General features: G+C 50.8%; 1 protein-coding gene across 1 annotated transcript; it reads right to left on the bottom strand.

The window, feature by feature from the left end:
- Nucleotides 1-20,789: 20,789 nt before the first annotated feature.
- On the bottom strand, nucleotides 20,790-25,144 carry TPBGL (trophoblast glycoprotein like). The gene has a single exon (XM_074980918.1). The coding sequence runs from the start codon at nucleotides 24,991-24,993 to the stop codon at nucleotides 23,884-23,886; it is 1,110 nt and encodes a 369-aa protein (XP_074837019.1). The 5' UTR covers nucleotides 24,994-25,144; the 3' UTR covers nucleotides 20,790-23,883.
- Nucleotides 25,145-60,948: the final 35,804 nt, after the last annotated feature.

The following is a 60,948-nucleotide window of genomic DNA, read 5'->3' as shown; positions in this document are numbered from 1 at the left end:
TAGCATGAATGAACGAACCCCAGAAGATCAACCAATAGCGGGTCAATCTTCCCCAAGTGTAGATGTACTCTTAGGCTAAGTCTACAGAGAAAAGGTATTCTGAAATAACAGCTGTTATTTTGAAATGACTTTGTGAGCATCTACACTGCTCATGCATTATTTTCAAATAAATTCAAAATAGCGGGCACATTATTTCATAAACCTCATTGCAGGAGGAAAAACATCTATTTCAAGGTGTGTTCCGTGTTAAAACACGGAATAGCACTATTTCAAAATAAGCCATAATGGCGCCCAATGGCACTATTTTGAAATCGGCTCTATGAGCCTGGACATGCTATTTCAAAGTAGCTGGATTCTATTTTAAAATGCATTCTTGTGTATAGCTGAGTTATTTCAAAATAAGCTATTTCAGAATAGCTGTCCTGCAATATCTTATTTTGGAATAAGGCTGATGTGTTAACCTCACCTTAAGCTACATCTTCACAGCAGAGCTAAAATAGCTACTTTGACACTCCCTGTTATTTTGAAATATTTTTTCCAAAATAATGGGTGCACTATTTCAGCATCCAGGTATACCTTCTTGCAGGAGGAGTGATGGAGGCCTCAAAATAATGCTTTATTTTGATGTTTGGTACTCTATAGACAGTGCAGAAAGCCAAAATAGCCTTTTTCAAACTACACTCAAAATAACCTACGCAATTTGCATGTTGCAAATTGCGTAGCTTATTCGAGTTTCGGCTGCTGTGTGGCCGTAGCCATAGTGACCTGCTGAAACCCCATTGATTTCACTGGAGCTCTACCAGTGCAACAAAGTGAGCCCCGATAACCCAGGGCATATGGAAGTGAAGGGTTAGATTGTGCTCAGCTGCTCTCCACGTGGTGGGGGAACACAAGGCACAAGTGCCCACCTCCACGCAGGTGTTTAAGCTTCTCACTTCCATTGAAATCAGTGGGAACTAGCTGCCTAGATATCTTGCAGGGTCTGGGCCTGGAAGTGTCCCTCTCCATTGTCCCCGGGCAGGGTGGCTGGTCCATCAGAAACTAATGCAGCAATGACTGCTGCTTCTGAGGGTGCTTGGAGCTGACCCTCGCTGCAAAGGGCAAGTGGGAAAGGTAGGGCCATGACTCGCAGATCCTCAGGGTTATACGAGGCTGTGGTTAGGATGGTTAGGGCAGGTTCCCTCTCATTTCCACTACTGCAGCTGGCCAGATGGGCGGGGGGTAATATCTGGCACTGCTGTAGATGTAGATATGCTCCACATCTTCGCCAGGGACCTCCAGGCTCCCACTCTGTGTGTGTGTGTCCCCGGCACTGCCTAGCTGGACCTGTGCACACCTGAACACCAGGTGACTTCTCCACAGTCACATTATTTTTTTCATCCAGTTTTCCCTCTGTACCGTTACCTGTGCAGCTCTGTCATGGGGCCCACTCATTGCTAGCGCGTCTCCTCCTGGCTGCTGTGGGGATTAACCATTTCCAGGTGCTGTGGCCTCATTAGGCCTCCTTGCCACCTATTGGCTTTGGTCCCCCAGCAGCCCCTCTCTCTCCAGGAGCTGTGCTTCCTGTTCGCGACTTGCCTGCCCCCAGGCCAGGTCACTGTGGTTCTTCCCTTCCTGGGTAGCCACGTCCTTTAAGGCAAACTGTCTCCATCCAGCCACTTTTCTCTTTCTGGACTGTGCCACTTCCCCAGGGGCAGGTGGATGAACCAGGGCCCAGCTTCTGCTGCGGATTCCCACTCAGGGACACGCTGACCCACAGCCAAGTTCTGCCCTTCCCAACTCCTTGCTGCCTTCCCCTGAGCCTTCCGTATCACTCTGGCTCTTCCCTGCTGTAGTTTCCAGGCCAAATTGCCTCTGCCCAGGGAGTGGCTGTTGGCTGCCTTGCTCCACAGCCCCCAACACACCACCTGTCTCCTAGGAGTGGCTGCAGGCTCCTTCCCTGCCCCTCCTTCTCCCCTGAGTTCCAGGCTCCTCCTGTTCCTTTCCGAATGAGCCTCATTTAATCAACCCCAGCTCCCTGGATCCTCCACAGGCTGCAGCCTGTGGCATTAAATGGCCCATTTGGGCCACCCCATCACAATTCCAAGAAGGAATAGCAGCAGCAGAAGCTAGAGTGGACCAGTCCTTAGCATCTTAACCTCTGTGTCAGATAACCCTATGCAGATCTCTGGGGCTGGACCACCAGCAGTATGTCCAGGGTGGCGCCCTGCACCAGGGTGGTGTAAGAGCTGAATTAAAAAAGACTGATGGAGACAAGGTTGACGAGCAAGCGACAGAGCATGGACTAGAACCCAAAGCTTCTAGGGCCACTCACAGGCTCACTAGAGTCATCTTTCTAAGGCAACTGAATGTGGCTCTGAGCAGGCACGTCACTCTTACTCTGCTATCTGTCCTTTTAGCACGCTCATCGTGAATGCACCAGGAGCCACAAACTGGATCCGAACATGCAGCACCCTTGCAGGAAGCTTGGCGCTTCGTTGCCCCATTCATCTCAACGCCAGTTATTTACTGGCCTGTCTCTGTCTGTGACTGGTGAGTTTCACCGTGTAATAAAGAGCTATGCTGAACTATTCCTATGTACTCAGTATTCCCTCTGGCACAGAAAGTCCATTTCTCCCGGGAAGATGACGCTGCAAAAACCCTGTGGCTCTAATAGTTTGTATTTGATAGTTCAGTTACATCATTTTAAATCCCTGCCAAGCATAGCCACTGAGCCATCTGTCTTGGGTATTGCTCAAGTGGAAATAAACATGTCAAGCGGTAGATGGTCAAGACACTATGTAACTGCGTTGGTTATATCTCTGGCTTGGATGGGGCACGCTAGACACAGCAGGTGTATGACTCTTGCCTCAGGATGAACCTAATTCCTCTTTCTTTCCCTGAACTGGCAGAAGGAAGGGTGATTACAGAAATCGGAGGCAGCCATCCTGAATCTGAGCCCTGATCGTCAAGTGGAAGGCACCTGAGGAGGTCAAAGAACCATCGGGGACCGTCACCTGTAGGTCAACCTAGCAGGTAATACTTTGGTCTGATTCAGTGTCTCTAAATTGTGGGGTGCACCCCCTGGGGGGGCATGGAGGAATGTTCTGGGGGTAGGGTCCTAGAGGTCCAGGTCAGCTGCAGTACCAGCAGTACCTTGTCCCTTAGCTCCTGGACCCCAGACCAGGCCTCAGCTCTGACCTTAGTCATGGGTTTGCTCCCAGTCCTGGTGCTCTGCCCCCAGCCTTAGGCCCTGGCTCCTGGCTCTGGCTCCAGCTCTACTTCTGCCTGTGGCCCCAGCTGCAACTTCAGCACCCAGCTTTAGTCCCTGCTCTGACCATGGCTCCAGCTCTCACTCTTGACCTCAGCCCCAGTCATGGCGCTGGTTCTTGACTGCAGCTCTGGTCCCAGACCCAGTTATGGGTCCAGTCCTGGACTCTGCCTCTGCTTGTGACTCCTGCCCCGGCCATGGCATCTGACTGCAACTCCTGGGAAAGCACAGGTAGGTTCCATTCTGGAAAATGGGGTGTGACCAAGTTTAAGGGTCCCTGGCCTAATTTCAGTTGGGTTTAATGTGTGGGTACTGGGTGTTGTTGATAGCCTGTGATGAACAGGAGGGTAGACGAGATGTAGTGGTCCTTTCTGGCCTTAATCTCTCACTCAGTCCTGGCTTCTCTGCACTAATCATTCTATTTCAGAAGCAACATGAATGGTGCCTTAAGGCTGAGTGTTACGGAGCTATTTAAGGGATTTGGGTGTTCTGTTACCACCAGATTCAATTAGGTTTGAGTATCCACGTTTCTAAAGTGGTTTTGAGACTCTCATCACGTCTGCTAAAATGCAGAAGCCTTCCTATATTTCTCGCTGAAGTCTCAGAGCAGGCCCATACAAATACGCCAGCTCTTCCCAGACCCGATGGAGTGCCGAAAGATACAAAAAACTCAACCCTGATGACGCAGTTTTCCTACAAGTATTCCAAGGTGCTAGTTCTCACTGAGGCCAGCTGAATCCAAGAGGATGAAGTTCCTAGACCAAGATGGAATCCCCCAAAATTTGACCATTTCTTTCCCCAAAGTTAAAGCAATCTCATGGTTACCTACCCATCTTGTTCCAAGATGCCTTACCCAAGACATTTCAAACTTGACAGAATATTCTCCTTTGGGACAAGAACCTGCACGACAACCTGCATGACAACATTTAAGTGAAAAGCAGCTTGTCTGAGGAGGTTAGATGTGGCTGCGACTTGTGTGGTGTAAATCTGCCTTACAAGAGAAAGTTGGTTGAACCTTCACTAATAGAAGACACTGAGTGGACCAACCTAAAGAATCCCTCTGTCAAACCCTACTCAGGACATGATTATAGAGGACGCAAAGGATGAGCTCATGGGAATAAGGGGACTTCGAAGTAGGCGGGGCCCTTTTGAAAAGGAGCCCCGTCTGGACGTGCCGCGCTGCGGCAAGGCGCGTCAATTTCGAAGCGCCGCTGCCGCCCGCATGCTAATGAAGCGCTGAATATGCATTTCAGCGCTTCATTAGTAAACTTCGAAATGGCTATTTGCATGGCCATTTCGAAGTTTGGGGCAAGTGTAGACACGGTCAGTGTGTCCAATGGCTCTATTTCAAAATAGCTGCTATTATATATTGGAGATATCATAGAACAATAGAGCTGGAAGAGACCTAAAAAAGCCATCGAGTCCAGCCCCTGGCTCTAAGCAGGACCAAACCCATCATATCAGCCCTGCCAGGGCTTTGTCGAGGAGAGACTTAAACACCTCCAGAGATGGAGACTCCACTGCTTCCCTGGGTAGATCATTCCAATGCTTCACCACCCTCCTAGTGAAAAAGTTTTTCCTAATGTTCAACCTGGAGCTTTCCAACCACAACTTGAGACCATTGTTCCGTGTTCTGCCATCTGTGACCAGCCTCTCTCCAGCCTCTTTGCAGCCTCCCTTCAGTAAGTTGAAGGCTGTTATCAAGTCCCCCCTCAGGCTTCTCTTCTGCAGACTAAACAGTCCCAATTCCCTCAACCTTTCTTCATAACTCATATGCTCCAGCCCCCTCATTATTTTGGTCGCCCTGCGCTGGACCCTCTCCAGTGTATCCACATCCTTCCTATAAATGGGGGCCCAAAACTGGACACAGTACTCCAGATGTGACCTCACCAAAGCTGTATAAAGAGGAATAATCACTTCTCTGGATCTACTGGCAATGCTCCTCTTGATGCAACCTAATATGTCATTAGCCTTCTTGGCTACAATGGCACACTGTTGACTCACGTCCAGCTTCTTGTCCACTACAACTCCCAGATCCTTTTCTGCAAAGCTACTACTGAGCCAGTTGGACCCCAGCCCATAACAATGCTTGAGATTCTTCTGGCCCAAGTGCGGGACTCTGCACTTGCCTTTATTGGGCCTCATCAGATTTCTTGCAGCCCAGTCTTCCAATTTGTCTAAGTCAGTCTGGACCCTGTCCCTACCCTCCAGTGTATCTACCTCTCCCCCTAGCTTAGTGTCATCTGCAAACCTGCTGAGGGTGCAATTCAAGTAATTGATATGCATCTCCTAGAACTGGAAGAGACCTTGGGAGGGCATCTGGTCCAGTCCCCTGTCCTCTTAGCAGGACCAAGCACCATCCCTGATGTCTATTTGCCCCAATCCCTAAATAGCCTCCTCAAGGATTGGACTCACAGATGGCTGGGTTTGGCAGGCCAATGCTCAACCCACTGAGCTATCCCTCCCCTCATCTGGTACAGAAGCTCTACTTCAAAATATCGGAGTGCTATTGTGAAATGCGTTTTGAGTAGATGCGCTATTTTGGAATAAGATATTCTGGAAAATCACTTCTGGAATAAATTATTCTGAAATAACGCTTCCATGCAGACAGCCTGGGAGCATGTAACCCAGGCACCTAATAGGGAGCAATTTCTTTAAGTGACCCCTGTGGGGAGACATAAGAGTGTTACTATTGCTGGGCATATTTACCACTTCACCCAGAAGTTTCAGGAGTTGGGTCCAGTAGTTTGGGGTCAGATTTCCTGAGCAAGCAGGCAGGGCAGATGCTTCTCTGAGGCCCACTGTGAGCTGGGAGAAGATGAGCCCCAGTAAAGAGCAGACTGTTCCTCACTCTGCAGCACTTTGCAGCAGGTTGTTAACCCTCTACCAGGGATCATGGGCAATGCTACTTAGGAGCAAGGAGAGCCTGGGAGGGAAAGTACCTTCTTCTGTGTTCATTGTCCTCTTTAAATGCTGTTTTTGACTTTAGCCAAACTGTTTTCATTACTTTTCGCAGTATGTCTTCTGCTTTTCTGTAAGTGTAGCGATGTGGGGAGAATCCCTTCCACTGTGTTATTCTCAGGGTGGTTTTTTTTGTATTTTCATGTAATACGGTTTCTTTAAGCCTGTTCACTTCTGAGTTAACTGACTAATTTAACCGGTGAGCTGGCTGCCTAGCAGTGATCCACAGCAGAGGAAGATTTCAGCTGTGGATTCCCTGCAAGCAAATGGAGAGATGACCCAAACTCAGCATAAGGCTCTGATTTGATGATCAGAGGCACAAACTGAGCCTTTGGCAAACAAAAATCTCAGCTTTTGGGACCCACTCTAAGTCTTTTCTTACTGAATTTGTGTAGACTGAACTGTTCATTTCTTACTTTTAGTTTTCTTTTTAAACTGATGTTTATTGTAACTATGGCCGTTGTCTCTGGGTTATAAAATAGCTGTTGTAAGAATTAGATTATTTGTTTCTTCGTAAGATTTTATGCAGTTATTTAATGACATTCATTTCTTTAGATTCTTTTGGAGCTTGATCGTAGGGCAGCTGACACTGGGCAATCTTTGCCGAAATTCCTTACAGACTGAACTCTGGGTCTCCAGCTCTGTATGGCTGTGGAAGAGGGGCTTTTTTAGGCACTGGAGAAGGGCAGTGAAGTCTAGTCCACTCAAGGTTACAAGTGCACACATCGGGAAGTTTTATCCTCCTAAAGTTAAGTGAGTGTATAACTGAACTGGCTGGGCCTGGCTCCTTCCAGAGCCATGAAAATCATTCCTCAGACTGTAGGACATGCCCCTGCTTGGCCCCAGTTCTCATACTAGACAGTATCCATGAAAGCAACTGCTGCAGGAGATGTCCTGGGTGTTATTTGGCTTCTGGATTAAAGAAAAGTCAATACCTATGCAGTACCCAGGGGGGCTGAGACCTCATACTAGGGTGAGTGAAGTCTCTGCTCTACAGCCCCCACTGAGAGCCAGCAGGCCTTTAACACATATGGTAGAGCACAGGGCTTCAGCCTCTCTAATCACAGGTTCAATCCCTAGTGCTAGCAACCTGGGTCTGTTGGCATTATGCCTAGTTCATAGAACTGGAAGGGACCTGAGGAGGTTGTTGATTCCAGTGCACTGCCCTCCTAGCAGGGCCAAGCACCCTTTTTTTCAAAAAAAAAAATCTGTGCACCCCAGATCCCCAAACAGCCACTTCAAGGATTGAGCTCACAACCCTGGGCTTAATAGGCCAATGCTCAAACCACCAAGCCATCCCTTCTTTATTGTTTCAGTGCTCCAGGCTGTCACTCACCTGCATGCTGGAAGGTGCTGGGTGGTTGGGGCAAAGACTCTGGACTATGCCAGCTCTCTGGTTCACAGAGCTGAGAAAAGCTTGTCCTATGGGAAAGACCCTGCATGGGACCAGGTCAAGCTGAATTTAATTCCCAGCTCTGCCACTGAGACCTGGGTAAGTCACTTCATGGTTCTCTGCCCTGGATCCCCTTGCTAAATGATCCTTCCTTCGTCACCTTTATTTAGATGGTCATTTCCCTGGGCCAGGGGCTGTGCCGGGGCAGGTGGCCATACAGGAGCTCAGGATGGAGATGTGAGCTTGAGGCTACTGGAGTGCTGATAATTCTCAGATGACCGGCCGATGTTCTAATGTGTCTCCAGAAATTCCATTGGCTGAACACTACGTCCCTCGGCTTTCTCGGTGGCCCCACTTCTGGCTGCTCAGGAGGGCTGGTCTTGTCTCTGTCCCCCCAGCTCTAGTCCCTGTTTCAGGCCCTACCCTATCACTTGCTGAGGGCTCTGAAACAGGGTGCCCCGGCCACTCCATAGGCAGAAATCAATCTCCATGGCAGCTCCGGCCTGCACAACGCATCACTCAGCCAGCCTGGGTCTGGGCTCTGAGGCTCATTTAGGAAAGCAAAGGCTCTCCAAGGTCAGTGGCAGGGCAAACAGGCTGCTCTTGTCTGCACCTCTCTCTGCTGGGGAGGTGAGAAGGTGATTTATAGCTAGGAAACGCTCGAAGGGCCAGGAGTAGAGGCCATGGTGATTTGCTAACAGGGTGCAGCACCTTTCCCATGCTGCTCCATGACTCAAATCTAGCTATGGGTGGGAGTGAATGGAAGCCTCCACCCCACACGCCCTTGTGTGTGGGCAACAGGCAGCATGTTTGAGATGGGGTGAGCAAGGGGCAGAAACAGTCGGGCTTGGAGAGGGCTGCTCAAAGCACAAGGCCAGCTCAGCGGAGGGGAGGCTAGGCAGGACAGCAGATCTGACGACAGGCCCGTGCCAGAACCTACCCACACGCAGCTAAATGCCAGCACCTCCCTGAGGGAAGACAGGCCAGGCGTGGTGCAGCTGTGCTGCCTGGCTGAAGGGGGACTTTTTGTTTGCTCTTTTCGGGAGCTGCCTGTTATCTGCAGTCAGCTGCCCCTCGTCCCTCAAAAGGACATCTGCCCTCAGTACCTCTGCGTTCGCTTGCCCCCTCCTCCCCACTGCAGCCTGTGCGGAGATTTGTCACAAGTCCCGAGGCAACAGCATCACCAGGCTCCCTGGGAGAGGCCATCACAGCTCCGCAGTTGGTCCTTTTGCAGGAGTGCAGCGTGTGGGTAGAGAAGGCCGAAGAGGAGCTCAACCTAACACTCTTGGGCCTTATAGCTCTACCCCCGATTCCTTTCCAGGTTATTCAGGTGTAGGCAACATACTCCTGTGTGCTTTGGCACCTGATGCTGTTAAAGGCAGAGGAGACCCTGAGTCGCCAGGTGGTGCTGTTGGATAGATTGAAGTCCCTTGAACACCCCTCTGCTGCAGTCCTTTTACTTCTTAAAATCTCTAAAATGGCCATTTCTAGAGACAGGTACAGTAAACCCTGGAGTTACATCCCGGTTTCGTTTCTGCAACCCCTGTGTAACTCGAATTGTCATGCAAGTTGAGGGGAGATGGGAACCAGGCTGCAGCTTCCCAGCTTCCCTGGGCTTGCAGGAGCTGGGAAACTGACCAGCCAAGAAGGACTGGTCCGTTTCCTGGCTCTCAGAGTGGAGGGGCAGCCTGGTTTCCATCTCCTTGCTGCTTGCTGGACCTGGGAAACTGACCAGCTGGTCGGTTTCCTGGGTCCCACCAGTGACAGGGAGCTGGAAATCAGGCATCAGCCTGGCTCTGGGCGCCCCTCTGCTTGCAGAGAAGGGAAACTGAACAGGGCAGAAGCCTTGTTCAGTTTTCTGGCTCCAGCCAGTGGTGGGGAGTCAGGAACTAGGGGCAGCCTAGCTCCCAGCTCCCTTCTGCTCCTTGGAGCCAGGAAACTGACTAGGGCTGCTGCACTGCTCAGTTTCCCAGCTCTGCAAGCAGAGGGGAGCCAGGGAGCCAGGCTGCTGCCTGGTACCCAGCCCACCACCACTCCAGAGGCTGGGAAACCAGTCCTGTCAGGGATGGCAGACTGACTCGTGCTTGCCCCTGCTGGCAGGAAACCACACCTGTCAGGGCAGCAGTCATGTTAACCTGAGACACACACCATTTGATTCCCTATATCTCGAGGTTTTACTGTAACTGGGGTTCCACCCTGATCCCCATGTAAGGCCAATGGACCGATGTCATCAGTAGGAGGGAGCAAACCTGTGACCTTTGAAGCTAAAGCTACATGCTGTACTGCATGAGCTAAAACAGAGCTGGTGCTCAGCTAAGGCTTCACCTTCTTTTGTCTGTGATCTCAGTACCTGTGCAGTTACACACAAAAGGGATGATTTCAACTTAAAGATACTGTGATGTGTACAGTAGGTCCCATTTGAGGCTTGGGAACTTTGCCTGCAAAAGCTTCCATAAATATATCCTGAGCATTTGGGGGGGATGTGTTCAGGAAACCACCATTTCCTTATTCAGTGTAAACTCAATGTTTTCTAGACGCTTCAGTCCTCCTTAAATCTCTGTGGAATCCCAGGAGCCGCAAGGTCTCTTTCCTCTATTTGATTGCAGTTCTGATGGACTGCCATGTAAGACCATAAAAAACTGCCACTGACTCCACGGCTTGTCTTTGCTAGGCTTTTATACTGTTGGATTAATTAGCAACCCAGTGGCCCGAGGTACAAAAGGCTAATGCTGACATGCCCTCAAGGAATTTCTGCATAAGGAGTCCTTGTAGAATCAGTTTCATGCTGCCTATACATTTAAATTTACAAATGCCTGAGGGGATCTAACCTGAGACTTTCAGCACCTGAAGCAAGAGCTTTTGGCACTTGTGCAAAAGGAATAATAAAATAAGCAATTCCTTCAGCGGGGGATTCATAGTTGGCTGTTGCAGTTGCTGGGGCCAGCCACTAGAGAGAGACACGGACCCAGCATTGAAGCAGTGTGTTACAGAAGCTACTAGGATGGAAATAAGATATTACTTGTAAAATAAAATGTAAATATTAATTCGGAGATTGCATGAAGCCCTCAACCTTTCCTGGTGTAACCACTCACAGGCAGACTTGATTCTAGGACCTTTGGAGTTTAGTTCAGGAGCCTGTATAGGCTGCACTAAAAGTCAGCGGAGGAGGCTCAGTTTTTCTCTGCAAATGTGACTTAAGTGCCACTACATGCCATCCCCCTCCCCACGTGTTGGTTACACTTCAATTGTTGGGCCCAGCTGGGAGAATCTTGCAAATCTAAAACACCTGATGAAATTGACCAGCGTTTTAGGTGCTTATACCACGCTGCACTGCAGGCAGAACTAGAGTCACTGAACATTAGAAGAGACAGGTTTCAATTTGAAAGATGACTTGATTCCAGATTCTACCTGAAGGGTGATCAAATTGCTGCTAACAAATAACGTTAAGTCCTAACATTTTACTGGAGTGTATTTAGGGTGAGATTTTCAGAAGCAAGCTCAGTATTGAACTAACGCTGGTGTAACTAATGAAAAGATTCACTGATAAGGACCAGGAACTGATTAGTGACATTTAAATGTGGATGTGCCACACTTGGGCTATGTCTACACTACAGCGATCTTGCAAAAGAAAATTTTTCCAGACGAGATCTTCCAAAAAAACTTCTTTCGAAAGAGCGCATCCATACACGAAAAAGAGGGCTGAAAGCTCAATCCGCTTTTTTGATAGAGCGCATTCACACATCACTCCTCCTTTCGCAAGAACAGGCTGGGGAGTGAAAAATCCAGCGCCATGAGGCCTGCTCTTTTGAACAAAGGGCCCCCAGGGTATTGACACGCTTTTTTTTTTTTTAAAGAACCTTTTGGCTAAAGATGCTCTTCCTGATCGGGGAGCGGAAAACAGCCTCTGGAAAAAGAGCCACATTCTTTCAATTTTGGGTCAAAAGGTGCAGTTTGTGTGTTGACGCTCTATGGGTTCTTTTGAAAAAGGGCTGGATTTAACGAAACAACTCGCTAGTGTAGAGCCAGCCTAGGGGTTCAGATTTGGCAAAAAAAGCTATTACCAAGCCGCAAGGATGTGCAGTGCAGGAGGCTGGTTGATTAAACAAGGAAGCTACTGAGTGCTGTTTGCAGGTTCCATCGCTGGCTTTACACCATCACTTCATCAATAAAACTTGGAACGTGCATGGCCCAAAAGCAGCTCTCCAAGTCACCACCAAGTGGTAAGCAAGAGTATCCCCATTTTAGAACTAAGGAACCTGAAGTGCAGAGAGCTGCAATGCCCACCCCAAAGCCCCATGTGCCAGTGCGTCAGTGGCAGGGCTGGGAATGGAGCCTGGCTCTGACTCAGCCTGGTGCTCAATTCATCACATGGCAAGACCCCCATTTTGCCCTGCCTGGTTTCACCCGGTGCCATACAGTGAGGCACTCTGCGTATACACTGCAGAATAATGCGAAGAGGGGCTTTGGGAGAAGTATCTGTGCATATGATGCCAAACCAGTCACAGAGCTCCAAGTCCCTGGTTTCTCCTGGATATCACAGGGACAACACAAGTTTTTCCCTCCCCTTGACCCTCTGTTATAAGAAATGAGATACAAAAGCAGCATTATTTTACCGTATGAGCCCTGCCTGCCCCAGTCCCGGGGTGGCCAGGGGGAGTTGGGTGGGCTCAGAATACTGGCCAGCTTTGACTCGACTCCTGCAGGCCAGAGCAGCAGAGCAGAGGGCTCAACCTGTGGGGCTGAGGGACTGCACTCACTGCCCCCTGCAGTACTTCCATTACCTTGTGCATGACCTCACTGTCCCTTGCACTGCACCTACTGCCCCTGTACTACTTCCACTGCCTCCACTGCCCCCTGCATTGCCCCCTCCCCTTACACTGACCCCACTGCCCTGGCAATATTTCCACTGCCTCCTTGCACTGCTCCTTACATTGCCTCCCCTTGTACTGCACCCACTGCCCCGTACTACTTCCACTGCCCCTGCACTGCCCCCTTTCCTTACACTGCCCCCACTGCCCCCTGCAATATTTCCACTGCCTCCTGCACTGCCCCACTGTTCCTTGCACTGCCCCCTCCCCTTGAACTGCACCCCCGGTCCTTGCACTGCCCACTGCTCCTTGCACTGTCCCTTACACTGCCCCTGCCCCTTGCATTACCCCCATTGCCCCATGCACTGCCCCCACTGTTCCTTGCACTGCCCTGTCCCTTGCACTTCTCCTTACACTGCCCCTGTCCCTTGCACTGCCCCCTCTGCCCCCTGCACTACTTTCACTACCCCTTGCACTGTCCCCACTACCCCTTACGCTGCCTCTTGAATTGCCCCCATGTCCCTGCACCCTTGAAAGAATCTCCGTTTGATTTACCTCCCAGAAGTCTCTGGACTCACTGCCACCTTGGGCTGGTATTTTGGCAGGAGGGTCTCTCACTGCTGGGTGAGCAGGCAGTGACTTGCCCCCTTCCCCCCATTTAGAGACTCTGCTTCCTTGGGAGGCTGAGAGCAAACACACTAGAAATGATCAGCTCCCCCCACGGAACTGATTTATTCTGGACATGACCGGTCGATGAGTTAATAGATGCCGCGTACTTCATTTAACAAAGAGTAACCAACCTTTATGCAAAGATCTCAAAGCACTTCCAACTATGGTCACCAGAGAGGCACATGATCCTCTCAAAAGGACTGAACAAACATTGACTAACCATACGCACGTTTCCGTCACATTATGCTTTTTGGCCCTGGCTCCCACAGCTCTTTTCCAGTGTCATTTATCTGAGCCGCAAACACTCCCCTGTGTGGTGGTTAAACGCTCGTACGCTCACGTTACAGGTAAGCCTGAAGCTCTGAGCAGCACAGTGACATGGCCGTGATTGCAACATCAGCCCCTAAGTCAACAGCGGAACTGGGATCACAGCAAAAGCAACGCTGCCGGCCAGGCCACTGGTGTTAGTGGGCACAGGACTGGCTTTCCCGTCTGACTTTGCAACCATCTGTTTCAGGGTCACGTTACATTAGAATAATTATTTACATAAACTGCCCCATTGTCTCACAGTTTTGTCAGTGTCTTCTCTATGTCAGGCAGTGCACTCCAGGTCTGAAGAAGTGGGTCTTTCCCACAAAAGCTCATCACCTAGTAAATAATATTGTTAGTCTTTAAGGTGCTACAGGACTGCTTTTTTGCCACGTAAACAGGATGATTCATGGACTGTACATGGCTGCGAAATACATGAACAGTCCAGCAACAGGTAGTAACTAAAGACTGAGGCTACAGAAAAGCTCTGCCAAGTGGTACCACTCTTAGACCTGATCTGCAGATTGCTGTCAAAGCACTTTACAAAGGAGGGCAAAAGGGCCATCTTCTAGGAAATCGGCAGCACAGCAAGGACAATCAATACCTTTCAAGTCTCTGGGTCCTATATGTGAATCTGAGATGAGCATGGCACAGTGAAAAATCACAGGGTTGCCTTAAAAGCTCAGTATGAAAAATAATGCAAACAGTTACAATTCCAAAAGAAACGGACATTCCTAGAATTGTACGTCAAAAATAACCTCAGTTTGTGACACCTGAGGCTCACCATTGGGTACAGAATTTGTACATTAATCTTTACCACCAATGCTGGTTGGTTTTAAAAATGATACCGATTTGCACTGGAATTTGAAACAGTTTAGGCAGTAAAATAAGGTTCTAATGAAACCATGTTAGCACATCACTGATTTTGTTCTTATTGGAACTCATCAGACATGCATAAACAGCTGTCTATAGCATGAGTTGAACCCAGGACACCAATATCATATCTCCACAGCATCAGTTGTGGGAAAGGAGTACATGTAGATCAGCAGGACTGATCGCTTTCCCAGATAATTGGACCAACAACTGTTGGCCACATGCACTATGTTCACAAGCAAATGAACTGTAAGCACACCCCAAGCAGGGTTGAATATATTTATTAGAATAAGGTTCCAATGAAACCACATTAGCAGCTTCATTCTTATTGGAACTCATCAGACATGTGTAAACTGCTGTCTATAGCGTGATTTGAACCTGGGATGCCTTCATCATAATCAAGGACGATACCATATCTCCCCAGGTTCACAGCGTGGGTTGTGGGAAAGATCAGCTTAGTCAGTTTCTGTTTTGCTCCTACTTTCTCCACAGATCTTCTCTTTTCCCAGGTTCTCCTGCAATGGCACCAGGATGCAATATTCCATCATGCAGGGGAAACGCTTCAGCTCGAACACTGCTCTGGTTTCATTGATGTTTTTATGCACTAATCCATGGAAACACTTTTCTTGCTCTTGGACTGTATAACAAGATTCTCCAGCTCAGACAACAAATATCTCCCAAAATGAGGCAAGATGGGAGGGAAATTGAGGAAGGTTACCTACATGGAATTTTCCCCTGATGATTCTGTCGTGGGATCACGTGAGCAAGGGGCTAGATTGTCTATTGGAGGAACAAGCTGGGGTTTGACCCCCACAGATCTTTGCTCCCCCTAAGTGTCTATGTGTGAAAGAGCTCTTTAGCTCGCCAGCTTGACTATCTGGTGCAACGGAGCAGTGCTATCAGGTTTTCCATTGGCCAATGCTGTTTCTGGGACCCCCACACAAGCCATGGAACCCTCACGTAGAAGCCAAGGCAACCTTAGGCTGCATTGACTTTTGCCAGATTCACTTCAGCTACTGACTTATGCATGAATTGTGCACTTCTGGCGTGTTGTTGACAGGGTTCAGGGAACGGTGCCCAGAGGTGGTTAGGACCCCCGGTGCACACAGAAGTGAGGAGACTCTTTCCCTTTGTTTTCACAAATCTCAAATCAGGGCCTAAATAGAAAGCAACAAATCAATGGGTGGGAGGAGCCGGGGAGGAGATGGAGGCATTCCAGGCTGCAGCTTTGCCCGGTAGGTGAATAATGCCATTCCAATGTCACGCACCGTCTGCCCTTCTGTGGCAGCATGGTGCAAAATGGTCTCGAGATCATGGCAGTGCTAATTGCATTAGATGTGCAAAGGGCCGTGACACTCTCCCAGGGCATGTCTATGCTGAAAAATAATACCCACAGCCGCCAGCCTCAGAGCCTTGGTCCCCCAGGCCTCATGCTAGGGCACTTAAACCAGCAGCACAGATGTTCCCACTCTGGTGGGAGACCTCCTTCCCCACTCTCACCTGTTCCAGACCTCCAGCTCCACACTGAGTGAGTGGAAACATCTTCACGGTTATTTTGAGTACGACAGCCTGAGCCTGAGCCTGTAGATTTGAGCTCCGAGGCTGCCAATGTCATTTTTTGTTTTGCAGTATAGACATATGGTACTCTCTCTATCCATTGCCTGCTGCTGCTAGCACATCTGGCCTGAAACACTAGAACTGCTGCTATCTACATTGGCAAGAGTGCTGCTGTCTACAAGGACATATTCTCTAGTCCGCTCCAGCTCCTTGGTTTGTGCAGGAGGGCCAAATTGTAGCTGTAATGGCCAGCTGAGAATTCTCTAGAGCAGAAAGTGCACCGGGAGAAGGGCAGGGTGCAGTTCCTCAACTAGCGTAAGTGAGAGCAGCCCCATGGCTGCTGTAACTCACTCTGGCACTGATACAGGATGTCTTCTGGTATCGGGCTGGAACTGGTTGCCTAGCAGCCTCTTTGCCTCACCTGCCCTGCACTGAAGGGCTCTAAAATGCAGGTGCGAGCCAAATCCTCTCTTTTTTGTAACTGTATCAGAAGGCAGTGGGAATCCTACCAATGCTGGCTGCAGGAGGGGGATGGGAAAGATGGGGCAGTGACCAAGTGGCTGTGGGAGGGTGATCAAGTGGGTGTAGAGGTGTGAGGAGAATGGCAGAGAGGTAAGGGAAGAACAGAGATGGGTTGGAACCTTCCATGCTTGGCAAGAGGATTTGTGCGGGGTTGGGGGTCAGAGACAATAGGGGAGAAAGAGTGAAACCAATAGGAGTGCAGACAGAAAGATGCACTGCGCTTGTGTCCACACTTCCTGTCAGTCACCGACCCAGAGCACTGCCTCTGGGAAAGGGCTGGTCAGGCACAGGGGACATGATGAGAGTTAATGGAAAGGCCTGGACCAATTAAGCAAAGGGAACCTTACCATGGCCTTCCCATTTAGCATGAAGACTCCTACGCATAGTCCCATGGCCGTGCACTTACAGGCCAGAGCTCCCAATCAGCTATATCCCTCCAACCCCAGAGCTGAAAGGATGCTGTGCCCCTAGCAGCCCCTGGATCTGCCATACGGCTTTCAAAACCCCCAGCCCACGGCAGGAGCTGAATGCAGGCTACAGCATTTAGTGGCCAATTCAGTTCAAGGGGCTCATCCTGGAGTAACGGAGCACAGATTGTGACCTGCTGTGGCTTCATGAACAGCTGTGACCTGCCTCCCTGACCTGCATCAGCCCCCTCATGGTGTGTACATCTCCACAGACACCGCATGGACTTCCTACCAGCCTGCAATTCCATTGCCCCAAGCATGGGGAGCCCCTGGCTTGCTGCATCTAAGAACCTCTGAGCCGCAGGTGACCATGGGATAAGTTATGGGGGATGGTTGACCTGGCGTCCAGCCCTAACTTGAGATAATCCTGACTGCTTCAATCCAACTGCAGAGGGAAACGGAGCAGGGACCCACCTCCTCAGGCCCACAGCACTACCCCAAATTCACCCCCATCCTGGATCAGTGGCACAAGTCCTTAGGACCTGACCTCGTTGAAGGAAGCAGGAATCTTATTAGCAACTTCAGGTGATCTGGAATTTGGCCTTTGGAGAACAGGACTGAAACCTGATGAACACAAATAACTCTGAGGGAGCAGGGAGGTTTGGGCTGGCGGGAGGGTAGCCCACAGACAGTACAGCACAAAATGGCGCATCTAGATTTATCACAGTAATTTACTGGGTAAGGCACCAGCGCACCCAGGTAACCCTCCAGTATACCCAGGTGTAAAGTGCCTTACTGCACAGGAAGTGTTGGAAATAGGATGGGTGATTATGAACACCTATGGAAAAGTCCAACCGAATTTAACAGAAAGTGAAGCTAATTCTTCACAGAGATGCACTATGGCGCCATCCCCATCCGCAGAGTCAGAGAGGGGAAAAACCAGAGCAATGCGGTGCAGAAATCAGACATGAGGCAATCCCATTGTGAAACATCTCGGTGAAAGGGATCCTTCTGAGCAGAGTGCCCAGAAGAGTGATAGAAAATGTATCATGTCCTGGTTAATTCTAGAGGACTTTTCCTGAAAGGAAAGCACAGCCTGAAGACAAGAACTCTTCTGTGTATTATGGCTGAAACATTATGGGCCAGAGCCTCAGTTATCTGGCTTAGCATCTTCCCATATTTCAACAGATTGGGAACTGAACTGGTCTTCTGAATCCTGGCTTTAGTGTTCACCTGCTGTGTGACCTTCAAGAACTCACTGCCTTACCTTCCACCTCTATTTACTGTCAATCTGGTCAGTTTAGATCAAGGGTCAGCAACCCCCAGCAGAGGTGTCCCACCCCTCCTCCCCCATGCAGCTGAAGCTTGCTCAAAGCCATGCCACCTGTGAATTATCAAAAGACCAGCTAATGACCAATCCCCACCTGAATGGCAAAGCTCCGCATCTTCATTTATTTATTAATGAAGCTGTTGTTAAGTTGGACTATTAGTGACTTTAAAAAGTATCACCAGCACTTGGACCGTACACAGAGGTCAAAAGTGTCAAATTTTGGCCCTCCCCTCGGAAAGGGGGCTGATCCCTGGTTCAGAACGTAAGCTCCTTAGGGGACAGGCTGTTTCATTACGTGCATGCTCAGCTCGCGTAATGGGGTCTCACTCTTGACTGGGACAGATAGCCACTACTGCAATACAATTTATTGTGGGACTAATTGATACAGCTCCACCGATTTCATATACTTGCAAGACAGGAAGAGACCTTGCAAGATTATTTAGGCCAGCCCTCTGCACTCATGGCCAGAGTATTTTTAATCTAAGCCATCCCTGACAGGTATTTGTCTAACCTGTTTTTAAAAATCTCCAGTGCCGGCTATTCCATTGCGCTGGACCTGTGCCAATTTACCCCAGCTGGGGAGCTGGTCCCACCCCCAAACAGAGGGTTACAGATCTATAAATACACACCCACTTTCCAAAACCTGCTTTCACATGAAAGCTCCATGATTGGTTTCTTTTTAGCAAATGAAAAACTAAGAGGACAATAACCCACCGTAAATCTCACAAGCTACACAATCAGGCTTGGACAGCAGGGCTGGCTCCCTGCCACTGCTTTTTTGCAGCGAGCTCTCTGTGGGTCCGTGTGTTTTGCTTTCAGGGAATTTTTGGAATGCCACAGAGAGACGCACTCTTTGGATTGTTCACGTCTGTCCCCAAAAGGATGGGGGCCTGATTTTGCTCTTGCTTATCAGTGTTTTTCCACTGCTGTCATTCCATGGATTTCACTGATGACTCCTGGTTTACACCAGCCAAGTCAGAGGAAAATTGGGCCATGTGAGCTCTAATTTCCCCAGAATACTTTGCCTGGACACCAAAGCTATGGTTTGAAGGGTTAACAGACCCCAGGACATGCCCAGTCTTGTTCCTAGTGAAAACAGAACTCCCATTTACTTAAGTGGCACAAGAATCAAATCTCAGGATGTTAAATAACAAGAGAAATTACAGTAAAACCACCACTGAAAATAAGCTATGGTCCAGCCACAAAAGCTGATAACACGCTGAATTCATATCCTGTGACCCACTTCCCATCAGCTCTTGAGCTACAGCGACTTGACCCTGAATGGCTGAGGATCCCAGCAAGTTCAGCTCTATGGGAAACAGCACGAGGAACTGAGAATCCAAACAGTGTTATGCCTTATTGGCACCTACAGAGCAAGGCCCCAGTCCCGCAAAACTGTAGTCCTGTGGGAAGAGCCATAAAAGCCACCATCTTGGAGGTATGGGGAACTTGGACCCTCTGGAGCTTTCATTATATCGGGGTCAGTAACCCCCAGCACAGGTGTCAAGAGTGGCATGTGGGCTGATTTTCATCAGCATGTCAGGCAAGACCGCATTCCCACCTCTCCTCCCGCATGCAGCCGGGAGCTTGCTCCAAGCCAGGCCGCTTGTGGATTAACAAAAGACCAGCTAATGCTACCAACCAACCACCTACATGGGAAAGCTCTGCACCTTCATTTAATTGTTAATGACGCTGGTGCAGCTGGACCATTAGGGACTTTAAAAAGCATCACCTGCGCTCGGACCACACAGCAGTCAAAAGATCAAATTTCAACACTGCCTGGGGACGGCTGCTGACCCCTGCAATAGACAATTGGCAGTTCGCTTCCAAGGCCAGTCACAGGCCAGGGCCTGTACCTAAGTCTCCTGGGCCAGTCTATACTGCAACTTTCCTGTTGTCACTGGAAATCGCTCAATGTGTATAGGGACCTGGGCCCAGATCCTAAAAGGGAACTGGAAGTTAAGAGTCTGTGGATGTGGATAGGAGTCCTGTATGCAGCTCTCATCGAGGCCTTGCATGATGCATTGTGCTAACACCAGAGGACAGGAAAGCAACACAGGGAAGGGGGAGAGTTTACAGGGCCATGAAATGTATTTTGAGGCTGAGTATTTGCCCTGTTCCAGGTGAACATATATACAGCATTGTTATTACATCTGCCAGTTGGACTGCAGACAGGCCTATGCCACCTTTCGCAAGATGATTAAGTAGAGGGCACCTCTAATTCGTCTTAGGGACTTCGCAGTAAAATTCCACCTGGCTTCCCATCCACTTTGCATTTAATTCCCTTTAGAGCAGGGGAATTGTTGGTGCCGTAGCCTAGTGCAGCAAAAAGGCTTTTCAAACCCAGTTCACGTAAAAGTGACTCCAGTGGCCTCATCCTACACTCCATTTATACATTACGCCTGATCTGACTTCTTTGGAAGCCAATGGGATCGGAGCTGGAGGGAGTTCTGCAGCAGGAAATAAGCTAGGTTTTGCTTAGCTCAGGACGGACAGGGAGCAGGCGCTGAAGGGAAGGACCAAGGTGTAGAGGAGACATGCACAGCACACTGCCTTGCTTTGCCTCCTTGCTGCGGGAGCTAGGAAATCCTTCCTTTGCTGAGCAGGAAAATATTGACTCACACATTTTGGGGAAAAAAAAACCCTTTGTAGGAAATAACTTTGCAGATCTCTGGCTTCATGAAGCAAGAGTCCTTTGCTCCCACAAACGTTCTGCTCCTTTATTTATTGAATATGTTCAAAAACGGCAGACAGGGCAGGCATAATTAGATTAAACGGTATCACAAACTGACAAAGCCACATGCAATTAAAAAGCGGCATCAACCTGTAGACATGTTTTGTCAGAGTGTTACTTTTAGGCTTCAGAGCTGCGGGGTGAGAGAGCCCCACTTATACACTGCAGAGAGGCTAACATTTGGAGCTAAAAAGGTGGGCTTCTCAGTTCATCTTTAGGCACCTACAGGTGAAAGTTTCAAAAGCATTTGTGTGATTCCATGGAATCCCAGGGACTTTGCCACTGAAATCAACAGGGACAGATCCACATCTCAAGTCTGCAGGGACCTTTTTCACACTGAGCCTTATCCTTTATTCAATGTGCTCAGTGGGAGGTTTGCTGAAGCAAGGATTGCAAAACTCTTAGCTCCCTATCCTGAGAGCTGCTCTGCACAGCTTTCCCCTGGGATGCCAGGGGAGCTTGCCTCACCCCAGCAGTCCCCCCACCCATGTGGAGCAGCTTGCAGAATTGGAACCTGAAAGCACACTATAAACATGGGGACCCTGCACCCCTGGATGCCGGTGGGAGAGCTGCTATCAACTCCTTTGCAATCCTTTCATTTACTAGGACTTGCAACACTCCTGTGACATATGTAAATGTTATTATTCTGGTGTGACAGAGAGGCAAACACAGAGCAGGTTAAGACCGCCATTTGCTCGTTTGGAGTGCTGTCCTTTTCAAGTTCCCCACTTGAGGGAAAAACTACAGCTCAATTTCAGCGAAACAGAGCACTTGCAGCTCTCCCACTTGCTGTCTGCAGCCGGGGGGGGGGGGGTGGGGTGGTGGTGGCAAGAAACACAGCAGACTAAAGACTTTGCAAAACTTAAGCATCCGAGCAATGAGGAACCCAGAATTATCAACCCCTTTGGAAATCAACGTCGAAGTCGTTTGCCGCAGGCACGCAGCAAGTTTGGGTCCGAATGATTAGAACCAAAAGCTGTTCATTTACCCCTTAAACTCATTCTCCTTCCCTAGCCACAGAACTAGCAATGGAACAAAAGTTTATAAGGAATAATCTATTTACAGAGATTATTTAGTACCTAACAGTCCTGCTCTGCAAGACACAGACCTTAATAACAGCATTGCTTCAGCCATGAAGTATTCCAAAATGATTGCAATAAGCTTTATAGAAAACATACAATACACTGGATGCAGCTTCAGTACATATGCTCTAATATATACTAACTGGGGCAATTCTATAGCAAATCTGTGCAAGATATTTTTTCCCCAACAGTTACAAAGATTGCTGAGACAGCCTCGTCTAGATTCTACTTTGCAGTCAGAAATGAGATGCCTCCGTGTGCTTGAGCAACGTGCAGGGAAGGGGGTTTGTTGTCGTTGTGCAGGTGCATTATGTTGTGCCTGAGAGAAGTCACAATTTTTGTGGAACGAAAACTTAATACATAAATGGGCTCAGCAGATCATATAATTACTGGTGGGAGTTTTTTGTTTTCTTTTCCTCAGTTGTTGGAGCAAAATAAAAATCGAGTTTGTTTTGTATTTCTTAAATAGAAATATACTAGGAAAGAGAACTGTACACAGTAAAAGTAAAGTGTAGGCTCCAGTAAAATCCAGGAGGCAAGTTTACCACCATCTAGCCCATTGCTTATAGCAATTCACCAAACAGAACTCACCCATTCTCCGTGTGCACAAAGTAAATTCAAAGACAGCTGAATTCTAGCTGGTTGCAGAAGTTTTGTTTTTAACAAAAGAAAAATTAAAACATCCCTGTAAATCTCCTGGAGTAACTAGGAATTGCATGTGCATGGAACTCTTCAGTGCATTCAGAACTCCTGCAGGGCATGGCGGGGTCTTTTAGCTGGGGGCACACCCATGTCTTCTTCCTCGGAAACAGACAGCTGATTGTTCTGCAGGGCCATCTTCTGAGACATGGGGAGGGGGTTCTTCTGTTCGGATAGCGAAACGTGAAGCAGCCGCACCCCCTGGAGGAGCGAAGGGCTTTCTTTCAGAAGGGGATGTGTTCAGCTGAGCTAGATAACATACATTCATCTCTCCCCCCACCCCTCAGGGTTCTGTGCAGGTTCTTGAGGTGAGGACCCTGCATAGTCCTGGACGCAACTTAACTCCCCATGGATCTGGGTGTTTCCTGTACATTCATAACCCTTACAGACCATTTGGATGGGACAGAGGAGCCTCTCAGGGGGGAGCCAGTGAATTATGGACTAGGGTTAATTCTACATGGAGAGTCCTGTACATTCATGTGTCCCCAGAGCCCCAGGAGAGGGTGGGTGTGATGGAGCTGCGCAGGCTACGCCTTTGGAGGTGGGTAGCTCTGGTGCATTCACCACCCCCAGGACCCTGCAGGGGGATGTGTTCTCCGGGGCAGTGACCTGGGCAGCGAGGAATCCCAGGTAGTTTTCTTACTCTGGGGGTAGGGGCATTACCGTCCCAAGGATGGGTCCTGTGGCACATCCATTGGGCTGGCAAAGGACAGCTCCGGTGGAGGAGAGTTTTGCTGGGGGGTCCCTGGACAGGTGGGTGCTGTCCTGGGGAGTGGGGTATCCTCTGGTTGGAAGAGCCCCATCTGGCAGGAAGGGACAAGGGAGTATTCCCAAGTAGCAGGTGGGGGTCGGTATTCCCTGGGGATGGGGAGGGTACTCCCCTGGGGCATTCCCTGGATAGGTGGGCATTCTGCAGGAGAGTGAGGCATTATGTGGCACTCACTGGGCATTGGGCGATCCCTAGGTAGCGGGTGAACAGATGTGGGGATTTCCTAGGCAGGGGCAGCTTTATGCATGCATGTGGGATTCACTCCTTGGGGAATGAGGTGAGATCCCCAAGGGCTGGGACCAAGGGCCAGAGGGTCGGGGTCCCTTAGCAGGGCACCCGGGCACAAGGGCTGGGTCCCCTAGAGGGTCCCATAAGGGGCAGGGTGTTGGGGACAAGGGGCCAGGCCAGAGGGGCGCTTGGGCAAGGCCAGAGGGGTGGGACTCCTGGACACAAGGGCAGGGCCCCCTAGCCAGCCCCGTGGGCAGGTGTGGCCGGTGCCGAGGTGGCCGCTGGCCCTGGCTCAGAGCCCCGAGGGGCTGGCGCTGGGGCTGGCGCTGGCCCGGCGCGGGTCGGTGTCCTGCTCGTAGCGGTAGTGGTAGCCCTCCATCTGGTCCCGGCAGGCCTCCCGCAGGTTGTTGAGCCAGCGCTTGATGCCCCGCCGGTTGAGGTACAGCACCATGAGGAAGATGAGGCCGATCAGCGCCAGCACGATGCCGAAGAAGACGTAGGAGGCCGTCTCCAGCTCCTCCTGCTCGCCCGCCCGCCCGGCCCCGCAGCCCAGCTGCTCGGGGCGCAGGGGCAAGGCGGCCGCGCCGCTCAGCTCCCGCGGGGCGGCGCAGCGCAGGCTGCGCGCGTCGGGCACCCGCCAGCTGGCGTTGCGCACCCAGGCCAGCAGCGGGCGCAGGGCGCAGTCGCAGCGCAGCGGGTTGGCGGCCAGGTGGAGCTGCAGCCGCGCCAGCGGGGCCGAGTCCAGCCGCGCCAGCTCCTCGGGGCTCAGCCCCTGCAGCGAGTTGTTCCGCAGGTCCAGCTCCTCCAGCCCGTCCGGCAGCGCGGCGGCCGGCAGCGCCCGCAGCCCGTTGCCCGCCAGCTCCAGCCGCCGCAGGCTGAGGTTGCGCAGGGCGCCGGCCAGCGGCTCCTCGGGCGCCTCGCCCAGCAGCAGCAGCGCCTGGTTGAGCTTGAGAGTGCGCAGCCGCGGGCAGCCGAGGAAGGCGCCGGCCGCCAGGGCGCGCAGCGGGTTGTGGCTCAGGTCCAGCACCGCCAGGCCGGGCAGCCCCTGGAAGGCGCGTTCCTCCACCGCCTCGATGTTGTCCCGGGCCAGCAGCAGCAGGCTCAGCTCGGGCAGCGGCCCGCTCCCGGGCCGGGCGAAGGCGGCCGAGCGCAGCACCGTCAGGTTGCCGCCCGCGATGGTGAGGTTGCGCACCCCGCGGGGCAGCTCCGCCGGCGGCTCCTGCAGCCGCACGTAGCTGCACTGGACCAGCTCGGGCGTGGCGAAGCAGTAGCAGTGCCCCGGGCAGCCCTGCCCGGCCCGCAGCAGCAGCGGCGGCAGCAGCAGCGTGGCCAGCCAGAGGAGCAGGCGAGGGGCGCGCCCGCGGGCCATCAGCAGCCGCAGCGCCCCGGCCCTCCCGGCCATGCTCCCGGCCTGGGCATCGAGTCCCGGCCAGGGGCAAGCGGGAGGACTCCGAAAGCGGCTTCCCCCCCCCGGAGCGCCCGCTCACAGCCCCGGCCGCTCAGCGGGAGCCGGGCCGCCTCATCCCCCGCGCGCCCAGCGCCCGCGGCCAAGTGTGAACGGGAGAGACGCGGCTCCCGAAGTGAGAGCCGGGGCGGGGCGGGGCGGGGGTGGGGTCCGGGCTCCCGCCGCCCGGCCGCGGCGCCTGGCGCTGCCCGGCCCCTGACGTCTCCGTGCGCGGCTGGGGGAGGTGGGTGGGAGCGCTCAGAGCTGCCGCTGCCCTTCCCCGGGGAGGATTCAACCCTCTCGCCGGGGCGGGATCCTCCGAGCCTCTCTCCGCCGCCGGTGACAACGTAGGGGCCGGCCAGGGGCAGGGGCGAGGGGCAGGGCACCCAGCCGTCCTGCCGGCCAGGGGACAGCCAGGATCCCGCCCGCTCCCCCGGATCAGGATTTGACACCTGCCGGCGCTGGTCCCTTGGAGCTCGGATTTGTCTAGCTCCCGGGGGCGCCCGCTCTTTAGGGTTCCCCCCGGGTCAGCGTTGCCCTGTCTCGGCTGGAAAGGGAGGAGAAGGCGCCTAGCGGGGTAGGCTCTGAGACGCAGACGTGAGGGGTGAGTTTGGGGCCGGGAGAGAGTGGGGCTGGGGGTGTTTAGTCTGAACAGATGCACCGGGGTCATTGTTATGGCGGATTTCCCAAGGGCGGGCCAGGTTCTGCTGTCACACCAGTCTGGAGTAACCCCCTTGCTGCTCCACGTGGTGCTTTCTCTCTCAGAGTATCTGCACTGGGGTTGCAGGGTACTTTGCAATGGTAGAGAAGAGGATTAGAAACTCCGGCGGTGGGGCAGGGAAATAGGGCTAAATCCGGTCCCCCCTCCCCAGACACCAAGGCACACCCAGGGTGGATCCATGAAATCAAAGCAGCTGCTTCAGGGAGGCTGTGACTGAGAGCTGAATTTGTTTAGAAGGGAGGTCACAGACAGCAAGGCAGGAGAGATGGAACGGGCACAGGGGGAGGACAAAGTCTCCCTCCCTAGGTGACTTCTTTGGTTTTGTTCCGAGGATCTTTGAGTTTGTAGATGTGGCTTTTAAAGTACGTGCGCAAGATGGGGGCTGGGTAAGCTTCTTGCTGACGTTAGACCCTGAGCAGCACCCAGATTGCACCCAGGAGAAGAGGTGAAGGGCAGTGACAGGGAACAGCTTTCTGCAGCTGGCAGAAAGAGTTTTTTAAATGCTTCACCTCCATTTTTCCTAGGAAGAGTCTTCTGTAGGTGTGGAATCTCCATCCCTAGACGTTTTTAGGTCCTGACTTGACATAGTCCTTTCTGGGATGACTTAGTGGGGGTTGATCCTGCTGTGGGTAGGGGGCTGGACTAGATGACCTCCTGAGGTCCTTTCCAGCCCTAGAATCTGATTCTATGAACCCCCTGATAAATTGGGTGGGATACAAGCGATGAAGGGACAATCACATCTCTGCTTTTCCTACTAAGAAAAATGGGTAGAGAAAAAGCCCTGAAGTTCCCCTGGCAGTGTTTCCCCAAATGTTGCTTATGGATATTTCCAGACCACTTAAGACTCCGTTGTGCCTGGTGCTGTACATAGCCGTAACCACTGGGACTTGGGGTCCCCACACCTCATGGAACACAAAGGGGTTCGATCAACAAGCTCCATGGAGCTTTGCAAATGCGTTACCTCCAAACCCTGGGTGCTGATGTTTACCCCAGGGTTTCAAGTCAGAGAGGGCTTCCCAGTGTGTAGACAGCCCCGTGCATCAATGTTTGCACTGATATACCATTGCAATGGGCCACGATCATGGGAGTCTCCCCTGGTCTCTGCAGGGTCCAGGGTAGACTGAAATGTGTCACACAAGAGGCTGACCCCTCTCCGTGCAGCAAAGATTTTTAGGCTTGTGGCAGGCAGTCCTGGGAGACACCGTTATGCCCTACATGCGTATGAACTTCACAGACAATGAGATGCTTTGCAAATCCTCATTAGATCTGCCAAACTCCCATTGGTTGTAGTTGGGAGCCTTTTCCCCTGTGTCTTAAAGCCACGTTTTGTTTATTCCAAGATTGGGTTAACTGATTCTTTACTAGCTAAAGGGAAGCCTGATCTGTGTTGGGGAGAGAAGGATCCCTGCAGTACCTCATGCTCTCTGCTGGCACAGATGCGTGCCCTGCATATCATAGGCAATCCTGCAGGCTGTTGCAAGAGTGGGGAAATCCCTTAGCACTGCACTTGTGGGATTTGTTCAGTATGTCCAGGGAAATGCTAAACAGAGCCCTGGTGATGGGGGAGGGCCTATGGCCAGGGCAGAGGTACTTCAATGACAGTCCAGGGAGAGCAGAGGATTTCCTTTTACTGGGCCTGCCCAGCAGGAGGAGCAGCTGGGGGAGTGTCCGGGGTCTACCATGGAATGGGGCTGGGAGCCACCTGTCATTCAGCTACTCAGTGCCTCGTGAGATGTGGTGTCCTGCCTATTTATAGGATTCTTTGTACGAACAAAGCCGCATGTGTGGCACCGTCCTGAGGGCTCTGAGCTGCATCTCCCAACCCATCCGCCGTCCTACCCGCTGCTTCTACTTCTTTCCGCATCAGCGTTTCTCACCGCTCCCTGGCTCATTGCAGCCTGTCATTTTCCTGTTGCAATCCCCCCAGCCCCACCTGCTTTTTCCTTCCTGCAACTCTCCTAAATTACTAACGGCCGAGAGGAACTTCTGAAAACGGGCGCTGGTTAAGATGAGCGAGTCTGCTCACCCTTAAAACTTGCCACCATTTAATGAGCTATCATAAATCTAGCCAGGACCAAGCAAAATCTATATTTAAAGTGACAGTGACTAATTTATCAGCCAGAGATAGAAATGGCGCTTTTTAAATAGAAAATAGCTGGAAATATTTCATGTGTTCATGTTTCCTGAATTATTCAAGCGGGAGCTGGCGTCCAATACGATATCGAACAAGGAGGGAGTGGGGAAAGCCAGGCATATGCAGTTTATTTGGTGTCAGATCAGTACTGCAGCATTCAAGTATCTAGCTGACCAGACTCCAGTAGTTTTTTCTTAGCCTTCTTTCCAAGTTTCTGACACAGTTAGGCACATTTGTCAATCCTAATAGTTATATTTAACAAATCAATAGCACTTTGGAAAACAAAGGAGCCAGTCGGCAGAGACACTGATTTGCGTTAAGTCCCAGGGATGCTTTTATGCATCAGGATGGAAAGCCGCAACGCAGCTTCTAGTCATTTTCTGTCTCTTTTGGCAGAAGGGAGACCCTCCATAGAAACCAAGGGAGGATGAACAACTTCCCTTGTTGTCTAAAGATCATAAAACACAGCTGAGCTGAAACTAAGCGGAGGAAGACTTTAAAGGTCATGCAAGAGAAAAAAGGCTAAATTCTGCTCTCAGCTAAACTGATCATAGAATCATAGGACATTAGAGCTGGAGAGACCTTAAGAGGTCGTCAAGTCAGGTTCTCTGCCCTCATGGCAGGACCAAGCACCATCTACATCATCCCTGTTAGGTATTTATCCAGCCTGTTCTTAAATATCTCCAATTAAGTAGATTCTGCAACCACCTTAGGCAATTTTTTCCCCGTGTTTAACCACTGTGACAGGAAGTTTTTCCTAATGTTCAACTTAAACCTTCCTTGTTGCAATTTAAGCCCATTGCTTCTTGTCCTATTTTCAGAGGCTAAGGAGAATAATTTTTCTCCCTCCTCCTTGTAACCCTATTTTAGGTATTTGAAAGCCAATATCACATCCTCTCTCAGCATTCTCTTTTCCAAACTAAACAAACCCAATTGTTTCAATCTTCTCTCATGGCTCATATTTTCTAGACCTGTGATCATTTTATTGCTCTTCTCTGGACCCTTTCTGATTTCTCCACATCTTTCCTAAAGTGTGAGGCCCAGAACTGGACACAGTACTCTGGCTGAGGCCTAACTAATGTTAAGCCACTGCCTTAGAAGAGTGGAGAGATTCAAAGTTTGGAAGGGATACGTTTCGTGTTTCATGGCCAAGCCACCTTCTAACTACTGAGACTGGTTCCTCTGTGGGCAGATAATCCCATCATTGCCTGCTGCAGGGATTCTTGCACCTTCCTCTCAAGCACTTGGCACTGAGAGAGACCATGATCCTGGGCTAGAAGGTGCGGTAGCCTGCTCTGATTGTCTGGCAGTTCTTATGCACGCTGCTGTTGCCATATGTGAGATATGTGACAACTGTCTCAGAGAAAACATGAATCAATGGAGAAGCTGAGCATGTGGCAGACCTGAAGCAAAGACAATATATCACCTAATGGAGTCTGATTCAATTACGTCTGCAAAACATTCGAATGAGTTACTGCTCCAAATTACTGTGTCTCAGTTTCCCCAGCTGTAAAATGGGGATAATGATACCCTTCTCTGCTTTACATTCAGAGATCCATGGTTGCAAAGCATAAGACCTGTGCTCTGAACTTGTTATTACCTCCTCACTTTTTCATGTACAGGGCAGGCCACCCAATGGAGCATGGTTCTCCTCACCTTCTTTGTGTCTTTTTAGTTCAGGGGTCAGATGCTATGTGGAGTTGGGGTGATTGCTAATCCATCAGGGAAGTGACCACACAGACATGCAGTTTGTGCTGTGGCCTGTGACAAAAGCAAGTTCTCCTATCCAGCGAGGCCAACAGGCACTGGGGGTCCTGGGCAAGGTGGGAGAGGGGCCTGGCTCTGCACCCTGGAAGAGGCGGGGCACTGGGCAGTCAGCCCTGAGTGCCACTCACATCGTGGTGCTGGGCCTCCCTTCCAGCTGTGTCTAGCAGGGCCGCTGCGGCACTTCAAAGGGACCTGGAGCTGCAGCTGCTGCTAAAGTAGTAGCAGTGGTGGCCAGAGCTCTTGTTTCCCTTTGAAATGATGGGTCCATGGCAACTGCCCCTTTTGCCTTCTTCCCCCCTGCCATCGGTGGGCCGGCTCCCATCCTGAGGCCTTTACCCCCACCAAGGAAAACAAGCAGGGTTGCTCTCGCAGTTGCTCAGCATCTCCCAGGCTTTGGTCCTTTGCTCACCAGAGGACCCACGACAGAAACTGAGGAATCATGTTTGTGAAGGGGTCCCCAACTGGATTTTCCTGGACCTTCCTGGACGGACCTCAAAGAAAACATTTGCACCCGTTAACCAATAAATAAAAGGTACTTAGGTGGCTAAGGGCAGCAGCTCGGAATTTCCATCTGGATCTTCTGTGATAGGAAAGGGACAGCAGATGTGGGTTCAGATGAGATTTGAAATGAGACAGAGCTGTAGAAGCAGAGGCATACGAGGTACTAGGTGCCTTATTAGCAACCTTAAACCCTAATGTCACACGTTAGCTGCCCTTTCCATAACGAGACTCTAAGAAATAATAAATGCTGGGTTCTTTTTTTCTGCTGTTTTTTGAAACTTTAGGACTCCCATTTTGAAGCTGTTCTCATCAACAACTTGGGTTAAAATGCTCTTTTATTTCTATAGCTGAGATGCTTGAATATTCACGTGACTCCAAGAGCTGAGGCATTAAGCAAACATCAAGGACTTGAGAGCTGTCTATACTGCAAGAAGGAAAGAACTGCAAGGGAGAAGTCCCTCGCATGAGCAGTGGCGAGGTTCTGGGGATGGTCAGAGAGTCGAGGGACGCTGGATAAGCAGAGGGAGCTGGGGCGGGGAACAGAGATCAGGCCTAGGAAGTACATTTGAGCAAATCAGTTTTGCAAATGAAGAGGGACATTTTGAAATGGGTCTTGAAATAAATGAGAAGCCAGTGCAGCTGGGTAAGGACTGGGTAATGAGGTCATGCTATCAGCATGTACTAGGGTGGTTTCCAACTCAGCTGATTGGCTCTATGCATTTGTGTACAATACATCCAAGTTTCCCATGGCTAGTTTAATTTTTTTTATTGCTCCAGGGATCACCTTTCAAACAGGATTTCTCTTGTTTCTGTCAAACACAACCGGGAAGAGAGGGTGTTTCCACACAGCTGGCCTGAGTGTTCTCTTCACATGGGTGCTAACCAATCAGCCACAACTTTTGAAGGCTAGCTGGAGTCTGTGTTTGGTGAAAGCCAAGAAGGCTGACTCAGCAAGCTGAGCTCAAGCAGCCACGCCGACCTTGCCCGGATGAAGTGGCTTTTAATAAACACAGGACGAACTTGATGGAGATATTTGCATTCACTGTCAGGCAAGAGCCCCCCATAATAATCATCTCCTCACGTTTACTGAGATAGTCTCCGATTGCCTTCCCAAGCACTCCGCACCTTTCACTGAGAGGGGTTCCCAGTGTTCAGTCATTGCTCTGGCTAGGTGCTTCTTTGGGGAATAGGAGTCAAATTAAAAAGCCGTTAAAGGGCCTGAGGCAAAGTCCATTGCCATCAATGGGAGCCTTTCCGGCGACTTGAGCACACTGTTGATCAGGACCCTGGAGCTTCCAGCCATGCTGCCAGCAGTAGTGCAGAATACCATGTCTGCTTGATCCCGCACAGGATATTTAGGTAGGCAGAACATACCTTGTCTGTAGTTTCACTAGGACAGCAGGTTGGCTTGCGAAGCTTTGCCATGGCATCTCCAGGGCCCACCAATGGACAGGAGTTTAGTTTTATGTTGTCCCAGAAGGTGGTGTTTCCAACAGCAATGGGGAGGGGTATTCATGCAGGGCAGACTCAGGATGGGCAGCATCCCCTAGAACCGCAGTGTCCAATATGTTCACTGCTCACCACATGTGGCGAATAGGAATGCGTTGTGGTGGAGGCGTGCATACCTAACTCATAAGAAAGAATAATTCTTCACATTCATCCCATGTGCTCAAGACAATTAGCACAGGTGCAATGCAGCGGGCAGCCTGCCAGCCCGTGGGGAACCCCTGCGGGCACTGACATCTCCTGTGCTGAAAGGAAGCGCTGCAGGGTGTGACCGGGCAGTGGTATCAGGCCCTGTAACGTGGGGGCAGCACGGCTGTCTGTGCTACTTGCCGGGGACAGCTGGAGCCGTGCCACTTCCAGCTGCACTGTGTGGTGGTTGTGACGCGGGGTTCAAAGCCTTTCTGTAGCGAGCCTTTCCTTGCTGCATCGAGTTGTGGTGCCGTTCTTGTGACTGTGATTATTACATCATCTCACAGTTCAGTGCGGATTCAAAGGCCAGACGGTATTTATTTTTAATATAATCGAATAAAGTCTTGTATAACGTGGCGAATATGGAAGGACAACAGCCACAAGTGTGGCGAGAGTTGAATTCCCATTGGACACCGCTGTCCTAGAGTCTAGGGGTCAGCACCCTTTCCGAGGCAGAGTGCCGAAATTTGACCTTCTGAGTGTTATCCAGGGAATCAAGTGAAGCTGTGGATTGCAGGGGTCTGTAGATTTCTACCTGGATGGCGACAGAAGGGATGGAAACATCATGGTGATGGCCTGTCATATAGGTTGGACGCCACAGAGCACGGACTGTGTTGAGCCGAACAGATCCGCCCTGTTAGAACTGACAGCCCCCAAGAATTTGCCCTCATCAGGTTCCATGCAACAGAGCTCCAGGGACAGCTTACGGGTCAAGGGCTCATCTGCTCTGGGTAAGCATGAAAACAGCGCTGTCCACGCAGGCTGCGGAAGCAGCACTTTCAATGCGGCAGGTGGCTACCCTTATGCAAACGAGCGCTGACTATTCATATCAGTACCTCATTAGCATTTTCAACCCTCTTCATTTACATGCCCCTTCCAAAAGGGAGGGGCACGCGTAGATGTAGCCACAATGTCCTCGGCCAAAATTTCTTTTCATTCATGTGCTGTGCTCTGGTTGTCTGCCGCTGTCCTGCTGAGTGCAGTTCCATAGGGACGTGGGTCCTCTGTGTGTCACATGGGCTGCGCTGGCCTTGGTAAGATGTTTCAGTGGAATGATGTGTGAGGCTGCCACCGTTGAGTTTGGCCCATACCTGAAGAACACACCTGGATCCTGGTTACACGTGGGATAGCCTTACTGGAGAAAGATGGTGTTAACTGGCCAATGAGTGGGGAGGCTGGGGCTGAGCTGCAGTCCTGGTCCTGGCCTGTGCTCCGGGGCAGGGAGGCGGGGAGGCCTGGCTGTGAATCCACGGCCTTGGCCAAAATGGCAGGTGGAAGCTGGGGCTAGGGCTGGGCTCAGGGCTGTGGCTTTTGTGCCCCTCCCTGGTCAGCCTGGCATGGTGGGGGGCGCGGGGGCAGGCTATGGCTGCAGCTCTTTCCCCCAGCCCCAGCCAGAGCTGCAGATGTGGGGAGCACAGAGCGGTAGCTTTTGACCCTGGCCTTGGCCACAGTGGCTGGGGGTGGCTGAAGCCAGGGTCGTGCTGGTGGCTCTTTCCCCCAGTCCTAGCCAAAGTGGTGGGGAGGGCAGGGCTCTTGTGCCTGGCAGCAGGGCTGCTTTCTCCAGCCCCAGTGTGAGCTTGTGGGGGAGCAGACAGGGCTATGTTTTCTGGTCCTTGCATGTTGCCGGGAGGTGGGGTGGTAACTGGGCTCCTGCTGTGGGGTTCAGTAGAGCACTTACCCATCTGGAGGCAGGCAGGGTAGAGAGCCCTGTCTCCAGGTGGCCACTGTTTTCTTGCTGCAACTGCCCCTAGTGGTCACTCTGCTGTATTGCTGATCCCGGTCCCCAGTGGTGAGTCTGAAATATGGCGCCCCTCCTTTTCTGTGTTCTGGGCAATCCTGGGATTTCAGGCATTTCCCACTTCCCAGGCACAACCAAACCATAACCTGGGTTTAAGTGAGGGTAAGAGGACACTGCATGGCTGTGGTGACCAGCCCTCCCCAGGCCAAATGCAGTACAGGGGGGTGAGCTAGTGTCCTGGCCAAAACAGAACAGATGTTCACCCTACCAGTCAGGTGGTGGCTGCCCTGTGGGGGCTGTCCAACTGCTGGGGAGAGATGCTTCCTGGCTGTGCGGGACAGCAGCAGCTCCCGGCTTCCCCAAGCTGTGGGGAGCCGGGAGTCAGGCAGCAGCCACACCACTCGGGCACCAGCTCCCCTGAGCAGTGGGGAGTCACAAGCCAGGTGGTAGCTCTGCTGGTCCAGGTCTGGTTTCCCTGAGCCATGGAGAGGCGGATCTAGGACAGCAGTGCCAGTGTGCTCCCGACTCCCCGCAGCTCGGGAGCCATGAGCCAGGCAGCAGCTGCACTGCTTGGGCTCCGGCTCTCCCGAGCAATGGGGAGCCAGGTGGTAGCTGTGCCCCCCCCCCCAAGGAGTGGGGAGCCAGGCAGCAGCCATCTGGTCCGGCTCCGGCTTCCCTAAGCCACGGGGAGCAGGATCCAGGCCAGCTATGCTGGTGATCCTGGGGGGGAGCCGGGAACCTGGCAGAAGCCGCGGTGGTTGGGCACCGGTTCTCCACAGTGCGGGGAGCCAGGAGCCAGCAAATACCGGGCAATTACCCCCTTTTTAGAAATAAATCGGGATGCCTTCCTGGCGCCCGAAATACAGGGCTGTCCCGGCCAGTATGGCATGGATGGTTGCCCAATGCACGTCTCATTTTGCGGGTGTAACTCTTGCTGTTTAAGAGGAGTTCTTGAACAAACATAGCACAGCAGATGGAGGGATGCACTCTGAAACACAACAGATTAACGCAATTGCCACTGAAGGGCCATTACTGGATCAAAGTTGTAAAGAGAGAAGCCAGACCCTCTTGCTGTGGTCTTAAGGCTTTGGCCCTGTGGGTTTACACTGCATTGGGAGGGTGTTAAGATGGCAGTCGTTCTGGTTTCTGGTAGAAGGGAATACCACAGCTGCGAGTCAGCTGTCAATAAAGAGCTGATCTCCCGCCCTCCACCCCTGCCTGTGCATCTTACCCTGTGCTCAGCTGACAGCAGCATCCCCAGTGAAGGCAGTCGGCGAGCCAGGCTGCAGTTGTTCTGAGAGTGGCAGTCGCATTCAGGACCTCCTGGAGATGGCCTTTTAGAGAGCTGTGTATTCTGAAGCAGCTCTCTGATTGTTTGCCCTGTTTGCTATCGGCAAATACCCAGTGGGCTGGCTCTGCAAGGTTTTGTGGCAGGAAAACCCAGCCCCACCAGCTGCCTTATCAGAGAGGTGGAGGAAGGGTCATGAGAAAAGATGAGGTGATGTTTTTCAGTGGATCGGTTTCTTTTGGTGGAAGGATGAAGCGCCCGAGCTACACAGAGCTCCTGTGAACCCGTCAGCTGAAGAGTTCATACCACGAAAAGCACTGAGAGATCACTGTCGCTTTTCTGCTCTGCCCAAGGAATAAGGGAAGCACTTTCCTATTACAGTCCACTCCTGGCTGTACGCCTCATGCTGCCGTCCAGGTGTAAAATGAAAAGATAAAGTGATGCTGGAGCGATCGCACAGCACCTGCCAGGTCTCGGCTTAGCACTTGCTCCTTTGTCTTTTCAAATTGGGGCAGGAGATCAGTGTCATGAAAGAGCCAATGCAAACGTGCAGCCCTGCATGTCTTGGTCCTGACTTGCAGCCCCCCGTTGCTATTCCAGACCCAGGCTCTGCCCCACACAGCATTGCCAGTGCGCCTCAGACCTTTCCTGCTATTCCTGTTCTGCATTTCTGTCCGCTGCTCTGCCAGTGCCCCTCACTCCTGAGCTGCTGCACCCGCCCGCTTATCCCAGTCTGTGCTCCCTGCCCCCACCCCCACCAGTCTAGCTCTTTCCCTCATCCTGCCTTTTAGCACCCTCAGCTGGTCGGTCCTGGGCTTCTTCCCACTGCTCTGCCAGTGCCTCTCAGTCACCACCTGCAGCATTTTCTTGTGTTTCAGTTCTGCCCCTCCAGCTCTGCTGACCCATCTCAGCCCTGTCCTGCAGCCCCCTCTGTTCATGCAGTTGTGGGCCCTTAGTGAGCACAGAGCATAAGTCAGCTGAGATCAGCCTAGGTGCTCGAGCTAACCACCCCACAGTTCGAACCTCGGAGGCAGGGTTCCTTCCGGTTTCTTCCAATTGTGGGCAGAATAAATTTTGTTCTGTGCACCAAGGCATATAGGGATGTGCACCATCAACAGAAACACACGCTGCCAGCTGTGGGTGCTGTAAGGTTTGCTGCTAATCACCTGGACGTCTCCTGACTCCCTCCTGGGTGGCCACCCGAACACTCCTCGGGGTGGGGGGGTGCTGTCAGATGCTCACAGCCTGGGAATGGGATCCCCCTCTGACGGCCGGGGTTGCTGAGACTGGCAGCTGAGACATTGGCTTAGGGTCTTCTCTGAGGAGGCAGAACGTGGGGGAGTCGATTGGGTCGCATGTGTTAATTGCCACTCAGTTGGTTCCTTGGTTTTCTTCTCTGGCTGAGGTGAATGCTTTCTCTATGGACCTCAAAAGCTGAGGCAACCGCCTTGCGTAAAACTAAAAAAATAATCCAGCGCAGCTCTGGGCCAGAATAGGTGGCAGTATGCTGTGAACCAGTAGAGCAGGAACTGAGATGAGCTTGACTACACAGCAAAAAACTACCCTGCAGCAAGCCAGCGTGTGACCTGACATGGCTCCGTTGTGGTGCTCAGGAATGTTCGGTGTGGACGTGGCGACCGTGCAGGGGAGGTCCGAGAATGCAGACTGTCAGTGCGGCGTAAACGGCATACTACTGCACAGCAGGCTGGTGAACTGCAGGGTCACACCCTAGATTGTAGCACCGAAACTTGTTGTGTAGTCAAGCTCGTAGTCCACTCCTGGGCAACACAGCTCAAGCACAGAACCACATTCCACTTAGTTATGCAGCTGGGGCCAAAATTCTCCTTGCCTTACGTTGAATAGCGCCTTATTCCAGATGGAGACCTTTGGAATTCGTTGCTGTTCCATGAGAGCAAAGGCGGCCGACCAGGGCCCAAAAGGGCCTCGAGTTACAGTTCAAGTTCAATAGGACGTTGCTGCTGGATTTGCAGGGAGCAGGAGGATGCGGTGGACAAGGCTGGAGCATGGTATGTGCTACCTAAGGAGACTAGATGTTCTGGGGGTTTTAAGGTCTAAATGCCTTACGGGGTGGTAATGGGCCGTGTGTGGGGACCCTCCTGTGCATTGTGCTTTTGCAATGGCCCCAAAGAGGGGTGTTGTTGAAGCAAGGGAGGCTGGGGCTGGGGGCAGGAGGGGAAGTGAGGCAATAGTCCCAGTGAGAGAGCACGCAACCACAAAGGGGGTGGAAGGATAGGGCAGGGAGGTGGGCAGATCAGTCACAGGCTGGGTCCACACCAGTGGCATTAGAAACTGCAGTTCCACCAGGCCTGGCTGCTCCAAATTACTAAGCCAGTGCTCCCTCTCCAACAGAATAAAGAGACGTACGGGAAATGAAGGGCTGTTCTTAATCAATAGTCCTCTGAGATTCCTAATGCAGCCCTCGCAGGCTGCTGAAAGCGATTGTCTCCAGTTGATCCCCCGATCAAAGCTACAGAGTGTTTTAGAGAGTGAAGAATTTCTCGGGCGTTCGAAAGGTGAATGCAGACAAGCACACGTGGGCAGTTGCTCGTGCTGCCTGTGCTGGAAGCCCACAATGACGCTCCCGGCGGCTCGCTAGCTCGGATGACAGCATGGGACAATCAATGCTAACCGCACCCCGACAGCTGAGTCAGCTGGATTGGGTGGGATGTGAGCCAGCAACATAAGGAATTCCTGATCTCAATCTATCTGATTATCACCAACTATTTGCATGGCAGTAGCAGCCAGCTGTCCCAATCTGGGCTAAGCCCCCTTGGGCTTGGTGCTGTCTATGTGTAACCCCAGAAACACTGAGGCCACTGATAAGGGAGAGTGAAGTCTCTGCTCTACACTTGACTGAAAGGTGGCAGATTAATTCCCACCTGCCGAGGCCCCATGTCCGCCAGCCTGACATTAAGAGACTGTTCCTGCCCTAAAGAGCTGGTAAGCCAATGGCCTGGTGCTGCATAGACCTTTTCGAGCTCTGGGCTATTGGTGTACTGAATGTTAGGTGTGCATTTGCGATCGAGTCCTACACGGACAAGACCCAACGGCTGGGTGGGACACAGTGGAGGCTGGGGAGCGGGGAGGGATGCGGAGCAGGAACAGGAGGCTGCCTGCATTAGCGGTACGCACAGCTTGGAGGCCTCAAGACCGTTTTTCAAATAGCGTAAATGAGCAAGAGGTTTTCATGCCTGTGCCCCTGTGTGTGCTGCGGAGCTACCTCTTGGTAGCAGGGGCAGCTGATGGGGGAGCCATGAGAATTGCTAGCCACCTGACCACCCAGGGAAGGAGTTGGGACAACCTCCCTTTGCCCCCTCCCTGCCTTGCCTCTCCTTCCACCCCTTCTCCAAGCAATGGGGCCCTTTGGGGGGGCAGAACTGACAGTGTGGGTCTGCCCCCCACCACTCACCAGCGGGGGAAATAGAGCGACAAAGCCCCAGCCGGCTCTGGTCCCCTGGCCCCGTTGCTCTGCTTCCCACAGGTGAGTGCAGGGGCGGACCCCTCCCTTCCCCGAGCAGTGTTCTGGGAGAGCGGAGCAAGCTGGGGTCACCACATTGCGTTGCCTCTCCTTCCATGCCGGTGAGTGTGGGGGCGGGTGAGGGGCTGTTTTGGATCCCTGCTTTGGACACCAGCCCCCTCCCCCTGCTCTTTGCCTCTTCTCCCTCGAGCCATAGTCTTGGGGGGCTGGTGTCCCCTCATGCCATGATGCGTTGCCCCTGTGTTGAAGTGCTGCCCAGAATTCGAGAGTTCTTCCTCCTCCGTGGCAGCGTAGGGGCACTGTGGGCATGAAGGTGTTTTGTTTAATACTCCTCATTAGTGTTTGTGCTGGTGGTGGGGAAAGCTACACTGGTAAGAAGCTCTGAACGTTGTCATGCAGCCATGTGTTCTGCACACAGGAGCCCGGTGCCTGAGTCAGAATGCAGGGCCCCCCGGCTGCCTAGGGCTCCCCCAGTCCAGTAAATGCTCTAGCAGCTGAACACTACTGATCTGGATGCTGGAGAGCAGCATGAGAGGGCTCCAGGCCTGTACAATTAAAATGGCTCTTTATTAAGAGAACTATTCGCAGGGCTGTTATAACTGCAGGCAGCATTCCAGTTATACTGACTTCCTGGTGCCTCCTCCAACCTCCTCCTGCTACCACCCAAGCATCTCTCTCCAAATTCCATGCAGGTTGCTACAGTTACTTGCTGTTATCAGCTCAGGTTTTGCATATTCCTAGAATGGATATCACAGCTGGCAGCTGTGATGGCACTTTCAGCAGGGCGGAAGGGGACATGGACATTAAATTACCTTTTCCAGGAGGGGTGACTGACCCAGGGGAGGGCTCTGATAGAGCTATGGGCCCATATACGTGCATTAAAGTAGACAAGGATGGAGACATCTTGTGTTTTGCTTTGTTTAGCTCTGTTATATACAGCGCGTTCTCTTAGGAGAAGAGACCTTGACTTCCTGTGGGCCTGCAAAACACCGAACACAGCAGTACGACTCTATAAATAATCTGTATGGCCATTAAATTAGCAAGCTGGAGGGGACCAGCTCTTTCGCCCATTAACGGTCCCCTGAGGCCCACACGCAGCACTCTCTTCTGGCTCTGACTCTGCTGAGTCCATAGTCACAGCAACATTATCAGAGATCACTGGCTCCACAGTTAAGAAAAACACTCCAAAAATAGTCCCGAGGTCAGAGCCTTCCCAACAGTAGGCTAACGTTCACCTACCTCAGCATATTTTGTCCAGCCTTGGACTGGCTGAATCTCACAAGGGGGGCAGTCTATCAATAATAAGCCTTTGTACTGGGCTTTATGTCTTCAGTACTTTAATACTGCCTACAGATGTGGCTGCCTCATCTCAAAAAAGATAGATTGGCATTGGAAAAAGTTCAGAAAAGGGCAGCAAAAATGACTGGTTGTTTGGAACGGAAGAGAGGTTAAAAGAACTGGGACTTTTCAGCTTAGAAAAGAAGAGACTAAGGGGGGATAGGATAGAAGTCTATAAAATCATGACTGGTGTGGAAAAAGTGAATAAAGAAAAGTTATTTACTTGTTCCCGTAACACAAGAACTAGGGACAGAGAGGTGGCCATGGTAGTCTGTACCCCAACAAACGAAAGCAGCAGAAATGTAGCACTTTAAACACTAACAAAATGATTTATTTGGTGATGAGCTTTCGTGGGACTGATGGAGCGGGTCTGTTAGTCTTTAAAGTGCTTCATTTCTGCTGCTTTGGTTTTTACAAGAACTAGGGTCCATCAAATGGAATTAAGGGGTAGCAGGGTTTAATACTAACAAACGGGTGTTTTTCTTCACACAGTAGGCCTGTGAACTCTTTGCCAGAGGATGCTGTGAAGAGCAAGACTTTAACAGCGTTCAAAAAGAGCTAGATAAATTCATGGAGGTTAGGTCCATCAGTGGCTATTAGCCAGGGAGGGGAGGAATGGTGTCCCTGGCATGTGTTTGTCAGAGGCTGGCAATAGATGACAGGAGAAGGATAACTTGAAGATTACCTGTTCTGTTCATTCCCTCTGTGGCACCTGGCATTGGCCACCGTCAGAAGACAGGATACTGGGCTAGATGGACCTTTGGTCTGACCCAGTGTGGCTATTCGTATGTTCTTAAAACCCGAGGACAGCCAGGGCTGGGGTCACAAAGGTGGGTGAGTATCTGTGTCTGATATTTAGACACCACTGACATTCTCAACCTGCATGCAGCCACCTAAATCTCCATACGCATGCAAGTTTCCACAAGTAGACCTGCACACTAAATCCTGATCCTCCTCATACAATGGAGCTCCAGTGGGGACTCCCAAACTCGCTGTTGCCCCACCTGTTTTCCCAGCGGGGTCCAGTCCTGACGACATGCGCTGACCATGCCGACAGGACTGAGGTCTGGAGGAAAGATGGGAATTTTTTGATGTACACGCTTGTATCCGGAATGCACGAGAAGCCAGGGGTTAGTGCACTCACCTGAAATGCAGGGGACCCAACTCCAAATCCCGGCAGCTCTTGCACATCCCAAATGAGTGCCTTCACCCCTAGGGTGTTGACTATAATAAGGTGTCTGTGACCTAGTCAGTGAGGAGAAGTCATGTATAAATCTTGTTGGGTTGTAAACTTTCCTGTAGGAATGCATTGATTTAGCTCTCTAGGGGGCTGAGGTCAAGAGCAAAGAAGAAGATAATGAATGTCCCAGATAAGAATGCCCCAGCACGTTTTTGGAAGCTAACGGGCAAAGCTGTCAGCGTTGAGGAACTTGCATCCTTTCTCCAAAAAATCTTCAAGCCTTGATCTGCAAAGGACTAAGCAACTTTTAAAGGAGTGTCTCCCTGGGAGAAAAAAGATTTTGAGACATGAGGGAACCAGCTATGGCAACCAGATTTTACAGATCGTGATAGGAGTCTAATGGAAGCTTAGACCTCGCAGCATCCCAGTGGAGAAGATGGTGAGACACCTGATGAACTAGACATGCATATAGTCATCTTTTAGGGCAACAACAAGCATGTGGAGAAAGTGCCAAGGAATAACAGTGTATTTGAACGTTCAGAAAGCCTTTAAAAAGGTGTCACACCAAAGGCTTATAAACAAAGTGAGCCATGATGGGGTAAGAGGAAAGATAGGAAACAAAGGGTAGGAATAAACAGTTTTCATGGTGGTAGGAGGTAAATAGTGGAATCCACCAGGATTTGTACTGAGATGCTTGCTATTCAGCTTGTTCATGAATGGAAAAAAGTGGTAAACAGCAAGGTGGCAAAGTTTGCAGACAATACAAAATTACTGAAGGTCGTTAAAGAAAGATTGCAAACAGTTACAAAGGGATGTCACTAAACTGGGTGACTGGGCAACCAAATGGCAGATGAAATTAACTGTTGACAAATGCGAAGTAATGCAAATTGGGAAAAATAACTCTAATTATCCATATAAAATGATGGGGGTCTCAATTTTTAGCTGTTACCAATCAAGAAAGAAATCTGGAAGTCATTGTGAATAGTTCTCTAAAAACATCCACTCAATGTACAGCAGTAGCCAAAGAATGCTACAACGTTAGGGGCCAGAAGAGATAGATAATAAGACAAAATATCATAATGCCACTATATAAATCCATGGATCATCCACACCTTGAATATTGTGTGCAATTCTGATTGCCCTTTCTCAAAAACGATATATTAGAATTGGGGAAGGTGCAGAGAAGGGCAACAAAAATGATTAGGAGTAGGGAACAGCTTCCATATGAGAAGAGCTTAAAAGCCTGGGACTGGTCAGCTTGGGAGAGAGACAACTAAGGAGAGAGATGGTAGAGATCTATAAAGTCACGACTGGTGTGGAGAAACTGAATAAGGAAGTGTTAGTTACCCGTTCACCCCAAGAACTCCAAGTGAAATTAGTAGGCAGCAGATTTGAAACAAAAGAAAGTACTTCTTGATATATCACATAGCCCATAAAACTCATGGCCAAGGAATGTGGAGGCCAAAAGTAGAATTCAAAAGGGAATTAGGTAAGTTTAGGGAGGCTAGCTCCATCAGTAGCTGTTAGCCAAGACAGGCAATGATGCAACTCCATGCATGAGGTTTCCCTGCATGCTGGGACTGGACAACGGGATGGATCGTTTGATAAATGTCCTGTTTTGTTCATTACTGCTAAAGCACCTGGAACTGACACTGTCTAAAGCAGTGCACCACACTCAGTGGGCTGTGGTACATTGGCATGCTGTGATGTTGAGTGGTTTGAGTATCAGCCTGCTAAACCCAGGGTTGTGAGCTCAATCCTTGAGGGGGCTATTTAGGGATCTGGGGTAAATAGATTTAGGGGGAGGGATAGCTCAGTGGTTTGAGCACTAGCCTCTTAAACCCAGGATTATGAGCCCAATCCTTGGGGGGTTATGTAGGGATTAGAGGCAAAATAGATTTTAAGAAAATGGAAGGGTGCTTGGTTCTGCCAAGGGGGCAGGGGACTGGACTTGATGGCCTCCCGAGGTCCCTTCCAGTTCTATGAAACGTGTATCTCTATGTGTGTGTAGTGCCTTCAAATTTTGAGAAAAAATATATTTAAAATTAATTGAGTAAATCGGGCAGCCAACTCACAGCTCTTTGACACAGCCACAGACACGTGGCTCTTTGAGCCATTAAATGCGGCTCCTCTTCGGAGCTGCACAACAGGAGTGCGGTCAGCCGCTCTGCCCGTGCACCCCAGCGTTTGGTGGGAGAAGCATGTGGCTGCAGCAGTCATGACCACGGCTCCAGTGAGTCACCAGCATCAGTTTTGAGGGGGTGACTGGAGGTGCCTGGCTCTGGAGAAGGGGGAGGGTATTGGGTTATACATGTTGTGTGTGCTGTGAAATTATGAGTGCTGAACTACCAGTTGATAAAGGTTGCTGAGCACCGGTCTAGAGAAAGGATCAGAGCAAGCAAACTGTTTACGTCATGCCCCACTTTCCATCCCTGCAATCAGCAGGCCCTGACCAGCCTGTCAAATGCAATCCAAACCGATGGAAATTTCACCCCCCACAAGGAGGCCCACCCCCCCTTTGCTGACCCCTGGGCTAGAGGGACCCAGTCTGACCTCGTATGGCTGTAGTCATGTCTGTTTTATTGGAAAATTCTTTTCTTTCCCAACATGTTTTGGTTCTAAACAAACAATACTTTGTTTTAAGGGAGCTGCACGGTCGGTGGATACTGTTCTCATTAAGAACATAAGAACATAAGAATGGCCATACTGGGTCAGACCAAAGGTCCATCGAGTCCAGCATCCCATCTGCCGACGGTGGCCAATGCCAGGTGCCCCAGAGAAGGAGAACAGAAGACAATGATCAAGTGATTTATCTCCTGCCATCCATCTCCTGCCCTTGTTCTGAAGGCTAGGGCACCATACTTTACCCCTGGCTAATAGCCATTTATGGACCTAACCTGCAAAAATTTATCAAGCTCTTTTTTAAACCCTAATAGAGTCCTGGCCTTCACAGCCTCCTCGGGCAAGGAGTTCCACAGGTTGACTGTGCGCTGTGTGAAGAAAAATTTCCTTTTATTAGTTTTGAACCTACTACCCATCAATTTCATTTGGTGTCCCCTAGTTCTTGTATTATGGGAAAAGGTAAATAATTTTTCTATATTCACTTTCTCCACACCATTCATGATTCTATATACCTCTATCATATCGCCCCTCAATCGCCTCTTTTCCAAACTGAAAAGTCCCAGTCTCTCTAGCCTCTCCCCATATGGGACCTGTTCCAAGCCCCTAATCATCTTAGTCGCCCTTTTCTGAACCTTTTCTAATGCCAATATATCTTTTTTGAGGTGAGGAGACCACATCTGCACGCAGTACTCAAGATGTGGGCATACCATAGTTTTATATAGGGGAAGTATGATATCTTTTGTCTTATTATCGATCCCTTTTTTAATAATTCCTAACATCCTATTTGCCTTACTAACTGGCGCTGCACACTGCGTGGATGTCTTCAGAGAACTATCCACTATAACTCCAAGATCCCTTTCCTGATCTGTCGTAGCTAAATTTGACCCCATCATGCAGTACGTGTAATTTGGGTTATTTTTTCCAACATGCATTACCTTACACTTACCCACATTAAATTTCATTTGCCATTTTGCTGCCCAATCACTCAGTTTGCTGAGATCTTTTTGTAGTTCTTCACAATCCCTTTTGGTTTTGACTGTCCTGAACAACTTGGTGTTGATGCTGGACAGGACAGAACTGCAGGGCCTGAGGCTAAGTCAGCTCGGCTGAGGAAGCAATTGCTGGCCAGGGCCTTTTCTGTGAGTAGGAGGCTTGCATGAGTCCAGTCCCCAGCGAGGCGATAGCCCGACGCCTGAGACGCAGAGGGAGTACATTTGAGGAGATCAGGAGCGGGCTGAGTCACCCGTAGCCCAGTGACGTAAGCCCGTCCTGTAGTGAGGGGTGCCATGTCCGTAACTGCTCACAGAGCTTTGTCTGTTCGGTCTGCACCACTGCCAAGTCTCTCCGGTTCGCCAGCTGTAACAAGTCCAGAGACGCCCAGCCCCTTGGCCTAGGGCGGGCGGCAGCAAAAAGGGGGTTAGAGCACCAGCCCGTACTCAGTTCGGGCGGTCAGCGGCTCACCGCTGCAACACCATACAGGCCCCAGCCCTCAACCTAGGGTGGGGCCGCAGTTCACAAGAGTTGTATAGTTCTGGGCCCAGCCCTCAGTCCAGGGCAGGGGAGCAGTTCACAGGTAATAGTACAATTCTAGGCCCGGCCCTCAGTCCAGGGCAGGGCAGCAGTTCCAAGTAATAACCCAAGGGTTTAAGCACAGGCCCAGCCCTCAGTTTGGGGCGGGGCAGCAACACAAGGGTTTAAGCGCAGGCCCAGCGCAGGCTGGCCCTGTCAAGGAGGGGGTAGGGGGTCGCAGGCCCTCCCACTCCACTGCGACCCGGCCCGGGGCCCTGGGGGTCGCTCACATGCAACCACGGCAGTGGGGATCCAGACCGCAACACACTGCCATGGGTTCGGGTGTGTCGTTCGCTGGGCCACTTCCTACCTCTACCTCTGCTGGTGGAAGGTCCCAGTCCATCTGGTCAAGGGGTCCCCCTAGGTCGGTCTCCTCCAGGTCATCCACCTTCGGGGGCTCCGGCCAGTCACCCATAACAATGTCATTGGGGTAGTCGGGTGGCGGTAATACAGGAGACCCGAGGCGATCCTGGGCCTGAGTGCTGTAAGGATCCGCCGGGACTCGGGGGCAGCCCGCTCCTGGGGCCTCTTCCAAGGCGGGGGGTCTCCGCCGGCGTGAAGGTCCTGGTAGGTCTGGGAAGTCCGGGTAGTCCCCTTGGGGCATATGGACCCGGGATTGCTTGGAGCCGCTGGGGGCCTGCTCCTCCGGCCTGGCCGGGCAGCAGCAGGCCCTCTCCCTTTGGCGCCGAGGAGCTCGTGCAGGCACGTCCTCCCTGCCCGGAGGCCCAGGCACGAATGGGTCCTGAGTCCCGCCCTTGGCTCTTCTAGCCCTGGGGCCCGCCCTCTGAGGGGCGGGCCTCTGGTCTCCTGGCTCCGGCCCCGCCCACCAGGGCCTCTGCATAGCCTCCTCTGCCTCTGGGTCTGCAGGAGGCCATACTGACTCACTACACCAGCCCATGTTCACATGGGAGCTGCCAAAAGAACGTACGTAGCCTGGCTGTAGCTAGAAAGATGGTACAGGTTGGACCTTCCTGGTCTGGCACCCTAGGGACCTGACTGGTCCCGAATGATGGAATTTGCCAGACCAGAGGTGGTTCCCTGCTAATGGCCCCTTCCAGCTGGCCACTGGCCCTAATTCTGGCCCCAACCGGTCCCCCTACCACCAGCCTCGCTGCTGCTGGCTGGGGACTTGCTGCTGCTGGCTGCAGGCCCTGGTCCCATTGCTGCCAGCCATGGCTCCAGCCCTGGCCCTGCTGTCACCAGCTGTGGCTCCATGTCTGGCTGGGCTACCAGACACTGTCTACACTGTTGCCAGCTACAACCTCAGCCCCAACCAGGCTGTCGGATACTGGCCCTGCTGCTGTGGCTTCCAGCCCAGGGCTCTCTGGTGCAGGAACATCCGTGGTCCAGCCAGACCAGAGAGTCACAGTTTTTAACGGTACAACGTGTAGATGGCACAGGATCGGTGGCTCTTTAAGCCTCTCCTAGGACTGATCCAACTATGTCTTGTCCTTGGAGGAGGGGAAGAAACGCAGGACCGCTGGCCTCTGGAGCAGGATCTCGCAGAGAGCTGGCTGGAGAGGGAGGGAACAGAGAGAGGCTCGTCTCAGCTCCCTGGTCTGTGGAGAGTGAAGAGCCTGTGTCAAGGCAGAAAGGATGCAACTGATTGGTTGAAGCTGCTTCAACCAGGTTTATGCCGAAGCTATAACACTAAGGTCCTGCGGGAATGGAAAAGACACCGCGTGGCTGGTGAGAGGGCTTTGCAGTAGGGTACAATAGAGGAGTAACTGGGCACAGGGGTGGCAGGTTTGTAGACTATTTTGGGGGTGCCCCAGACTGGTCTAGGTCGCCCCCCCAACACCTGCCTCAGCTCTGGGAGGGCGTTTGGGTGGGAGAAGGGTTGAGAGCTCTGGGAGGGAGGGAGGGTGCTGGGTGCAGGCTGTGTCTGGCCTGGGGCAGGGGATTGGGGAGCTGGTTTGAATGCAGGTTGTCGGAGGGAGTTTGGGTACAGGAGGTTGTGGGGATGGGGTGGGGGTGAGGGGTGCAGGCTCTGGGAAGGAGAAGTGGGGGAATGAGGCACTTTGCTGGGGTATCTCCCTCTGGCAGCACACCGAGGCTGGGAGGCATCTGTGTGCCGCTGCCGGCAGGCGCCACCCTCACAGCTCCGATTCACCACAGGAGCTCAGGGCAGGGGGAGCAAGCAGAGACCCCTCCTCCCCCGCATCCAGGGGCTGCAGGGAGGTGCCAGCAGCCACCAGCAGGTAGGAAGCCGCTCTAGCCTTTTAAATCACCCAGGAGTGGCAGGCAGGTCTGGGGGATGTCCCTGGGAGAGACCTGGCCCTGAACTAGCTGGACCTGGGCTCCCAGGCTGGGAATATTCCTGGAGCCCTGGCACCACAGGGCCATAACTAGCCACCTCTGACAGGGCAGCATTTTCTAGCCTGTGATATCCAGGGGTCAAACTCAGGGATCTCATAGTCCCTCAGATGTTAAAAATTATGGATCTATGAAAGGTGAGTTTTTGTGTCCTACCCAGCAGCCAGGACCCCCCTCAGGGCAGAGTAGCACCTGCTCCTTCAGCTCAGCTCCCCCACAAACAGCAAAAGCAAAAAGCGCCCACAAATCCCTGCTGTCTGCAGAGAAGCAGGGAGGAATGTAGACATCAGGGCTACATTCAGCCACATTCTTTGTAAGGCATTTGGGTGGAGAAATAGGCATGTATATAGCGAGCCTGTAGGGAGAGAGAGACAGACAGATTGGAGCCTACAGTGCTACGGTAGCTAGAGACCAGCTGTCCTTTTTATCATTACAGCCCAAAGCAGGCAAGGCTCTGAGCCAGCTGAGTGGGGTAGCACAGGGGTGGGGTGATTTCTCCAGCAGCCGTGAGTTTAGCCCTGAGAAGGAAGAAAGAAAGAAAGGAAAGTGGGGTGACCTGCCTGTAAATGAGTCGTGTGTCTTCACCAGTGTTAATCTCTCAGAACCTAGAGGGGCTACGTTGCCAGATGGTCAGATGAGCATTTTTATTCTGCATCAACACCTGGGTTGTCATTATTGTTACCCTTCCCGAGAAGGGGAAGTCAGGCCAGACTGAGTGCCCTGGTGATGGAATCTCTCTGCTTAGCCACAGAATACAGATGGGCCAGCTCAGGATGCAACAGTGCCAGCTTTGTCTATTCCGGTCTGTGGCCGGGTGCCTGATCCCTAACCCGGCAGGAATCCTCTCTTGGGCGCTGCGTTCGCTGTAATTTGTGCGGCCACTCAGGAGAGATTCCAATACCGCCCCGTTGACAGCAGCGTGCCCACAGCGCGGTTTGGTTTCTATTGGTGGGGCACATTCATACGTGCCTCAATGTGCTTGAAGAAACTACTCCACACCTGGCTGGAAGGAAAATCTGCACCTGGCTGGAAAACAGAGGGAACGTTGGTTGGGGTGGGGGGGAAGCAGCAGGATGTGCAGGACCACTTCAAGTGTCTCACCCGAGATTACAAGCCAAGCTTCCCTGCCCCGGGAGGGCAGCTGGATTGAAAACTCACCTCCCAGCCCGAACCACCCTCAAACATGGACAACCTGCCTCCAGCTCTGCCGGTGGCTTAGAGTGCAGGCACCGGGAAAGTGCCATTAAAAGTCCCTGGAGGTCCCCCATTGGTCCTGATCCTGCAGTGACTTCAGCAGAGATCTGCGCGGGTGTCACTTCAAGACCAGGGCCTACCTTGTTATTTTCGACTGCTACTAGAAGCTAGCTTTGGAGCTGCCTCCAGACTCTGGGCAGAGGCCTGCTGATGGGGGAGGAGCAAAGGGGGGGAGTGGCCTTGGGCCCCTTTAAGTGCTGTGGTCTGGGCAGTGCTAAAGGTTGATTGCCCTAGGCCCCACCCCTTCTGTCCTTGGCTCCGCCTCTTCCAGGGCTGCTGAGCCAGCTGCCCCTCCCACCCTGCCTCAGGGCCTGTGGTGGCTGTCAGTCCCGGTGGGTTCAGGCTGGGAAAAGGCGGGGGGGGCTTAGGGTTAGACTCTTACTGAATGGAGAGAGAGTGGAGGGGAGCCAGGAGAACGGTAGGAGGAAGTGAGGCAAAGAAGCCTGGGGAAGGAGAGGAATAAGGAATGTGAAGGAGAGACAGGCAGGCTGGGAAAGGGTGCTGAGCTGAGCGGGACCGTGCGTTAACTGGCAACCGACAGGTGTCCGCAAGAGAAAAGCAGCAGCACTGAATGTGACGTGCTGCAGGAGAAGAGCAATCTGAGACAGAAGGGATGGGGATAGCTGCAGCCCCCACGGGGAAACCAAGGAAAGAAGGAAAACAAGGAAACCTCTTAGAGTCGTTCTTTGCCTGGAGATTTGATGCATATTGTCACTGGGGCGGGGCGGGAGGGGCGATTTCATGCCCTCTCCCCATTCACCTTGGCACCAGCAAGGGTCTGCTTTGCCTCCAGTGCCATTTAGCAGCTGTTTCAAGGCTGTTCTCAGATGCCTTGGCTGGTAGGAGCCTCCAAGGAGCTCTTTTACTAGCCTGTACCATTGCAGTGCACTCGTGCTCTGAGTAGACCCCACCTGCTTTATCAGGATGTGGAGGAGCTACGCTGGGGTTTACCCTGACAGCCTGGGAAACCCCCAACAGTTTTCCTTCCCACTTATTGTTGCCAGTGGTGCAAAGCAGGTGGCACAGGGAGGGCGGGATCAGGCTTCACTTTCGATGCGCAAACACTTCTGTTTATATTTTAGAGCCGATGGAAAAGTTGCTCCCAGCACGAGCCTCGTGGGAAATACGTGAGCGCATTCAGAGGACTCCAATTAATCTTAATCCACCTCCGTGCCTGCATGCCTCCAAAGGGTTTTCCTAACAGAAAAATTAACCTGATTTGTGCATTCGAGCAGGCGAAGCCAAGAGAAGAAGAAATCCCCATGAATTTTCATGTGCATTTAATTTGCTGGAGCTTTTCCACAGGTTGCCGAGCCAGGAGCTGATATATAGCAGGATATAAAAAGTATTTCTTCATAATAAGGCCGAAGTATGTCATCTGTAGATAAATAACAAAGGGAAGCCCCTTTCGGAGGCGAGAAGGCAGCACAAACTGTTCTCTTTGGTTTCTGGTGTCTGTCCCTTTCAACTGTGTAAGATTAAAAGTCTACTTTATGTGTTTGCTGGAGGGAGTAAAAGGCTCTTTATAAAAGGTGTCACTGGTGCTTAGGTTGCCAAGAGGGATAGCCCAGAAAAATTACATTGGGCTTGGGCCCAGAAATAGCCCATTAATGGAAGCTACAGGGCTTTTACTAGCAGGGGGCAGAAAGTGAGGTCTAGGAAACTCATCCTTTTATGGGTTTTTATTTCTTGTCACTTCACAGTCTTTGCAGAAGTGAGCTGGGATCTCACCTTCCAGCGTGAAAAGGAAAACGAGTGAGCTGGAGTTTTACATATTTCCAAAAGACAAATGGAAATCGACAGGGCTCACCATGCAGTTTTCACCTATGTTCTGGGCCCGCCTGTGTATTCAGCTGCAATGGCTGGAGCTAGAGCAGTGGTTCCCAACCTTTTCAATAGCGTGGACCCCCATCAAAGCCAACTCAAGCCAATGTGTACGCTTCATTAAATGGAAAAGGAAAGCACAACATAGATTCTCGGACAGCCATTAATACCATGATTGGAAGATATTTAATTTAAAAATCATAATTGATTGTAACTTTGCAATTGATTTAAAACTTATTTTCTATGATCATGTTTATTTATCTTTTATTTTTTTCACTGACCCCCCTGCAATACCCTCATGGACCCTGGGGGTTCTGTGCTCCCCAAGCTGGGAACCATTGGGCTAGAGAACATGAAGCCCAATCTTGCCCTCCCTGTGCCACTTGATTTGAGCCACTGACAGTACAAAGCAGGAACGACTAGTGCTAGGCATGTCCAACGCCAATGGGGAGTTCCCCAGCTGGGGTGGAGACAGTCTACTCATTTCACCCCCTTAGAGAGTGGATGGTGCTGGGGAAAACTGTGTAATCAGTGGTTGTGTGCGCTCCAGTGATCCTGGGCTAATAAAAGGGCCCTTTGGGGACTCTTACTAGCCAATGCATCGTACAGGCCAGGCAGCCTGGGATCTTAAAGTCGCCTGTTTGTGACTGAGGCATGGAGGCTCAGCTCCTCAAAGAACTTGGATGCCGGATCCCCTCATGGAGTTAAAAGAGGGTAGGCACCTATGGGCCATAGTCCCCAGCAATCATCTTCATCGAATGGTTGTTTGGAAGCCCAGGAAAAATAAAAGGATGGGTTTTGCTTTGGTCACTTTCTTAGTGGATGGATATCCATGCCACTGTTGCAGCTGGCAACCACATTAGTGGTCTCCAAAGAGAACCACCTTGTATTGACCCAAGGGGAATGGACTAGCGGAGTCCCATCAGATCTTGTCTGTCTATATTTGCTATCACTCGGCACTGGAGAAAGGACAGAAAACATACTCAGGTGGCGCTCTCTGATTTCCTTTCAAAGAGGTTACCCAGCCTGGCAAACCCCACAGCTGTACATGGAGGGTCAGACCTGTGGCTTTTGTTTCACGTGCTGTGGGATAACAAGTAGGTCTACATGGAGGTAAAAGACTTGCAGCACAGCTGTAGCTTGCAGGGCTGAAAATCGGTTGTGTAAACATTTGGGATTGGGCTGGCACCGCAGCTATGGGTCCCTCAACTCTCTCAGGATCCCAGAACTTCTGCACAGAAACATTTCAGCCCTGGAGCATGAGTGCTGCCTGTCTGAGTCAGCAGATCCAGGCCAGCCAGGGGGGTTTAATGCCTGTGTAGTCATATCCAAAGAGACATCATTTGACCCACAATATAACCTGGACAAATTCCAGTGATGGGAAGCCTGTTCTGTCTCCCTTAATTCTGGCTTTTCCTAACTCTTGAGCACTTGACTATGCTTCCTACTGTAATGCCGACAGACCCAGGCTGCTGGCCCCAGGGATAAAACCTGTGAGCATAGGGGCTAAAGCCCTGCATTCTACCACATGAGCTAAAGGCCAGCTGGTTCTCAGCTGAGGCTGTAGAGCAGAGACTTCACGCACCCCAGATGAGGTCTCAGGGCCTCTGGGTACTACAGTACCATGGTAATGTTTTTTTTAAAAGTAGTCTTTTAGGTGGGCATTTCCTAAGATTTTTTTAAAGGGAAAAACCCCAATTCTCTTATTTATAACACCATCTCATCGTTAACCCCATAGCATCAGGGTTTGTATCCTGACTCTTTAGCCAGACATTTGCCTCCTGAACTACAGGACTAACTATAGTGGCTGGCAGCAGTGGAAGGTTGTTATCTAATGTGAACTAGCTACTAGAGGAGAACACAACAAACTGAAGCTCAAAGTTACCTGTGTATGAATATAGCTCCATTTTACAGGAATGGCATGCATTTTCTAAGAGACATGGGAATCAAGAGAAAGGACAGAAAGGACAGGATCTCCTGTATTATCGATCTGGACTCTATTCTCAGTTTGTGGAACACTTCATTGTGATATGGAACAAGGCTTAATTGTATGAAGAAGAGAATTATTTACTGCAGCTGGCAGAAGTGAGTCTAGAATGTTTGGTCTCCTGGTTCCCAACACAGTGCACGTTCCTCAGGATCAGATTGCATTTTGATGGGGGAAAGCAGCAACCATCACCATTATTTTGTCCATGTCTTATGCAGGCCATGAGCTCTGTGTGAAATGCTGAAAGGAAGCACCAGGGCAACCATTGTTTTGTTTGTACAGCACCCTAGAACAATGGGGTGCTTGTCCATGACTGGGAATCCCAGGTACCCTTGATAATACAAGCACATAATGACAACAAGACAATAGGATGCTGGGAGGCTCGGGGACCCAAACAAGTTGTACTATTCCAACCTCAGATGGGAAGTGGTGATTTTTTAAAATTAATTTGTAGCTTAGCCATTTCTGAAGGGATTTTCTTGAAAACAATTGTCATGGTAACCAAACTAGCAACACCACTCTTTCATCTTCGGGTCCCATTAGGGTTCCTGGGGTCTCCTTCCCAGGTGTCAGGCCTTGAGCCTCCAGTTCTCCTGGGATAGAATATTGCAGTGTGCCAATTCTTAAGCTAAGACCTGGTGGTACTAACTATGCTTCTGCAGCAGCCCCCACTATGGTTTGGACCCTGCAGGAGTCTTTCTTTAGAGCCACAGCTGGTTAAAAGTCATTTAAGCAATTATTTCAAAACAAACAAAAAAAAAACTATGGACTCTTTCACCCCAGGGGACAGAGTACACAGGGCAAAGTATAAAACAAGAGTGCTACAGACATACCACCTAACCTGTACTTGCCTCTCCACAGCTCAGGCAGGACCAGGTTATTTCCCATCTTTGGCTGAGAAGACTAGAGAGCATGCTGCAAGAAGTACATCAAATGCTGTCAGCTTTTCCCACTAGTAGCCTTTGTTAGAGCAATGCCAACAGACCATGGTCAGCCTCAGCCAGGATCAAACCTGAGAGCTCTGGAGCTTAGCACATGTGATATTGGAAGTTTTCTGGAGCACTGCCAAGGGGGGTCAAATCAGGGCAAAATGCTTAAAGACAGGGCTATTTACAGCCTAAGACTGGGGGTCTTCCACTATAAGGAACACCAAACCTGTCTCAAAGAGCACTTCTGTTGCCATGTTGGCCAGCAAGAAGCCACACAAGCAATTCCCTTGCACACTCCAGCTTCCATTGCACCATAACCAGTATCCCTCCTTACACAGCTGAGAGGTAATGAAACTCAGTCTCACCAGATCCAAATAGATCCTTCCAGTCCCAAAGGACCAGCCACATTTCCAGGTCAGTTTATGTCTCAGATCTTACCCAAAAGAGCATGCTGTGCCAAACCTTTACAATCTAAAATCTAAAGGTTTATTAAATGGAAGAAATAAAAGACTGACAGCAAATTGTTAAAGAAAACACATTACAGACATCAGTGCAAAGTTCCTGGTGCAGACTTTCAGCAGAGATGGAATAAACTGCTCTCTCAAAAGTTTTGGCATACATCCTCTGTTAGGATGGGTCATCAGTCCTTCTGGGCTCAAGTTCATAGCTGAAGTGATGAGCTAGAGTGAAGACCACGGTGGAGGAACCCCAGGCTCCTCTTTATACCCTTGCCCATATGGAGGGAAATCCATTGTTCTCACTGTGTGGAAGCATATCGAAGCTGGAGCATGTCACCTGTCCATGTCCTTTTTAGGCAAACAGTCATTGCCCATCTGCTGGTCTGAACGTTCATGGCAAAGTTCTTCAGATGTGGATTGGAACCTGTTAAGTACCAATTCACTTGGCTGGTAACTCTTTAACAATAGCTTGCCAAGGTTCCTGTTGAAGTTTCCCAGAAGCACAAATGAAATACAAGTACATAGCTAATACTTATAACCTTAAATACAAAAAAAAAAATACATGCATATGAGCAATATAAACAGAATCGGTAAATCATAAGCTTTCAATAGATCTGTCACGTGGCCCACGTGGCACACAATTTGGTGCAAACATAGAACAGTGGTTGAACGAATGGTTTACATGAACTAAAGACACACCTCCATCACCTCAGGCTGTAACTTTAGCTGCCACTAGAGGGCGACAGAGTGCTACACCAAACATGCATGCGTTACACTAGCTCACCTAGCCACCCTTCTAGAGCCTCTGAGCTTTTTGAATCCCCCTTACTTGCAGAGTGCCGCCAGCGGATGGCCCAGCCAACGCTATCACAGATCCTTTGAAGCTGCGTACCTGAGGCTGTCAAAGTCGTTGGTTAACTTCCCCCTGTACACCTTCCTCTAATTCATCTCAACGGATTCAGAAGAGTGGCAATACATAATCGAACAAGGAAACCTAATCACAGGGAATCATAATAATACAAACACTTCTCTAATTCGTGCATACCAGCAAAAGGCACGTCCCTCACCCCAGAGTATTTCCCTGCCAATTACAAGAGGCCTGGTGCAAACCAGGGGGGAATTTGAGTTCTCCCCCTGCCCCCCCCCCAAAATGTTGCAAGAAGTTGTTTTTAAATGTAAAGTGTTGGGCAACTTTAATATATAAGCTACTGCTGCTCCTCTTGTAACGTAATACCTCACTTTATTTATAAGTATCAGAGGGGTAGATGAATTAGTCTGTATCTTCAAAAACAAAAAGAAGTCCTGTGATACCTTATAGACTAACAGGTATTTTAGAGTGTAAGCTTTCATGGGCAAAGATGAAGCGGGTGTTTGCCCACGAAAGCTTATGCTCCAAAATATCTGTTAGTCTATAAGGTGCTACAGGGCTTCTTGTTGTGTCCATTAAAAAGGTTTTTCTTTTTAAATGGAAAAAACGCCTCTCTGTACTACCAACATGTTTTGAAGGAAAGTTTGGCCTAGGTGACATTGTTAGATTTTTCCATCAGGAAAATCAAAATAAAATTAACACACTAAGGTGGAACTCATTTAAAAATGTTTCAGTTTGGTAATGACAAAAGCCCTCCACATTTCCTGACATTCTTTGGAATTGTCCATGTACCACATAAAATGAAAAATGTGACATTGTATCCCAGTTCTGATGCAAACAGTTCTGACTGTAAATGTTCCATTTAGTAACATTGGCATTTCCCGCAGTATAGATGCCTTGGACTGGTCAGGGGGCCCAGACACAGAAAACCTCAGTCTCAAATTTTCAAAGCTGCCTTCTGAATTCTGTAGTGCTCAACCTGAGATATATTGAGTCTGATATTCAGAGTGCTCAGCGCTAACTGAAGTGGCTGTGAGTGCTCAGCACCAGAGGTGGAAAAAATACCCCAAAAGTTACTTCAGTAAAAGTGCAGCTGCTTTGGGGGGAATGTACTTAAGTACATGTCACCAGCGTACCCCTGAAAAACTATTTGAGAAAAGTACACACAGACACGTGTCACATCTAGATTGTATTCAAGTACCCAGACATAAAAGCAGCTGCACTTTTACTCAAGTAACTTTTGGGGTCCTTTTTCTACCTCTGCTCAGCACCTCTGAATAGCAGGTCATTGATTTAGTGCCTAAATTGGGATTCTGATGCTGAATTTAAGACTCCCTCTTGACGCCAGTAACTTGTTCAAGGCCATCCAAGATGTTCGTGGCAGAGTTGGGAACAAAACCCAAATCTCCTGTCTCCTAGCCCTGTAGCCGATGCACAAGACCCCAAGCTCTTAGCTTGTGTAGAGCATCGTTGTTCCACTGATGCACACCATCTGAGGATCTAGCTCAAGTTCCACCTAAATGCCAGTAATATCACTTACCTTGAACTGCCCTTGCTTTTTTTTTTAAATCAATGATAGCAGAATCCCTTGTGACCTATCCTTACATTGTCTACAGAGCAGCTTCTTAGCTGATTGACCTTTTTTTGCTAACAAGTATTGAGGTCAGGCAGCCATCAATCACAGAGTTGGTAAAAGTTAACAGGAATAAGCAGAGTTCATTCAGGCTAAATGAGGAAGCAATTGAATTCCCCTTTGTTCAGCACAGGGGTCAGCAACCCCCAGCATGCATACCAGGAGCAGCGTGTGAGCTGATTTTCGTCGGCATGCAAGTTAGGAGCTCAGCCCCGCCCCTCCTCCCCTACACAGCTGAGAGCTTGCTCAAAGCCAGGCTGACTGTGGATTAACATAAGACCAGCTAATGCTACCAACCACCACCTAAATGGTAAAGCTCTGCATCTTCATGTATTTATTAGTGAAACTGTTGTAAGTAGGACTATTAGTGACTTTAAAAAGCATCACTGGCCCTTAGAACCTACATTGAGGTCAAAAGGTCAGATTTTGGCCCTCTGCTTCAGAAGGGTTGCTGAGCCCTGGTTTAGCAATATCTGAAACAATAGAAGCCACCACCCTAGGTAAGGGACCGACATGAAGAGGCCAGAGAAGAAGCAAAAGCAGGGATGGGCAATCAGGAGTAGTGAGTGTGTCAAATGTGTGGCCTTCCTTCACCTCAGTGGCTCACTGGGGTCCCACCTGTGTACTTGTGTGCCCATCTCCCCATGTGTTCCTGTCCCCGTGCCTCTCGTGCTCTGGAGCCCCACACTTACCTGCTCCTCCCACTCCCTCCCAGCACTTTTGGAGCTTGCAGATCACCTGATTCATGCTCTGTCCCTCCTGTGTCCTAGAGCCGGAATGCTGTGAACAGCTGATTTGCGGCATTCCAGCTCTGGGTGGGAGGGGAAAGAGCAGGGATGGAACACGAATCTGGTGATTGCAGTGCTCTGACAGTGCTGGGAGGGAGGAGGGAGACATAGAAAATGTGGGGCTCTGGTGTCTGGGGTACAAGAGACAGGGGGCAGTTGGGGATCCGCTGGCTGCAGGTTGCCCACCAACAAGCTAAAGCCGTTTCTGCATGAGAGACCTTAAAACTGCACAGCTGTACCAATGCAGCTGCACTGCTGTGAGTTCTCCCACATAGCCACTGTATGTCAATGGGAGAGAACTCTCCTTTCAACATAATCAGACCACCCCCAAAACATGACAATAGCAATGACTGTCAGGGAGCATCTCCGGCTGTGCACCCCAGAGCTTCTGTTGACATAACTTCTGTTGCTCAGGGCACTTGTGTTCTCACAGCCCTGAGCAATGTAAGTTATACTGACAAAAGTGTGATTATACAGCTAGCCTGAGCCGTGTGGTCTGAAGGGTTTCCCTGGAGAAGGAGACCTGGGGCATTGACTTTGTGAGAGAAAATCAGAAAGCAGGGAGAAAGTGTGTGTATGTGGCGGGGACGGGAGGACACAGTGTAAGTAGAGTGTGGTCCCTCAGAGAAAGCCAAGAGGTAGCGTTCTGGTTTGGACAGTAGTTACTTGAAAGACTAATTTGGATTTCTTGGCAAGAAAACTCCCTCCTTCTGCTGTGTTCAGGGAAACGACATTCAACATGCATCCAATGGAAACAACAGGATTACACCAAATCACACACCTGATTCTTATCACCCAGTTCTCCTACTAATGGAACCAATCCAGCCAGGACCAAATACAGACTAAAAGAAGCCCACAAAAAGTGTCTCTTTAATGATAGATTAGATATTTTTAAACTGCTGCTGGTGAGTTCTAATTAGGTGCTGTGTTCAGGATCTCTCTACTGTAACATCCGCTGTTCTCCTGACTCTAGTAGCCTTTAGGGTCTGTTTAGCTAGTTGTACCTTTGTTTTGGAAACAAAACATTTCATGCTTCTCCAAGTGGCAACTCCATTTCCAACATTGAGCGAGTCTGTGAAAACCAAGCTAACGACATGATCCCGCTGAAGACAAATGCCACAACACGGATTTGCATCTCGAGGATTTCGAGCTGATCTCCTGCTGCTCTGCATGTGTAATTTTACACTAAGTGCTATAGCCAAGCAAAGGCTTTCTGCCTGCACATGTAGCAATCCGTGTAAAATGCCAACTCGAGCATGAGCAGAGGGAGCTATGCAATTAGAAGCTAAACAGCTGTCTGTGTGCCACACACGCTCACTAAATAACTTTGACATGTGCTTTCCCTGGGTAGTTTTCATTCAGGGCAATCTGAGCTTTTGCCGCTACACCAAGCAAACAAAAAGCTATAAATTTCCCAGAGCCTGTGCCTGGGGGACAGAGATTGCTCAGCTCGGAGCTGACAATTAATAATGGAGACATGACAAATGATGCTCTTGGCAGAATAACGCATAGCACCTAGAGAATATTTCATTAAAACCTGGATCTGTACCTCCAGGGCATCTTGAATCACAAGCCACTAGGAAAGGGAATGCTGCGAGAGCTCCTTGCTAAAACCACCACACTAGTGAGCAACGTTCCCTCGGTTTTCTTCCAGCTATGTGAGTGGAATAAATTTTGTTCTGTGCATGGAGGCATGTGTGCACCAGTAGCAACACATGCTGCCAGCTGCTCTGCTAACCAGCTGGGTGGCTTTTGAATCTCTCCTGGGCAGCCACCCAAGTGCACTGCTTAGTGGGAATACTCCTAGTGAGTTGGGGGAGGGGGGGTCTAGTGGATGGAGTGCAATTAATCAGTGAACGAACAGAAACTAGGACACAAGTAAGCACCTCGGCCAGGGATCAGCAACCCCCAGCACAGGTGCCAAGTGTAACACACAAGCCGATTTTCATCAGCACACAAGGTAGGTGGGAGGTCAAATTTCGGCACTCTGCCTTGGAAAGGTTGCTGACTCCTGACCTAGGCTATCAAGGGTCCCACTGAAATCAATGGGAGTTAGGTGCCAATCCATCAATGGTATTTAGGCGCCTAAGTCACTCACGAGACACCCTGTAACTTGAGTCAGGCTGAGTGAAGCCCCTGTTAGCAGGTGCTGGGTCTCTGCAGTGCAGCTGCTGATTCACTTAAGTGAGTGCAGCTCATTATGGGCGTGATTCTCCTGGCAGAGAGAACTAGGCTTCAGCACAGTGAGGTCCTGCTAGAAAACCCCAGTGAGGAGGCTCTGCCCTGCACAATGGCTGTGTAGTAAACAGCCAGAGAAGGACCCACCCCAGAAACAGGTGTGAGTCTGGACACGCACACTTGCCTGTTGACGAGATGAGGGTTCTACCTTGGTACAGAGGTGGTTTGTTCTAAATGCACAAGGCCATTTGCCCTTTAATCCCCTTCCACACCTTCTGTGAGCACAACATCAGGCACAGGGCTGAGCCTTCGCTTAGCTGCAGGAGTCCGAGATGCAGACGTTTGAGGACAGATGCTCGATGTGAGCAGTTTTCTTTTGGGGTAAGGGAGCGACTCAAGGGGTTATGCTGCTGGTAAAATGTGCCAGGTTGGATGGCTGATGTCAAAGCTACCACTGGGGATCTCAGTGTGCTTGTGTGTGATGGGGTGGAGCTGGTAGGATGGGTGCAAAACTGGGGTCATTTTGCCCCTTGTGGCTGACAGCAAGCTCAAACTGCTCAGTTTAGCATCTCAAAGACTGAAAGAATTTAGTACAGGGGGGCGGGGGTTGGAGCATATGACCTATGAGGAGAGGCTGAGGGATTTGGGCTTATTGAATTTTCAGAAGAGGAGAGTGAGAGGCGATTTGATAGCAGCCTTCAACTTCCTAAAGGTGAGGGAGAGGGGCTGTTTTCAGTAGTGGCGGATGGCACAACAAGGAGCAATGGTCTCAAGTTACATTGGGGGAGGTATGGGTTTGATATCAGGAAAAACTATTACACCAGGAGGGTGGTGAAGCACTGGAATGTGTTGCCCTGGGAGGTGGTGGAATCTCCATCCCTAGGGGTTTTTGAGTCCTGGCTTGACAAAGTCCTGGCTGGGATGATTTAGTTGGGGTTGATCCTGATTTGGGCCGGGAGCTGGACTTGATGACCTCCTGAGGTCTCTTCCAGCTCTCAGATTCCATGATTCTATGAGCTGGGTGAAATGGAACGCCTTGTATTGTCCAGGAGATCCACCCAGATGATCTGGTGGTCCCTTCTGGCCTTAAACTCTGTGAACTAGCCAGAGAAAATCTGCCAACAAAACTCTAAGCCAAAGGAACATATGGGTGATGTGAAATGAGTGTCAAGGCCTGGAATGGGTTTTGCCAGGTTTGGTACCAGCTATGGGTTGGGGTCTCAATCTGGAACCCTGAGGGACCCACCCCCCCGGCCAAGCAAGGCTGTTGCCTGTCCTTAGAACCCTCCAGGAGGCTCCCCCCCAGGCTGGAACACTCCGTCCCACCCAAAAGGGCTGGTATGTCCATTTCTTCCTGTCGTCAGAGTTGCCCCCAGCGTGTTGCTCTGCTCTCTCCAATGTATCACTCGGCTGCGTGCGTGTGATCCCTCTGTGTGCTGCCCCAGCTCTGCAGAGAGCTGACACAGCAGACTCGAAGAGAACCCCCAATGACCACAGAGTCTAGTAAGGTGCGAAGGCACGTCGGCCAGGTTTATTGCCGTATTGGATACAGTAGTAGTTCCCTGTAGATTTCTTAGTCTAAGTCAGGGCATACTACAAATATGCACCCACGGTCAATGGACTCGG

The sequence above is a fragment of the Carettochelys insculpta genome, chromosome 1 (genome assembly GCF_033958435.1).
Source record: "Carettochelys insculpta isolate YL-2023 chromosome 1, ASM3395843v1, whole genome shotgun sequence".
In the NCBI taxonomy this organism is placed as follows: Eukaryota; Metazoa; Chordata; order Testudines; family Carettochelyidae; genus Carettochelys; species Carettochelys insculpta.
This window is presented reverse-complemented; position numbering and strand designations above follow the sequence as displayed.

Excerpts from the sequence above, each read along its gene's own strand:
- TPBGL (XM_074980918.1), bottom strand. The coding sequence starts at position 24,993 with ATGGCCGGGAGGGCCGGGGCGCTGCGGCTGCTGATGGCCCGCGGGCGC.